The sequence below is a fragment of the Phaseolus vulgaris genome, chromosome 3, assembly GCF_000499845.2.
Source record: "Phaseolus vulgaris cultivar G19833 chromosome 3, P. vulgaris v2.0, whole genome shotgun sequence".
NCBI lineage: Eukaryota > Viridiplantae > Streptophyta > Magnoliopsida > Fabales > Fabaceae > Phaseolus > Phaseolus vulgaris.
Window position 1 is genome coordinate 46,000,950 of NC_023757.2, and position 72,089 is coordinate 46,073,038.

Below are 72,089 nucleotides of genomic sequence, written 5' to 3' on the forward strand. Positions count from 1 at the left end.
TACTTTGAAGTAAGATCACATTTTTTCTTTCTCATGATTCAATTGTTATAATTGTGGTACCAGTGTATTAAACTTGGTGGTCGATGTTTAAGGTCCTTTTAATTTATTGTGTCAGGTTTCCTTCAACGTCACTCATGGAACAAGTTTTAATAATGAAGACGCATAGTATTATGATTGCTTTCAATTATTTTGTCTTCCAGTACTTTAGGTCTCATTTTACATTTTATTATTTTGAGAATAACTTGTTTACTCACATAAAAAAGAATTACAATGTTTATTATTTTAATTATAACTAGTTGATAATTAAAGGAACATTTAGATAGGGGAAAACTTTTGCAATAAAGTCAAAGTCAAAGTCCATATTTAAAAAAAAAAAAAATTCAACATCATTTTTAAATTATTATTTGTATCTATTTAATTGGTCTTAAAATATTTCCATTTAAAAGTTTAATTACTTCATGATTAATCATTTTTCCATTTAAATTTATACTTCATCTTCTTAAAATACAAGTAGGGACACTTTGGTAATGGAAAATATAACCCAAATAGTTTTAATATATTTTTTCATATCAATCAAATTTATCACAATTTTTTCACTTATTTTCATAAATTTTCTTATTCCAGAAAACTTCATTTTTCACTCACTTTATCCTATTTTATTTCTCTTTCTATCTCAACCTCAGTCCAAACCAAATCTTTTCTTGTCATTAAATTTTGAACATATATAGTGGGTTTTAGGAGTTATGAAATAAAATTTTAAATGCTTTTAAAAAAATTGAAACGTTTCTCATGGCCTCTATTTTTTAAAATTTTGAATTTTCTTAAATCTATTCATAAAATTAAGTCAATTTAACTATTTGTGAATTCTAAAACTTTTCATATTTGTTAAGTTGACATTGATCAAAATAACGGGTAATTAAAATTAAAATTCACAATAAAATAATGTTTTAAATAAGTAAATTATAATTAAAAAAATTAAAAAAATTAAAAAATATATACTTAATATTTTTAATATAAATTTATTTCAAAATTAAAATAAAAAACAATAACAAAAATCAAGCATGGAAGTAAATATAAAAAGATGGTAGTTTAAGAAGATTTTTAGAAAGATTAAACATATTTTGAGCTCTTTCCTCTAATACGAAAAATTGATTTTTTTGTCTTTAGTTTAAATTTTAAAATACATGAATAATTAATTATAAGAAAATTATTAAAATAAATCATTGTTAATCAACAACGTTAACTTTTTTATGTGACAAATAGACTTTTAATTTGTATTATATTATAATATTGTACTATATTATAATATTAATATTCATGATTTATGTCACCATATTGAAATCAATTTTTAAATATTTTAATTTTTTTATATATAAAATAATTATTTGATATAAATTAAAATTATATTTATAGATTGCTCTTTCAATCACAAAATTCTGTCTAAAATCTCATTTTAGATTTTAGTGAAGCATGACAACGGCAGCAATGGTGGATTGAGTAGGACTTAGTTTTTAACTTTTCTTCAAGACTATTCTAGTCATTCCACACACCTTTCACACTGCATGTGGAAAACATGGGCTCGGGAAGAAAGAGCACAAATTGCTAACAATATTGTTCGAACACCTAATTAAACAAGAAACACGAGAGAAAGAGAGTAGGGGTGAAAAAAGAACAATAACGGTGGGAATAGTAGGGACCAAAAGGTGTTGTCATATGATATCGTAAAGAGGACCCGTGGCCCAATATTTTGGGTTTAATTCTATCAAAGTGTTTTTGAAGTGTAACAAAAATTAAAATTTCTTCACTCACTCAGAGATTGATCACTAGAAAATGATAAATAAAATAACGTAAGGTGGTTGGTTGGTTGAGATGAAAGCCTCCATGCAAATGCCTTTTAATAAGTATTAAGATGACGTCACGGGTTATATTAAAAACTCTAAGAAGGCTCTGGAACGTTATTAGAATTATTGTAAAGCTGTGCAGAATTTAGAACATAGTTGGAAGTGCTCTTTAATTTTAGCATCAAATTTCGTATACCACACATGCTAGTGGCTCAAATCTCACGTAATATATTATATTGATCTTGCAACCAATAAGGTATTGTAATCTCACGTCACATTTCCATAATAATATCTAATCCGAATAATTAAAAAAATGGGTAAAAAACAAATTAGAGACATTATGGATAATACCAACATTGGAGTGAAAGGTTGTGATAACTAGGACGGTTGTGGTCGTCAATATAAAATAACAACAATTTTGCATGGGAGTAAGTGGGATTAGTTTCAGTTAAGGTGTCTCTTTTAAGAACTATTAATTAATTATAATTTATTAGTGATGCTATTAACTAATCTAGCCAATGTAATGCGTTTGATGCTAATTAAGAAAGTTAAATAAATTACTGCCGCCAATGCTTCAAGAGAGAACGAAACCTGCCAATTATAACTCTTGGTATTTTTCGAAAGACTTTTATGTTTTGGTAATTAATGTTAACTATAAAGATATTTATTAAATAGTTAAAAAAAAAACATTGAGTAAAATATAATTTTGATATAAAACGTGTTTTTAAGTGTTAGAAAGTGCAGGCAGTTGTTGAGATTTATGTTATATTAATACATGTTGTGTTTGTTATAGGGTGAGGTGAATCTAAGTGATTGATTCGGCTTAGGTGGTCACTGTCGATACCCGTCAAAGAGTGAAGATTATTATTCTGTACGTGTGGGTTGCAAGCATCCAAAAAAAATGTTAGTGCATCAAACAATTTTGAAGAAAAACACAGAGGAAGATAAACCAAGTTGAATTAATGATGTCCCACCTTTTTCATCCGTACAATATATTAAATATCTGATATTAGTGGTGATGATTAAGTGGCCTGAGTGTACGCGCACAAGGGAAGGTGCCTTTCACCTCCATCTACTGTTATTGGTATTTGGTGTGAGGAAATTAAAGAAGCCTTTTGTGGTCCATGTATATCAATTAGCCTCTCTTTGGTTTAGTTGGAGAATATCACAACTATTTTTGCTTCCTTCTTTCTCAAACCTACACTTCTGGCTCCTACATTTTGATTCTCGAAAACTTTCTCATAAAGCTGTTGTGCTGTTTTCGTGATAAGGATGCCATCACAAACCTTCGTCAAAACACCTTTCCAGAAGTTAGATAGATATATGGTTCATGTCCACCACATCATAAAGAAAACATCTAACTTCATGGGTGCTATTAATTTCTTACTTTTGAATTTAGTACGGGTGTCCTATTAATTAGAGATAATGATATTTTATATTGTATAAATAGATGTAAATTTTATTTTATAATTTTATTTTATAAAATTAAATTAAATTTGAAATCTATTTTTTAATATAATAAAGAATCCTTTGAAATTTGTCTTAAGAATTTGTAAGTATTTTATTAATTATTATGTTAGAACTAGTTAGAGTAACACATTTTGCTTACCAGAGGATTATTTAGTACAGAAATCATTAAAGAAAAAAAAAGTCATAATCTATCATTACATATCCAAAAAGAAATGCATCTAAAAGCTGAAAGTCAATAAACTATTCCAAAATTCTCATGTGTCACATTCACGGTTTCTTTAAACGATGGATCAATTCCTTTGAAACTTTCGGTTTCTGACATAATGAACAAGAAAAAATAAATTCAAACTAAACTTGTTCATTGCAAGCAAAGAATTTAACTTGTAGATGGATAATGTAAGTTTTTTTTTCTTTTACTATTTTCAATTACAAATTGATTTGTCTTATAATATATAGTTTTATTAAAAGTTATAATAATAGTTGTTTATTATTATAATGCATCTGTAAGATAAGGTGTCATATTGGTTTTGATTCCCTTCTTCGGATGGGTATGGGTGTCTGAGAAAATATGTTCTAGTTTATAGGTTTGTATAAGGTCAAATTGTTGAGTTGAGAAAATGTTTAGTAAGTGGACTTAATCATTGTATCTTTTTATAATCTATCTTTATTTAAAGAGATCATTGTATTTGTAATTAGCGTGCAACAGGATAGAATAAAAATCTAATAGTTGTCGGTGTAGATGTAGGTTGTAATTAGCTACCGAACCACGTTAAATCTTGTGTCGTTATTTTTTTACAGTTGATTCGTGATTGTGTGTTGCTTTCGCGTGCATTTTTTTCCATCATGAACCACCCTGAAGTGGTTATATTTATTAATTTTTTATTATTGATAAAAAAAAATATTTATTAATTGATCATGTAATAAGAACTTATATTAACCATATATCATATTAAAATCTTAATTTATATGTATTGTTAGTGTAAACTATTTTCACCAAGACGGTATGTAAATTAAATTCTACCAAATAATTCACTTATAATTCAAGAACTTTTATAAGAAAATGTACTCGAATATTACGAAGAAATTCATTTTGTTACCTAAATTTGACTTTTCTATGCTAAGTCTGCTTAAGATTCCCCCTACGGACAATTGTGATCATACGAAAATTTCCAATTATATAAACAAAATTCTAATGCTTTTTAGGTTATAATTTTCATTATTTTCAATACTTTTATTCTATCAACTAATTAAAAATTATGCTAGACATAAATTTAAGTAATTAATGTAAAAATTAACAAATTTTAAATTTTAAGTCTAACTCATATTATAAAATCAACTTATATAATGAGATTTTCACCTATTTATTTATTATTAAATGTCATAGTCTTTAATCGATGTGAGATTTCTAACACCCTTTTCATGTCGATATTACTAATTTGTGTGTGAAACTATATATTTATGGATGTTTAACGATTTAATAGCATATAACACGATATGTCCAATAAACTTTCATTAGAATAGGTTTGAAATGACTCTGATATCATATTAATTTTGTATATTTCATTTTAAAAAAATTATTATTAATCAAATAATTGTTACATACTTACTTATTTACATCTTTACTCTATTTACATGACATAATAAAATAAATGAAAATAACAAATATTAATGAAACAGTTATAACGATCTCATTTTATAAAATCGATTCGAGAGATTTACACATTTATCTATTATAAAATGTTTAATTTATGATAGAATGTTTAATGAAACTGAATTTTATTTTTATTTCTCCATCACATCACAACTAATTATTCTTGTGTGAATATAATTTTATTTCTTTTCTTATATGTACGAGGATATAATTTCTTGGTCGAATTCTTTGAAGACGAAACTTTAACCAAAAGTTGAATCTTAGAAACTATAAATACTAATAATTTGATTTTGAAGAAGCATAGGTTTTAGATTAGTAAAGTAACCCTCTATTCGATGAATGAAAGCCATTGCAGGAAGTCAACAACTTTCACTTTCAACAGAGTGTAATAAGGTATTTTGGTGCGCGTCACTGCAGTGGAATTCTGATATTAAATTGATAAAATAATTACTAATTAACAGTTGAAATATGAATAGATATTTTCATTAATAATTTATTTACAAATATCTCTGTAGACAGTGGAGGGCAGCGATAGAAGAGCTTGAAAGAAGCCAAAAATAGGAGAAAACGTAAAAAGATAAGTACGCCATTGAATGATGGATACAGACAGCAGAAGCCAACAAGTTATGATTACTAAAATTAATGGCATCACAAATCACAACATCCAAATCTCACTCTTTGTGTCAATCATATTTTAAATGCCAACAACTACTTCTTTGATTGATTGATATTTGTTTATTTCATAGTGCAAAGTTTTTGAAGTTATAATCAACAAAATTCGTATTTTGGTGCATAAAGTTTATGATAGGTTAAGATTAATGATATTTTCACAATTATACACTATATTATAATTTATTATAATTTATAAGATTTGCACACTTCTCTTAAATTACATAATATATTTGTGTTGAATAAATGTATCAGTGTCGATATTCGTAAGATATTTATCAGTAAAGTGTTTAATTTAAAAAATATTTGTGAGATTTTTAACAATTCTAACATAGTTGTAACACAATTTTAAAAAAAAAATACAATAATTTTTTAAAAACTCAAATTTATTATATAAATTTTTATTATGATTATAAAAGTAAGGAACAAATTCTTTTAAATCATTCATGAAAAACATTTTTCTGCTTCCAAAAGATTTGAAACATACTTGCTCACATAAATATTTATTATCAATTTACATAATTCATAATTATATAATATATAGATCTGTGTCTTTCTATCCAAAATTTTGAGAAATTATACATATTTTCGTGTCTATATCCATATCGTGTTAGTATCTATATGTCTAAAACTATCTATCAGTGCTACATAAATTACAATTAAAAATATAAGTGATATTTTATAAAGTAATTTTAAAATAATTACATCATAATTGAGTTGTCAAATAACATTTTTCAACTTAAATGCAACTCCTAACTCTACCTCTTCTTATTGGCTCTCACGTCCTCTCTTACCAACGTTTTGCTGTAGTTTTCAAACTTTATGACTCATCCTGTAATTATTTGAAGCATAGATATTTATTTGAGGATTTTTATTTCTATATTATGACACTTTATATTTTTTAAGTTTAATTATTCATTTCGTATTTACAAATATCATTTATATTGCTTATTGTTGACAGTTATATATTGTAAAAAAATAGGTTCTACATATTAATGTTTTAAAACTAGGTTGGTCTCTGATCTTAAAAACCATCTATCTTATACAAATTGTTCTACATATGTGTGTTATTTTATGTTCTTAAAAATCAATAAAATAAGAGATAATTGACTTTAATAGTTCGTAATATTTTGAAAATTTATATGTAGACATCTTAAATCTCATCTAAATTTAGAAAAATATAAATGAGAAAGAAACGATCAATGTAATAGAGGACTGTAAGAATCTAAGGCATCACTTACATTTTTAGAAAACATTGAAATAAAAAAACACTGAAATTAATATTTCATTAAAATTAAAAAATTAAATATTTTCCCTTCGTTTTAATGAAAAAAAAAATCTCAAATGACTATTATTTGGGAACTGATAGAGTAGTTAACACATCAACTAATTATCAATAAAATCAATTATATGTTCCTAATTATGCATAAAGTAAAATTTTTACATCAATTATAATTACAATTAATATAGAACATGGAGTTATTATATCGACTATATAATTATAACACGTATAGAAAGTCCATTTAAAAAGTAGATTTATTTTGTTTAAAACAAAAAATAATAATTAGAAACTAATCTCTCTCTCTCTCTATATATATATATATGTGTGTGAATATCAATATATGCATATAAAAAATATCAATACTAGTTAAGTATAATGTCTCTTTTATATTTATCTAATCATAATATAATTGTATAACTTCATTGTATTAATTTTTCAACAACTTAAAATGGTAAAATTGTCATGAAGGTTCGGAAAAAACAAGTAAAATGTGAGAGGCAATAATGACGTTTTTTAAAGCATGTGAGAGGAAGATGAAATAAATTTTAATACAATTAAAAGAACATGAAAGTAACAACAACGATGAAGTCAGTTTGAGAATGAAGGAAAACAGATGAAGTAGCTAATGTTCAACACAAGAGAAGAGAAAGATAAATCACACCATAGTAGTTTAGGGTCATAGGGACAAGAGAGAGTAACATAAATACTAAGGGTTGATTTTTAGGTTATAGCAAAATTATGAAAACAGATGAGATACAATGCTGAATTTAAGCAATATACAACGTCCATTACTTTTGTAACTTTCCAAGACTTTTAGATTTTGCCATCAAATCTATTTTGAAACATTCATTTTTCAACAATCAATACTTAACAATAAAATTATTAGATAATAATTAATTTTATATAAATCGACAAACCCTAAATCACTACCTTAATAGTGATTGAACGAAGCATAATAGTGAGTGTGTTATGAATAGCAAACAAGGACCACCTATGATCACAATGGACACAAAGAGTCTAAGATGAACCTTATCACAGTGCTAACAAAGACAAATTTTGAAGAGCAAAAATGGTGGTGGCTCTAGTTCTTTTCCCATGATGGTGCAGATGCAGGAAATAGAGGAATTGTGGGAAAAAGTATATGAATACGAAAGACAAATTTAAAATGGGATGAATCACGAAGGAAAGGATTGCGGGGAAGGGAAGGGAAGGGAAGGGAAGACAGTGTCATGTTTCCATCACAAACACTCAATAATGTATAGGAAAGCAACAAGCACATATGCAACATCCAACGTTATATGTCATTACGCATATGTCTTTATTCTTTCCTATATAATTCCAATGCTTCAATAAATCAAATCATAACTCTCCAACAACTATACCTACCAGAATATCATATACAAACTAAAACACCTTATACCTTCTAAATCTCTATGAAATTTTCTTAATATAAATCTCACGTGTGTTACCAACTATGTACACTCCATGAACTCGATAACAGTTACAAATTAGTTTCACCAATTATTTTGATGCTCACTTTTGAAACATTTTGAAGTTCAGGATATCTTCATTAATTTTCAAGATTATCGAGTTTTTTTTAACAAATTAAAACTCCTTTGAATAACAAAGTTTTGCTTGTGAGCTACAGTCCAAGACTCTCTACAAAAGATCTGTTGTTTGTATGTATATATTGAGCTGTGAGAGTATGCCATGTGTTACTTGATGTACAAGTATGTTTGGATAGTTTATATAAAGATTTTTTTTAAATTAAAAATGAGGGAAAAAAAACATTTTAGTAACTTTTTTTCAACTTCTTTACCAACTCAATCTTTTTTGTAAAACATAGTCATATATAGACCCCTATATATCCTACAGAGAAATAGAAAATTCCCTTAGTGATTGGATTGAATCAAATTACATAATTAAGTAATCATTACTTGATTAATATATCATAAATCCTCTTCTTAGCTTCCTATTGATGTCCACTGCATATAGTTGTTTCATATCTTCACATGCCATAGTAATAAAATTGCTTTTTTTTCATGCTCAACAAAACTCTTTACCAAAACTTTATCTTAAGATTATTTTAGCTTATCAGTTAATATTGAAAGTTGTAACTAACCTGGAAGTGAGTGACGGATGAACGTTCCCGTGAATCTGTTATTCCCCACCAACTTGCTCACCAAATTGACATATAATATGATTATAAATGCATGCTTTCACAGTTCAAAACTCAACTGTTACCTTCTTCACATATAGTGCGCTGGCCCTACATCATCCATGCTCTCATCACTCCCTCACATTCTTCTTTCACTTTTGTGAGTCAAATTTATTTTTTTGTTTTTTATGCTAAGGTTGTCAATTTCCCAACCTGTTTTTGCATGGAAGAGAAAATGATGATGATAATGATAATAATAATTATAATAGCAGATTAGTAGTAGTGAAAATGAAAGAGAAACAATAGGGGCGACTATGGCTTACCAATGAGTCTACAGCTGTTGCTGATACAATGAATCCTAATCAGTTTACACTGTGGTTATTAGTTGCTTAATTGTGCTAAGCATCAATTTAATAAAATAAGTCTCTCTCAAGTCACAAATCTGGTTTCGTTTATTAGATCCTTCCTTGTTTTAAAAGAACCTTCCCCTTCTGTGGGGTCATTAGCAGATCTTGGCTGTGATTGTACCCTTGATTTGTATGTATCCTTGCTTTTTGGTTCCCTGTCGTCATCAGTTTTGGTATTTGCTGATGTATTCACTTCTACATTTGTGGCACTGGTAAATCTGCATGTTTAGTAGCAGTGGTAGTAACAGATATAGGTATGCGCATTATTGTTCTAATAACAATAAAGAAGTAACCATTTGGAATTTTCAATAATTGGGCTAGATTTTGCTCTTAGCTACTTGCTTAATGGAACATGAACCATGATATAAAAATACACACATCTTTGCTCAGATATTTTTTTATGAATACTATTGGCCCAGAAGTTGTATTTGTTTACTCATTTGATTGTTTGTATAATAAAGAAAAATAGAAAGAGAAAAGCGCGTTTGACAAGTGATAATTGACGGAAAATAGTGTTACAGAGAAGTGTTACACCAAGAGTATAGTTGTTATGGACGTATCTCCTATTAAATGTGAGATTTGGTGTTATTTTGATTTTCTTTTAGGTATCTCCTGAAATTTCAATTAGTAAGTGTTTACCTTTCAGGACTTTCTTTTCCTGTGTTTTATTATCAGACAAATAAGAAGTGCTGTTAGGACCAGTATTATTATTCTTTGTTTTCTTTTCTCCTTCTGCAAGTTGTGGTTGTGGATATCTAGCTATAATGCTATATGGTCACGCATTTTCTGTCTTTTTCTTTTTGTCTCTACAGGGAACTCCCTTCTATTGTGCACTCAAAAAACTCCAACTTTGTTTTCTTAATTCTTACAATCTCAGAAGACCTCTTATTTAAATGTTGGCTGCAAAATAGTACCCAAAGCATGTCAATGAGTGCTTCCATATTTAAGAGCTAGAGCTCGGAAAATCTTGCACACTGCACAAAACAGGTGCTTGTTGGTTCAGTTATAGTATTTTGACCTGAGGCGATGAAAACAAGGAGAGGAAGACGCTCAGAGGTAAGCTTTAACAGGGCTCTCACTGCTGTTTAAGGATAAATATGTTTCTTAGAAGCTCCTAAAATTTGTCTCATTGTAGCAGGCCTTTTGGCCCTCCCTTGTGATGAAGAAATGGTTAAACATAAAGCCAAAGGTGTATGATTTTAGTGAGGATGAAGTGGACACTGAAACTGAGAGTGAAGATGATGGTATGCTTTAGACTATACTATATTCCTTTTTGCTGTTTAGCTTGATCTTTTTCTCTTTTCATTTTTTTTCCTTCTTTGTTCTTTCAATTTCATTCAGTTTGCTCTCTTAAAGACTCAAGAATGGGTGTGCGTGAAGATAATCCACTTAGAACATCATCCATATTCCCAAGTCAAACATCAGGCAATACTTTATTCCTTTACATTGCTATGGTTCTTTAAAGGAGAATATGTGCTCTTTGCTTTAATACACCTTTTGTCATTGCTTGCTCTGGTTACAAAATCAGTTATTGGAGCGGCTTGTTATGAATTCTAGAATCTAAACACAGTATTTTGCATAGCTTTGTTCTCTCCTTTTGGAAGGAGGACACGGAAAACATTTGTTCTCAACTGATGTTAAATTGCATATAGATCTTTTATGGTGAAAGCATGCATCTGAAAAAACAAAGGAAATCTGAACCAAATTCCAAATGTGTTACTACCAAAAAATATATGAAATTATTTTTTTAAACTTCAAATGATTGACTGTTTTCTCTGATTGAGTTTCAAAGTGTTAAAAGCACCATCATGCGTGATTTGATTTTGTAATTCAGATGCATCTTGTAAGGGCTATAAGGTCAGGCATAGAAGAGGGAAATCAGAAACTCTGCGTGTTCAATACATAAATACAAAGGAAGTGAGGTCTGGTGGTAATCAAGTTATGTATAATTAATTTAATGATATTGATGAAAGGAATCATAAATCGGTTATTTTGCAGGGTAACAATTGGCACCTGGAATGTTGCTGGAAGAATTCCATGTAAGGATCTTGAAATTGAGGACTGGCTTTGCACCGATGAGCCAGCAGATATTTACATTATTGGGTAAGTAGTTTCTGTTGTTGCCTAATGCTTTAATATTTCTCCCGCGTTGTTCATGGTGCACCGTGTCCTATGTTTTCTTCTTCAACATATTGACAAATATTTGGATCATTCACCAGACTTTAGGTAAAACTTAACCTGATATGCTGTACAGATTTTTTTTCTTGCATATCTTACAAATGATAAGTATCATGGAGTTTCTCTTTTGTTAAATACGTTAAACATGATTGTATTTTCCCCTATTTATGTGTTTTTGTCTGTTTGATTTATAAATAGAGCGTGATCTGCTAAGTTTTTTTATTGACAAGACCATAAAAAAGATTTAGTGATGCAATATGAGACTCATTGCAATACCTTCCTTTCCTACACAAATAGGTAAGTGATCTGATTGACCAAAAGTTCAATGTTTTTAAGATGGAAACGCCAGTTTATCTCCAAAAACAATGACTGCTTTTGGCTAAATTTAAGTTCATTCCAAGACCCTAAAACATTCGCCTAGGATTTTATTTACATCAGGTTTAAGTGAGATTCCAATATGGAAAGGGATGCTGAATTTTCTTTCTTATGGTTCATGAGAATGGATCCAGTGTTTTAAAGTCATGAAAATCTTCTTTTTCATGTCATTCTTTATGAAAGGTTTGTCAGATGTCCAGTCCATGTTTGGAATCCAACGATGAGTTTAATTCATGTAAAACATAAATATTCTTATGTTAATAGCTGAGATGAACTTCATTCATAATTACGAACTTCCTTCATAATTTTGTAGTTTTGAATAAATTCTAATAAAAAAAGTTTATATTAAGAAGTATCTTAGTAGTGCTTTTGGGCAGAAATTCGTGTGACCTTGTAACATTCAAATTCAACATGCATGAGAGGTCCATTTTTGCTTCTTTAGGGTGTTTGTAAAAATGGTCTTCTGATAGCTTCTGTGATTAACCTCAACACTAACGCATGGCTTTTAACAGTTTCCAAGAGGTAGTCCCCTTGAATGCTGGAAATGTTCTTGGGGCAGAGGATAATACACCCATCCGAAATTGGGAAGCAATCATTAGAAGAACTCTAAACAAATCTTCTGAACCTGAAAGCAAGCCGAAAAGCTACAGTGCCCCTTCTTCTCCTGTCCTGAGAGCTTCTGCAAATGTTCTAGCAGACAGTATAGATGTTAATCCACTAGACACAATGAATGAGGAGTACTTGGGAAGTTTTAACAATGTTGAGCTAGAACAAGAGGAAGTCAAAAGCTTAATTGGTAGAGGAAGGACTTTGCAGTTGAGGAATATAAATGACATTGATCCTCAGACCATACTTGATTGGCCTGAACGTCCTTTAGATGCAATCCCACATACTGATTCCAGTTCAAAATTGCGCAGAGTATTTAGCTCAGACAGAATTGGCTTTAACCTAACAGACAACAAGGGTTCAAAATATGGGAGTGTAATGAAACGGACACACCATAGTTCGGGAAATTTGGGCTTGTTATGGAAAGAACAGCAAGTGATGCCTGAGGAAGTAATTGATACCCTTGATGAGTTATCTGGCATGTTATCTGATGAGGAAGATGATGATTTTCTTGAATTGCCAAATGACAACGATGATGATGGAATAGGGGCCGTGAAATCACATCGTAAGTATGTCCGGATCGTCAGCAAGCAGATGGTAGGAATATACGTGTCTATTTGGGTGCAAAGGAGGTTGAGAAGGCACATTAACAACTTGAAAGTTTCTCCAGTTGGAGTTGGTCTCATGGGCTACATGGGAAACAAGGTAAGGGAGAATGAATGTTTTAACACTGAATTTTACATCATTATATAGCATAGGTGTACATGTAATGGCAGTGTTAACAAGACTTGATAGGACTTTTAAGCTGCATGGTATACATTCCATGATAAAATCTCACTTATTTATGATAGAACTTTTCAACTTGACTCTTACCTTTATGAATGTGAGTGATAACAAACTATGTCTGATGCAGGGGTCTGTTTCAGTTAGTATGTCTCTCTTTCAGTCACGTTTGTGCTTTGTTTGTTCGCATTTGACTTCTGGTCAGAAGGATGGTGCAGAAATAAGACGAAACTCGGATGTTCATGAAATTCTTCGCCGCACTTGCTTCTCATCTGTCTTTGATACAGATCAGCCACAAACAATCCCATCTCACGAGTAAGTTTAACTTTACGTTGAAAATTGTACTTTACAAAGGACATAATAAAATTGTTGCTAGAAAGGTGTAAAACAATAAAAGCCAACGGTTTGTGTTGAAAAATTTAACAAACAATAAGGTGTGTTTAATTTTAAGCTGGAGATATATAAGGAATTCGACATCAACAAAATAAAATTATTGAATGGAAATAACCAACCACAGTGAACTTTAGAAACTAATGGCTGAAGAAGGTACATAATTAATTCATAGAAAAGGAGATAAATAGACTGAAATGGTTATATATATAGAATATGTTTAGCGATGATTCTACGAACATCATGGATTCATTAGTGGGTTGCTCAATGCCAACAGTCAAATTTTCTGGTTTGGGGATTTAAACTATCGTATCAATATGATGGATGAGGAGGTTCGAAAGCTGGTAGCTCTAAAGAAATGGAATGAACTAATGAATTACGATCAGGTGAGAATTGTGAAACAACTTTGCATCCTACAAAATCTACAACTAGAGATGCCAAAAGCATTTTCTTGGCACCAAACTTTATTCATTTGCTGATGTACGTGATACTTTATCAACGAGAGTTTCTAATTGCTTCAATTTGCAGTTAACTAATGAATTACGTAGTGGGCACGTGTTTGATGGATGGAAAGAGGGATTAATAAACTTCCCACCCACTTACAAGTATGAATTTAATTCTGACATATATATTGGTGAGAATCCAAAAGAAGGGGAAAAGAAGAGATCTCCAGCCTGGTAAGCGCAAACGTGTTAGTGTTATGTTAGTGCATGGATCATATGATTAATGTAAACGCAGTGTGACCCTTTGTACAATTATACAGGTGTGATCGTATATTGTGGTTTGGGAAAGGAATAAAACAACTTCAATACAACAGAGCAGAAAACAAGCTCTCAGATCATCGAGCAGTTAGCTCAATATTCTGCATTGATGTTGAAGTATTTGACAACCGCAAATTACAACGAGTCCTGAATTTTACAAAGGCGGCAGTACACCCAGAGGTTTTCCTTAGAGAAGATGGAGAGTGGTCATACTAGATACCAACCCAATATTGTAATTTACAAACTAACTGGTAAGTTTACATTTTCATTCCCTCTCTCTATCTCAAGAGATATATTATGAGATACATTCAGATAATAAAAAAAAAAACCTAAAAATTTATATAATCAAAGAAATGCACTAGCTCCCCCTAACCAAATTTACAAATTTGCAATTTACTTTAATGGCTCATTCTTTCTCATCGGCAGGGTGGAAGATATACAGGCTTACAAATCGAGCCGCTAAAGAAAAGCAAATGTACATAGGCATACTTTGGGATACAGTGCCACACTTTCTGTTTAATTATGGGTTGTATGAAAATAGTTTTTTATTCCTTTTCCTGTATAATTTTGATCTTCAAGTATCGACAACGGTTAGCACATACTACTGTATATAGGACCAGTTTTCTTCTTCAAATACCTTTCAGAGATTTCAAATCATCTACAAAATAAGTAAATTCATATCAAGAGACGTATTATTATTCAATATACATAAAAACATAATATTTAATCACATTAAAGGTTAAAAAATTGTGGGCATCAGTTCTCCAAGGTGATAGCATCAATTAAAATTCAGACGCAAATTACCCATTTGACGATAAGATTCATCATATGCCCATTCTCAATTTCAATTTCGAAAAACAAACAAATTTGGACACTCTTCATATAGCTTAATCAATAGACAACCCAGCAAAGAAAAAGTCCAAAAAAATATTTAGAATTTTGAAAGAGGGAATAAAGACAGCGATCAGAACCTGTCGGGATTCATATAAACATCACGCAGATATCAGCGGATTGACAGACGAATGAATTTCTATCGTCACTTCGCATTACTTTTTTCCCTCTAAACTAAACTCAAAAAACTAATCAGCTAATTCTCAACAGAATCGTATAACTCAGCTAATCAAAACTACATGAAATTTAAATAATATATTAGTGAAAAACAATTAAACAGTAACGATATCAGATTTAAAAGGTCAAATGTTGAGCTCAGAACTTCTTAGAGGTTAATTGCGCCATCATCGACGATCACAAAAAGTGACGCCTCCAGCACGGTTATATATTCATCACAGGCTCACCACTTTCCCAAATACATTACATATCAGCAAAAGAATTTTCCGGAGAGAAAAACATCGCAGGGAACGGGAACGGGATAAAGTAGAACAAACTATATCTAGAAGTAACAAACAAGAATAACAAAATAGCTAGAAAACACACAGGAAACGAGAACAGAAGCGAAAACTACAATTCGTCGCAGTAGAAAGATCTTCGATTAGAAGACTGGAATTGGCGATAATTTATAGATGCAATTTAGGGTTTTTATCATTTTAGGCAAGACTAGGGTTCCGCAGGGCAAGGTGACCCGGTTGGGTCGGGCAGTACATTTACCTGCGCATTTAGTAGGCCCAGTAAGTAGTGAATACTACAGGGCTTTTACTTCCCCCACCCAATCAATTCAAAAATACACTCCATAAATTTCTGAAATTTCAAAACTGTCCTTGTACATTCTAAAATTGTTAATCCAGAATTGAGAAATACATTCCGAAAAAGTGAACGGTGGAACCAAATACATTGTTAGTTTTGGATTGTATGGTGGTTCTTACAAAACTAATCATCACAAATACAAAATCAAATTTTAATTTTCTACTAAAGTAGCTTTAGTTGAAAATGATTCTGTGTCTTTTAAATCTTTTCATCATGTGTCTACTTATATTATAATTCTGCTTACTTGGTGGGTAAATATTTGATAATTAAGCACATTTCAAAGTCCCTTTCTAACTATTTACAAATTCATAAATGTCATGGAGGTTTTAACGGAAGTTGGAACAGATAGAGCTTGAAAAAAAAATGTGATTAAGACCAAGTTAAATATTATGCGTCTTTTAAGTTAATAACTAATTATTTATCTATTGAATTTACATTTATATCCTATTTTTAATATTTATTTAATTTTTTGTGTACTAAATGTAGGATAGAATGTATTTTTTAAGAAAATATGTTAATAAGATAAACTCATTTATTGTTTATGAAATAGTGCATGTGATTCTTCAGGAAAAATCCAAAGTTTCTTCGTTTAGTTTTGTAATCTTAATTTTTTTAATATTTCATGAGTATGATGTATATTATCCTACCCTATTATATTAAACATGGTAGATTAGCTCTACCTCTAGAATTGTGCTCGGTGTGTAGACTACTTTTCAAAACAAATTTGTCCAAAGGTCTTACAAAAATTACTTTATTTCTTCTAAATTGTATACAACAAAGTGTACTTTTTTTTATTTAAAAAATAACTTAAGATGTATGAGAACTTGGAATTTCCTTCATAAAAATTGAATAAAAAACTAGTATATCCTCTTGACAAAAAAAATTCATGAATCTATGATATGGATAAAGTTTTCTACCGTTGATACATATGGTACTTTAGACATTTTCATCATCTCTACTTCATTGTTAAGACTCATACTTGAGTATAACTTGTTAATAATAGTTGGGGTTGACATTTTCCTACAATTCTATATGTTGAAGTACTACAAGATTTACTAATTTTGTATGTTAACTGATCATGTTGTGTAAAAAATAGGAATGTATGTTATGATATTTCGGGTACTCATTTGTTGTTGTGGTTGGATGGTGATAAGAGATTACATAATGGAAGAGACACTACCATAATAATATTTGTTGAGCTACCTAATCCAAGTTTGTATCTAAAATTGGCTTACCGAGATTTCAATGTACAATTGTTTCTCTTTACTGACTTAAACATCAAAATGTACTCACAGGTACCCTATGTGATTGAAGACCGAATACTCAAGGCTGAAGATTGAAGACCAAGAAGACATAATAGTGGTAGAATTCAAATATCTATATTCGATCTTGTAAGAACATTGTGACACTCACTATGAGATCGAATAAAACCTTACAAAAAAGTCACATGGTAACCAAGCGCAACACTTTGTGCGCAAAGAATGCCCGATGAGGCAAAAGTTAGAGAATGGCATGACAACCACTATCTGAGTCGAACAAGAACATCGTGATCCTAATGGATCCAACTTGCACACAACACCAAACAAAATGAAATGTTCTTTTAAGGAATCATCAGTATCACTTGAGTATGGAGGCAAATGTACTACTCGATTTGTTGGTATTTCGATGTACGAACATGTCGACACATACTTCAAACATCGTCATCTCAACTCTCTAGGTTTGTGTGCAACTAATTAGTCAACACTAAGGATTATCACCTAAATATTTTGTTTAACGCTAATCAAATGTAAAACTATCACAAAGCCATATTAAGAATGTTTGGGCCTACATGGGCTTAGGTTACACCATTTGTGCAACTACCAACCCAATTTAGATAGTATAAAACATGAATGTCCTAAGGTAAAAGAGAATGACTCTTTGATAACTATATTATTATTATTTTTCTTTATCGACTTGAATGACAAAGAATAATTCCAGTACTCCTTTAAAAGTGAACACCGAAAATCAAAGAATGGAGATCAAATACCAAATGTCTAGAACTGAAAGTTGAAAACAGATCAAATATTAAAATTATAATGTTTATTCTACCGCGTAAAAACGTATGCACAGTTCATGTGAAATTAAAAACTTAAATAACGTTGTATAAAAGAAGGAAAATATTGAAAATAGTTTTAATGTTCAATTACCATAAATGAAAATGTTATCCTTATTTTCTTTTATTTTTTTTAATGTCACCCCAATATCACAACTCTTTTAATAAGATATCAAGCACATAAAAATATTGAATCATGCAAGAAAATCAACTTAATCAAATATTTGTTAAAATTTGTGAATAAAATTAGAATACAAATTAGGAACAGGTCAAATAGTTTAGCAAAATCAATAGATGTTGATGAAATTAATAAATATTATGAGTGTAGATATTTATCACCATTCGAATAGTGTAGAGATTTTTTTATTTTTTTTAATATTCATCATCTATGATGATCTTAAGTCAAAAAATTGACATTTCAAATTTTAAATGAGAAATTGTGTACCTTTTAAAGATGATGAAAATAGATTCTGTTGTGAATAACAATAAAGATGTAAAAACAATACTTGGTTTGAAGCTAATAAATGAATTGTTTTCTAACGTTATAAACACTAGTTTCTTCGAGACTTCAATACATAAATTACCTTTTATAACCACTCCAGTACAATACATAAGTTGGTGGCGTGTTGGTTAGAACCTACCAGCAGTAAATTGTTCACGTTCTTTTGTTTGTAACCTTGTCTAATTTTAATTACTTATTTACAAAATTTGAATTCAAATCTTAAAAATACAATTAGTTAGTTCCGTACGTATTACGAGTAAATAAACTTGTATTTATACATTTTCTATCTTTTGCGGATATATTAATGTTTTATTTGAACTAAGAAGTGTTAGATGCAATAATGTTTCGTATGAAGCAGTGAATTTGAAGTAAAAGTGTAGGAAAAGTTAATTTATTTGGATTAATATATATAGAGAGAGTGAATAGTCACTCTAAAATTTATGAAAAAGATTTTGGAAGTAATGAATGTGATTAAAATTGTAAATTTTTTAATTAATAAAAACCAATATTATAAAATTGTTTTTGTATTTAAAAATAATTAAAAAACAAATATAATTGATATATTTATGAGTTTTAATTGCTTATAATTGAAATATTATTTCTAATAATTATAAGAGTTGACTTTGAAAAAAATATAAATTATGAAAAATTGTAACATATAAAATTATCAGAAAATTAACTTGTTTTAATTAAAATACAATTTTAATTGCTTGGTTATTAAAGAAGTTTCCAAAAATTTGAAAATGCAGTAAACATTGTTTCCAGTATTATATAAGAACGGAATTTGAAAATAATATAAATTATGTAAAACTGTCATAACATGAAAATTGTTAAAAATAATTTAATGATATAATTAATTATTATAATATAATATTAATAATATAGGAAGGTTAAAAACATTGAAAAATAAATAAAGAGGCAAAATGAATTGTATTTATTTTAGAAGATCATAAAATATTTGTTAGGTAATCAAAGAATATTCTACATAACTTAAAAGAACAAGTTTCAATACCAAAGTAAAGGAAGAGAAATATAAAGTATATATAACTTGATCATATCACTTTTAAAGTCATGCTGATGCAATTTTAATTTGATTAGTATTGTTTCTTCAGGTTTAATTATCTGCAGGAGAAGGTGGAGCAGATTTGTGGTTTCAATGACTGAGGTTGAACATGGATGAAGGTGAAATGAAGTATGAAAAACATGTTTAGAAGATGTGAGACAAAATTCTAAGAAAATATTTACTAAAATACTCATAAAAGTGCTAACTAAGATGGAGTTAAGAGACAAATTGAGGTTGAATTTCTGAAACAATTTATTAGTCAATTAAAACTAATTTACAAAGAGGCTAACACCTGTATTTATAGTGTTACGGGAAAGTCAATGTGCAAACTTTAATCCTAAAAACTCTTCACTCATAAAAGAACAAGTGACTCTCTAATTAGAGCAAATCCTCTCAAATTAGAGGTTGACAAATGTTCTCCTCTAATTGAAGAGAATCATTTTCATTCCCATGAAGACAAATGACCTTTTGGCATTGGTGAGAATCCTCTCCATTGAAGGGATGACATGTTAACATTCATGTTTTCTTTGTCATTCCATAATTTCTATTTGCACTCTAGTAATTTATTTGTGCACCTTAGATGGTCTAGAGTTGTATTGGGTCCAAAAAAGCCCAATTGTAACTCTAGTTAGACTATTTTTTTTTATTTACACCCTACTTTAATTGGCACAATACAAGATCCATGAAAATTGGCCCAAAACATGGATCTCGAAAATGTCAAAATAAAGTATATATTACTCTATACAATGTTTATAAAACTAGAGAAAAATGAAAGAGTAAACAACAATTGATTCTCCTTAAGATGAGAGTCTACTAAATTTATTTTTGTGCTTTGAATCTTCTTAACCAAATGTTTTGAGGTTGGATGAATTTTCATCACATGTGCTTGCTGTAACTATTTGCACATGTCATTATATGGGAAAGTTGTAACTACTTCAAATATTTCTGCACCTTTGAAAGGATGTCCATGTGCACATGCCTCTTTACATTTCAAAGGACATTCATGTACTTAAACAATGATTAAGATAATAAATTACTGAGTGTAATTATTAACTTAGAGGCGATGATAAGTTAATATAAGATTTTTTTTTATTCACATTGCTTCAAACTTGTTTTCTAATCACCCTAATTTATTTACTTAAATTGAAATAAAATTAAGTTTAATTGAATATTAATTTGATAATAGAGATTTTTAATTCTTTAAAATAAATATTAACAAAATAAATTTTGAATTATATAAAAAAGCATAAAATTATGTTAAAAATTTAATTATTCTTTAAATCGTGTAATTTTTATAAAATGATACTAACAAAAAAATGTAAATACTATTTGTAATTTTATAAATTAATTATTTTATAATTACTTGTTTTCTATTTTTAATTCACACTTATTTTTATTAAAATTAAATTAAAAGTTATTTAATAATTTATTACAATATCGAATTTATTTATTTACTTTCACATCAATCAAACCCACAACAATTTTTTTTTTCCTCTTTACTTCTTATTCTCTTTTGCTCGTATAATGAGAATTTCACTTTTAAATCTATTTCTCTCCTTTTGCATTCCTACCCCCACTTTATTACAAGTATAAATTCTTAAACGAGTAACAGAATTTGCAGCGTGCATCACATGCAGAGACTTAATCAATGGAATGAGTTATAAGAGTATTATAAGTTATTTATCATTTATTATTTTTACTTTTATACAAATTTTCAAACATTAAACATATTAAAATTTATAAAATAAACAAATACTTTTTTATTCTTCTAAATTTATGTTTAGAATATATATTAATATTAATGTCAAAATGAATTGTAACAAACTAATAATAAAAACAACAACATCTCTTACCTTCAATATAAATAGTTAAGAATATTGCCGTTGCTTCTCTTAAGATGATACTAAATAACATTTCACATCATCTATAATTTTAAAATACATGTTACTTTCTTATATTTTTAATAGTTTTGTAAAAATAAACTCATCATTGATTCCATCAAAATACTAGTCAATTGTCAAACTATTAGATTATTGATTAACTAAAGATTTATATTAAAAAAATAAAAAAATATAATATATGTATAATATAATTTGACATATTTGATTCAAATTTAAAAATGTTATAATAATAAAATACCGATAGATGAGAAATAAAGTTCAAAGAATATTATTCCATAGTTTAAATGGAAAAAGGATCATTGTGATAAAACAAAATAATAATAACAATGCAACTCTATAAAAAATTTCAAAATGCAATCACATATACTTCTCAAAACACATGAGCTATTTATATATAGTTATGTTTATTCTTAAAATTTGAATAAATATTTTATAAAACACCTTTTGTCTCTATATTTCTCTTTGTGATTTTTTTTTTACGTCTTCTCTATCTCTTTTAATTAATGATTTTTACATATTCGCATCCATTAAGTCTGGGAACAAAACAAAACAAAAACATATAAACAAGCTTAAATTCATTTCCAAAATCATTGCAAATCTAAAACGTAAAAAAAAACATGGTTAAGTTTATAGTTGTAGTGTCTTACGAAAAAATAGAAAAAGGAAATGAGGATAAGAAATGAGAGAAGTAAAAAATTGAGAATGGAAACAAGAGAGAAAAGGATGTGAGAAAAGAGAGTGAAGTTTGAGAGACACTAATATTGTAATTGATAAATTTAAGGAACACAATTGAGGGAGAGAGAGCACAATTAAGAGAGAGAAGTGAGAAGTTTTTCATTGAGATTGAAGTTGTTGATAGAGAGGGAAGCTAAAAGTTGTTAAGGGATGTACATTTGGTTCTTAGATAGAATTATAAAAATAAAAGTAAATACCAAAAGAATGAAATGACAAAAATGTCAAAGATAACAATAAAATGACAAAAAATCTCTTATTATATATTTATAAAATAATAAAATAAAATATTAGTATAAGAATAAAATGAAAAAGTAGATGTGTAAAAAAAAAAAAAACAGTTACGAAAATAATTATCTTTATATATAGATATAAATATTAACCATTTTCCTATTGATCCCGATGACCTAAATTAAGTTGACCTTTAATCTACTCGTCCATTATTCGTTAGACCGACCAATTTGATTTGCTTTTATATTTATGGTTTTTATTAAAATAATCATCCTAAGTTTTTAAATAAACATTAACATTTTTTTATTTTCAATAAATAACATCCATCTTCCTAATGTTTTTTATGAAGTGATATCACTAAAAAAATTTATTAAATATAAATTAATTTTAAAAATAAAAATAACTAATTATTATATTAATTGAATTATATATTATTTTATATACTAAAAAACTTATTAATATCTAAAATAATTTATATTATTAATACATAGTTTATAAATTAGTAGTTAATTAATTATTAAGGTTTTAACTATAACTATAAAGATAAATATTTTGTTCCAATAAATTAATATTATAATTAATTTGTTGTACATAATTTAATTTGTTCAACATTATTTTTAAAATCTCAAATAAAAATTAAGAAGAAAAAAACAGTCCCGATATGAATAGAGGAAGAAAGTAAAGAATGCAGATAAAGAGACGCAAGAACGTCTTTGTTTTAAATAGTAATAATAATGACTATTATTATAAACTTATTAGTAATATTATTTATATTATTATTATTATGATAATAATAATAAATTTTATCTTAATTATAATAATAATAAATTATTAGTATATTTATTATCATAATAATTATTATTATGGTCACAATTTATCTTATTATTTTATTATGTTGGTTATTATTATTATATTAATTGTCATAATTAGTATTATTGTGAAAATAACAATTATATTTATTATTATATTAATTATAACATTAATTATTACAATTATTATCTTGTTATCATTGTTATTATTACTATTATATTTATTATTAGTATTGTTGTTATTATTACTATAATTATTATCATGATAATAATAATAACATTTATTATTATAATTATTTTTCATTATTATTATTATTATATTCATCTTATTATTATTGAATGATTTACCGACAAATTTACTGACACCTATAGATTTATCAATGAGTATGGATTTATCGAGGAATTTATCAATATATATGAATTTATCAACGAATACGAATTTACCAATAGAGATGCAATATCTTTAATTTTTTTGACAGATTTACCAACAAAATTACATTACATTTTTTGTAATTTAACGATATATCTAAAAAAATAATTTAAAAATTTACAATTGTTGCAATTTGTCGGCAAAATTCTTTGCTAAAAAAAAATTATCGATGAATTTGAATATGTCGATAATTATCTATTTTGTAAAATTATTTTTATGCATGTTTTTTTCAAACAATAATAACATGTCACAAATAAGTATAGAAATTATTTTTTAAAATTGAAATAAATTATAAAATCTTTTTGTGTCTTTTATATTAAAAAATAATTATAACTTTGTCAATAACACACTTTTGTGAATTTGGGAGTGCTGCTAAATATGATCTTTCTAATGTGAATTTTGCAAGAGTTTTCATAAGATATTCAATTCTTGTTAAATATTTATTACAATCCTCATAATTTTGAGTTCTTTATTGAAATTTTAGCTACAATTGCATTAGGACTTTTTATAAATTATGTTTATAACATCACTACCATTCTTCTCTTGCATTTGAGTTAATTTATTTGCAAATAATTTACTATTTCACTTGAGTCTATTGTTTGAACAAGAGAGTTTTTTCTTTTTCGTGTAATTCATTAAATGCATCAAGCAATTGCTTATCAATTTCAAAACTAAAATTACTCATACTACTATTACTTGATGATTTAACATTATCCATCAAACAAATATTGACTTTTTCTTACTTTAATTACTTAAAGAGTTGGAAGCATTGTCATCCCATGTAGTATACCTTATTTTCTTCTTATGATAATTCTGTACTTCCTTAATTCTCCTTAAACTTTTGTTTCATAGCTAACAAATGACAATCATGTTTAATGTGACTATGTGTACCACATTTAAAACACGTATAATTTGAATCTTGTTCTTGCTTCCTAAAACATTTTCTTGGCATGATTAAAAAAAAATATACTTTTTTGTTTCTTGCATTTCAATTTTTTTTAGAATTTCTTTAGTAGTAAATTCAAATATTTCACTGTCCAAACTATTCATCTTTTTCCATGCATATCTCAATTTTTCGACTATCAATTTCTTATTCTATCATTTTTTATCCTTTTCAATCTTCCAAGTTCTAACTTGTTCTCTAACTTATCAAATAAGGTGGTCATATTCATCATAGTATTGTCTTTTGATTTAGAGATAACAATAACCTTTGGTTGTCATGACCTGTTTAAGCTTTTCAAAGTTTTGATGTTGAGTTTTTCTCTATCAGAAGTCTTCCCATAAGCAAAAAGGTGATTTATTGTGTGGGTGAACCTATTTTGTACATCATAAATACTTTCCTCTTGCAATATTTTAAACATTTCACACTCTTGTATCATAGTATTTTCTTCTTACTTTTTTCACTTTTTTAGTGACTTCACGTGTAATCTCTAAAATAGCTCACATTTATTTAGTTGAAGAGCAGACCAATACTTTATAAAATTCATCAAGAGTGAAAGTAGATGATATCATACTCTTTGCTCTTACATCATAATGTGCTATTTTGTTTTCACCAAGAGTCCACAAAGAAAATTCTTTAGGAACAAAAATATCATCAACAACTCATCGTTCAAGAAATATTTTAAAAAAATATTGAAAACATACTCAAGAAATATTTTAATTCTCATTGTTCTAAAAGGATAATTTTCTTTGAAAAAAGATGAGATCTATTTATAGATTCACCGTATGCAAATGTTTATGAATGATCAACCACTTAGGATAACAAATTGAATAACTCTCAATTTTTGGCTCTAGATACCAATTGTAAAGAAAAGTATGGTTAAAAACACAACAGAAAAGGAGGTGTATTGATTGAAGAAAATTATTGTTTTAAAAAAATGAAGTTTTAATTAGTACAATATTTTAGGTATTTTTATTTAATTTTTGTATACACGTGATTGAGATGTCCTAGGCACCTTTGGGAACATCTTGAACATATAGGTTGAACAATTCGTCAACTACCATGTTCGAGACTATCTCAACAACTTAAAGCAAAAGTGACTTAAATACGAATTTTACAAAGAAATTGTACTTAATATCAAACTAATACAAAGATCAAGTGTGATATCCTATCTAATTTAGACCCACCAACACAAGAGCCCAACACATTTATGTAAAAAAGTTGATAAATGTTAAGTCAATGTATGTATTTTATTATCCTATATTGGATATTAACTTGAGCGTTAAATGATTTTTTTGCAGCCATACTCCGATCAAGGATCAAGAACCAAGATCTATCGAAAGTTGACATTGAGAAAATCTAAAAGTACAGGTATAGTGAAAATGAGACCTTCCTTACACATACAATAACAATAAGTACTATAAAAGAATTGTCTTAATTTTTTTTATCGTTATAATTTCTCTTAAATAATTTATGTGATTCATTATAAAAAATAAAATAAAAAATTAAAGATAGATCATAATAAAACTAAGTCGAATGTATCTATATAAAAAATGTTAAAATTCGAGGATAAAGTTGAGAAGATTCAGTATTCATTTTCTAAAATAAAAAATAAAATAAAACAAGCAAAGTTATGAAACAGGGATCACCATAAATAGATTTTCTCAATAATAACTTCACCGATGTTATACATTTAATAAATATGCATTATATTTAATTAATAGAATCAATATATTACACTTAACAAACATAGTACTAAATAATACTGTTTGTATTAATTATTTATTTCTTTGAACGAGAATAACATTTAATGTTATTTTATAGTAATTTAGTATAATCAGAGATACATTAATAGATAGAAATAAAATGAGAAAGAGCTGATATTAACCTTGATAAACGACACAAATATTTTAATTCCTTAAATTGTTAATGACTGTTAATTAAATTATTTTTTAATTAATATTCTCCCATCATACACGTTGTTTTGGACGAGGGTGGGAAATGAGAACAAAATTTCGCTATCGTCTCAAGAGTGGAACGATAATAACGATGTGTTTCAAACAATGAATGAAAAGTGTGAACAAATTATATATTTAAATTATGGGGTGTTATGAAGATCTGAAATTTTTAGTTTCTCAAAATTCTCATACTATATTTTTCATGTTTGATTTACTTATTTAAAGATACTAATTACTGTAAAAAAATATTTTCATAAACAAATTTTACATAAATTTTCATAAAAACATTCTTATAGAATTTAACTAATAAATATATAAATTTGTCTAAGAAAATGTACCATATTTTTTATTAAAAAATTTAAAGTGATAATAAATTATGTTTTGATTTCTAAAAACTCGTGTCAACATTCCTAAGAATACTTTTCATTAACTTAAAAATCATAATTTTGTAGGAATCATATTCTTGAAAATCATGATTTTGGGTATGATTTTTTCTTCTACGGCCCTTTAAGACAGAATAAAAGAAAAATGATTTTTTAAAATAAACTCATTTATTAGTATTTTTATTTTCTTTCTGATTAGATAAAGCAAAATAATATTCTTAAATTCTGTTCCGATTCATATAACACGCCATGAAAAAAAGAAAAAGAAAATAGGAGCATATTAAATAGGTGCAGGAAGGAGAGCATTTTGAAATTGATTTAGCACAAATATGGCATGAACCGATGCAAAAGCAACGGCGAATAAGGGCTCAATTAAGAACATAACATACACTTTTTAGCTTATCTTCAATCGCTATGATTTTGACTAACACAAACCTTCCTATGTCCTAATCCAAACATAACATCCTCCTTTGGCATTATACACACTCCACCAAACCATGCCTCCAAAAGACAAATTCTTCTTCATTTTCTTCTCATTTCTTTTTCTTCAATGGATATTTCCGAGTCAAGAATATTTTTTTTTAAAATTATTTTTTTTTATAGAAATGATATGATGTTATATTCTTAATTGTCACTACAACTATTGTTTTATCATCCAATTAAAAATATCTTTAAATTAGCATTAAAACACCTATCAATTTTAGTCATTTAAGAATTCATAAAATTTCATTCACTCCATCAAATGCGTTTCAACTTATTCATTTGAATTCTAATAATAAATGTAGAATTGCATTAAATGTAAAGAGAAAATCTTTTATGGCCTGTAATAATGAATTTAAAATGTTTCAGAAGGGTCAAAAGGCTAGTCATCATATTATTGAAATTCATTTAAATCATTTCTTTAAACTATTTTTTTTTTACCTGAACTTAATATGTGTTTGGATTAGGAGGGAGATATGTTGAGATTGGAGAGAGTGACGTATGAGGATGTGAGAGGAAAGTGTCAAAAAAATGATAATATTTGGATTGGAGTATGATAGAGTGATGTGCAAAGAAAAATGATAATGTTTGGATTGAAGTATGATAGAGTGATGTGCAAAGAAAATTTATGAGAGTTTGTGAATTATGTGATGATGGTGAGAGAATTTTATTTTTTTTAAAGGTGCAAAATTTTACTTTACAATTTGATCATTACCTATTAAAAAAATTTAATAATTAAATGAGTTTTCTTTAAACATATTCATAAATTTAAAAATTATAATTAAAATAAATAAATATATATTCAATGTAAATAGGTATAATTTAAGAATTATAATTAAAAACATATGTATTGAAAAAATTAAATAAAAATAGAAACTTCACCTAATTTGTTAAAATATTAAACATGTATTATAAAATTCAAAAATAAATCACATATTATATAAATAAATAAAAATATTATTTTTCAATATTAAAACCCCTGTAATAATGAAAAATAAAAAATATAATATAATTAACAATAATTTTTTTTATAAAAAAATATAATTAAATAAATTATAACTAAAAACATAATAATTTATAAAAAAAATATTAATATAAATACAACAACAAATTAAATACAACAGAAATTAAAGTAATTCTTTAAAATATTAAATATATATTATAAAATTAATAAATAAATCACATCTTATATAAATAAAAAAATATTATTTTTAAGTTTAAAAAACATATAATAAAAAAATATTATAACATTAGAATAAATGAAAATAAATTTAAAAATAATACATACTGATGTGACTTTTCCTCTACATCTATTCTTTTAAAAAAAAAAAATATTTACTTTCACAATAATATCTTCTCCTTCTCTTCTTCACACCACTCTAAATCTAAATAATTAATATATTCTCCTTCTTTTCCTCACACAACTCTAAATCTAAATAATTAATATCTTCTCATTTCTTTATAGTACGAATATTACGTCTACGTAAGCAAACGTTCCCCGAAATCCAAATTACATTCACAGGCTGAGTACAGTAGTATTTGAATTAAATTATTTCATTTTTAGTTGTATATATTTCCCTGATAGATTAATATTATTTTATTGTGGTAAAACGACGTCGCGCGGTGACCCTCAGCCGCGAACACATAAAAAGCCGAATCTCGTGGAAAATACGAAGACCCGCCACCACTGGTAACAGAGCTCGAAATTCGCTTCGCGCTGCTCCAACCAAACCCTCTCTTCTCTCTCTCTCTCTCTCTTGCAGAGAAGAAGACACTTTACAAACCCTAACCCGTTGGTTCCTCCGTTCATGGCAACCTCACTCCTTCAGCCTTCTTCTTCTTCTTCCGCCCTGGCCTTTTCGTCATCTTCATCTTCTCTCTTCACCGGCACTTCCCATGCTCCCACTCTTCGAACCTTAGGTTTCGTCGACAGTTCGCGCGTTCGAATCCTCGCTCCTTGCAGCGTGGTAATCACAGAATCATCCGCTTTATTTTCATTATATCATTTTAAAATTATTATTCGCTCACGATTATGCTATTTCTTCTTGTTTCAATGGCAGAAATGTGACATGTCGGATTCTTCGAATTTCCCTAACTGGAAACCGACCATTCCGGTTCTCAACGAGCGGACGCTGCCGAAATTCTTGGAATCTGCGAGGGCAGAGAAAACGGTCAGCAGAAACAGTAACCGGTTGAAATTGTTCTCTGGCACCGCCAATCCTGTGCTCTCTCAGGTTATTTTCTATTTCTTTATCATTGAGTGAACGGTCTTAGTCGTTCTGGAAGATATTTCAATTTCTGAATGAAAATTAACGTGTATTCGTTGAACAATCAGGTACTTTAGGACGAATTTGATTTGACCGATGCATGCACGTTTAAGGACCTTTTCATCATTCAACGACTGTTGACTGACGCAATAGCTTTTAATAGACTTTTCTGACAATATTTGGTTTTTCGATTGAGTTTATTGAATTCTGCTAGTGGATTGGATTGAATAAACATTCAGTTTTATTTCTGATTCAAAGGATCAATAATATTGAAAAATTGATACCAGATTTTATCATGGTGTCATCTAGCGCCTTTGTATGCGTCAGTTTGTGGTTACAAACATGATGGACAATGAAAAAGCTTATTTGTTGAATTCAGAGTCTAGTATCTATCTGTTGTATTTGTTGCTTGTGAGAAAATATAGTTGGCGTGAATAGTCTTTCTACTGATTTGGTTTTTGTTGAGTTTTGTTGTTCTCTAAACGTGTTTGTATGATTAGGAAATCGCCCGTTACATGGGTCTGGAACTTGGAAAGATTTCCATCAAGCGTTTTGCTGATGGGGAAATCTATGTCCAGTTACAAGAGAGTGTGAGAGGTTGCAATGTATACCTTATACAGCCAACCTGCCCTCCAGCAAATGAGAATCTCATGGAGCTTAAAATAATGATTGATGCTTGTCGGAGAGCGTCGGCCAAGAATATCACTGCTGTGATTCCATACTTTGGATATGCAAGAGCTGATAGAAAGGCAAGTTTTTTTTGCACGTAGCTAATTTTATTTTACAACCAGTATTTTTAATTTATACAAAGGGTCTACATATGAGATTCAGTGTGGCAGACAAGATTATCCGACTCATTGGTTTATTATATTGGTGTACTTTTGTTATCTTTCTGGAAATTTTGCGATTGTTTTGATGTTTCTGGTTGATTTCTCCATTCTCTTTTATACTACACCTTGAACCTTCCAAGAAACCTCCCTGGGTTCCCTTAACCCTTCAACCTTGAGCTAACCAAACCATTAGCTATCCAAAGACAACCCAGAAATCAACCAAGACTCACCTTCTTGGAAGCTTTGCATCTTGTTTGTTGTTTGAGGCTTGGATTGGACTTTCCATGGTACCTTTGGGAGCCTAATTTGGTTTTCAGCACTATTAAATGGGGAATTAATTTGTTGATGTCTTTGTTTTTTTTTTTCAAAAGTTATACTTTTGGTTCCCTGTTTATGCTCAATCTTATACTCAAAGCTAAGATTTTTTATTTATTTTTCTTTTACAGACTCAAGGGCGTGAATCAATTGCAGCTAAACTTGTTGCAAACCTTATTACCAAAGCTGGGGCAGACCGGGTTCTTGCTTGTGACCTTCATTCAGGGCAGTCCATGGGTTACTTTGATATTCCTGTTGATCACGTTCATTGTCAAGTAAGTAAAGCTTTGAATGGTTGTAGTTTCATTCTGGGCTACATGTTTTCTAATACTATTGTTTATGATGTCCACTAGCCTGTGATTCTTGATTATCTTGCCAGCAAGACAATAAGTTCAAGTGACTTGGTGGTTGTTTCTCCTGATGTTGGTGGTGTTGCAAGAGCACGTGCTTTTGCAAAGAAATTATCTGATGCCCCTTTAGCTATTGTAGACAAAAGGCGCCATGGGCACAATGTTGCTGAGGTAATTACTGTGACAAAATATGTGCATTATCCTTGACATTCTGCATTTTTTTAAATTTCCATATATGTAAGGAAGTATACTCCTTAAACAAACATTATTGGGTTTCTTTGGTATTTTGTTATCAATAATTACTTTCTTTCCAGAAATGAATTTGTCCTGTACATCACTTTGGTTAATCAACACATGTGGCCATTGATAATGCCTATTTGATGTGTAGTAAGTTAAATGGTTACTTTCACATTATCATATTTTGATTTAAATTTCATCTGATACTGTACCTGGAAGTGTCTATCTTCTGTGGTTGGTTGCAATGTTGGATATTTGGGTGACATGTTACTCTGCAACGGTAGCCTATCTTATTGGTGTTTTCCAGAACTATTGTTTTTTATTGTTAGTTTTGGATGTGCCCATAGTTTAACTATTTTTATGGTATACTAATTATCCTCAGGGCTAAATTAAAGTTAATAACACGGATCTCCGAAGGTATATTTATCTGTGTTATGTTTGCCCTGAAGGTGATGAATCTGATTGGTGATGTTAAAGGAAAGGTTGCAGTAATGGTGGATGATATGATCGACACTGCTGGTATGTCAATTTCCCTGCCGTATTTTGAAATTTGCAAAGAAATGTTGTTTTCTTCTGTGCTTCTTTATTGCATACGTGGTTACTTTCTGGTTTAAAAAATTCATCTAAACAAAATTTAGCTAGATTTTTTAATTAAAATTTTAGACATATTTAAGTACTAGATCTTTTATGAATATATACATTCTCTGTAATATTATTTTATGGCTCTGGCATCCTGCTTTTCTATTTTGCCTAGTGTGTTTTCCTGGACTGGCTATATTCTAAGATTGAATTCATATTATCTATCTTAGTGAACATTTTATGAACAGATTCCAAATGTTCTTTAGCGTATTTTGGTGTTCATAAATATTTTCATTAGCTTATGTTGTTTTGAGGAACTGCTGAATCTAGTTATGGAGACAAGAAATTGATTAAATAATAACTTAATTGATGGGGGAAAATTCAGTCATATTTTAATCCATCCATTTGCCTGGGAAGATGGCTGATTGCTGTTTAAAAAAGTTTCAGCTTGCATTTCCTTCAGAAGCATTTTTGGTTTTTCTTCCTTGTTGAGTAGGCAAGAATGATGGTTGCATTAGTTTCATTTTGCTATTTTCATCATTGATATCTGTTGGTATGTATCTGATTCTAATTGTTTTGGACTGAAGGTACCATTGCTAAGGGTGCGGCACTGTTACATGAAGAGGGAGCTAGGGAAGTGTATGCGTGCTGTACTCATGCTGTTTTCAGGTATTGCCTTCGGTTTGCCCTACATTTTTATTCTTTGCTTCGTCCTTTTGTCTCCCTAGTTAATAATTGAATCTATGAAGTCTAGTCTCGAGTCCACTGCCAAATAAACTTCTTCCGTTCTTTATTGTAGTGATCTCTAGTTGCTAATTATTCAGTAATTAAAGATTGCTAATCAGCTTATTGGTCGTCGTTTACCTCTCTTTACTTTAATAAGCTTATGGATACATCTGTATGCATGTTTTACTGTATCTTCATCATTATATATGTTGCTTATGGTATTCATGTTCAGTATTGTATATAAACTAGTATTCATATAATGGTGGTTTTGTTTTATTTGGATGATCGCAGCCCTCCAGCAATTGAGAGGTTGTCCGGTGGCCTATTTCAAGAGGTGATTATTACGAACACCATTCCCGTTACAGAGAAGAACTATTTCCCGCAGTTAACTATCCTTACTGTAGCAAACCTGTTGGGTGAAACTATTTGGCGTATTCATGATGACAGTTCTGTTAGTAGTATTTTTCAGTAAACAGTCGTAATTACCTTCTGCAGTTAATTTAATCAATAAATAAATGCTGTTTATTTTGTACCCTTTGATCTTTTTTTCTATTTCGTCTAATTTTATTTTTAGTTGTCACCCCTTATTTTCTATATTTGACTAATATTTTGGCGGGTTGTCTATGCATATTTTGGATTATCAACACAAGTTAGCTCATGAATATTGTCCTTTTTCATGAAAAAACATGAGAAATTTTAACCAATAACTTTTCTAATTTGACCATGAAACAGGTAAATTTTATTAACAGGTGAAAAACTTTTAATTTATCCTTCATGAGAAATGTGACTTTTGTAGAATCATACAAAAATGACATGATTTAGCAACGGATATGAGTAAAGGAAAGTTCCTAGAACGAATAAGCAGAAGGCTCAACTTTTATTATGCACAAGGAAGATTGCTCTATGGTGTTTTGATGATTTGCAAATTTCTAAACTTGGTAATGAAAGGATTTAGTTGAATAGCGGATGCATATTCGAGATACTGTACACTAGCAAAAGCTTTATTTTATCATAATGAAGTTTAGTACATATTTTTTTCATTTACATTTTACTTTGTTTGATTGAGTCTATGTATTGTTCACGTGATTGAGATTAATTGCTTGAAAAGAAAGGAGGTGCTTGATAGGTATGATTTGAAGTGAATTGATTGGAAAGAAAGGAGAGGGGAGGAAAGAGTGTCCCCCTAAAATGAGAAAAAGAGAGTGGGAAGTTTCATTTGGGGGTATATTTTTGTTTTTCTCCCTGCATGGTATCGTCTATGTGCATGGATAAATTTTTTAAAAAGTTGACGAGTGTGAAAACTACAATGGTGTTTGAATGCATTTATGTCTTTATAACAGATTATCGAAACATGCATGATCGGTTAGAAGTAGTGTAATGACCAATTATGCTCTAGAGTGTGTGTGAATGGTTAACATTACTCCACCATTCACTTTATTACTTCACCAGTATAACATTACACTTTCCAGCATTAAGAAAATGCTGGTGACGTACTAATATTTAGTGATGAGTGGTAGGTAGTTTGAACAGTCTAAAATCACCTTTTCCTCTTTTCTGTTTCTTCATTGCCAACATCCCATTTGCCAATCGTTCCATCCATTCCTTCTTCATATATGTTATTCATTAACTTTTTAACATCTCGGAAGATTTTTTTTTTCTTTGGGTTGAGTTTGATATTAAGAAGATATATGTGAGTCGATTTCAGATCGTCAAAATAAAGTTAATTTTTAGTTGTATTGACTTACGCATGAGGTTACGGGGCATGTCATGAGTTGAGTCTGACATTGTGTATGAACATACTCATATTTAAAGACATTCATGTCGTATCAGAATAAATTACAGAATTTTGGATAATCAACCTTAAATAGGAGGTAACAGTTTATTATTGAATTAAAACAATAACAAAACCAGATAAAAAGGAAACACACTAGTGATAAAAAGGAAACACAATAGTTAAGAGTTGATATTCTTTGCTATTGGATTTTGGATGCACTTAGAAATGTTTTTACAGGTGACCAGATAAAAAGGAAACACACTTGCTAAGAGTTCATATTCTTTACTATTGAATTTTGGATGCACGTAGAAATGTTTTTACGGGTGTATTAGTGTAGGTACCTGAAAATTGAAACATTGAGGTTTGCAGATATAAGACCTTTTAAAAATGTACATGTCCAGTCAATATCACTATTAATGTTTTTTTAGGATTATAATCACATGACTACATAATCGGGACATAATTGATTATATAATAACATAACAAGGTTACTTGATATAATTCATGATATTTTATTTTTCTGTTACTAATAACAACAGTAACCTTACAATATCATTTTTGATCTTTTAATGTTATTTTTGTATTAAAAATTAAAATAATGTGACGATATTTGCGTAATATTAATTACTCAAAATTTATAATTTAAATAATTTGTGTAGTTTCTAAAAGGTTTTTAATTTAATTATTATAATAATTAATTATTTTTAATTTTTAAAATTGGATTCTATTGAATCCATTGCAATATTTTGTGAATTGAATTAGATAGATTTTGAGATATTAACTAAATTAGTTTTTTCTTTTGAGTAACATATTTCCACTCTTGATAACATTATCGTTGTTTAAAAAATATTACAAAATAAGAAACCAAATCTTAAAAAAATATTAAAATACAAAAGAAAAATGGGTACTCTAACTTAAAATGCAGAGGAAAGGAATTGATTTTCATAAGAACTGATGATTCATCATGATTTATACTTGGATTTAGTTCACAATGAAACAGTTAAAAAATAGTCCAGTACCCATGATTTTTGAGTAAATGCTTAAAGACAACAAAGTATAACTTCATTTGTAAAACGATACTTATTTTAAAAAATAAAAAATCTTAAAGATAGGAAATGACATACAATATAAAGATTAAATTAAAATTATAGTATATAATAAAGTGTGTGTGTGTGTTTTGCACTAGATAAGAAAGTGCTTAATAAACCATTTCAATGAAACGAATTTTTTTTTATAAATTTAATTTCTAAACATTGTACCCCAAGAAAAGTTAATATTGCATACGTTTTTATCCTAAGCCAAAAAATACACATATAGCTTTACTAAGAAAATATTATTTACAATATATTGCAAAATAATTAACAATAACTTACGTAACTCTTTGGTTCATACAAGTGGGTACCATACTAAAATGCAACTTACTCAAATATTATTATTTATCATATGCAAGTGGGTAATTGACACCTAAATTCTTATAGATATCTACAAGACATTTTGAACTTAATATGATTTTATAATGTAATAGTTGTTATGGCCCAATAAGATACTCAAGCACGACAATTTTTTAACAATAACATATTTGTCGTCGTGTGACTTTAAATATGTTTTTTTTTTCATATAATTATTACTTTTAATTATAGAATATGACATATAGAGTATATGATATTCAATGAAATGTCTTTATAAGTATCCAAGAAAAATAAAAATAAAATAAAAAATGGCTTTTGAAATTTTCTAAGTAATATTATCACTATCATATGCGTGCGTGTGATGTGATATTAGCGAGATCAATCGCATAATGTGGTTTCACTCACAAACAAAATAGCTTTATAATTAAAATTCTCTCCCTATAATAACCACATCATATATTTTTCTCTAACTTTTTAAAAGGTTTTCATTTATATATTTATGGACAATAATAAATTTTTAACCCTTTTAAAACAATTTGATGTATTTGATAATATATTTTTTCTATTTATGACACATAATAAAATATTTAACTTTTTTTAAAATTATTATATTTTACAGTATGTTTATTATTTGAGTCATAAAAAAAATACTTTTTAAATGTTTTAGTATCTTTTGATTTCATTTTATAACTTACTATAAATTATATTTTAAATTTATAATGGACAATTTAAACTGTGATGTAAATTTGTTTTAACTATTAGACAATTTATTTTTGAATATATAGTTTGTGTACTAATAATATAAAATATTCTTTTACACTTTTCATAACCACAAACTCATTTTTTTTTGGTTTTATGTTAATTATTATAATATTTATACCAATAATAAATTCTAATTTAGTACCCATATAAATTCTTTAAATTGACAATGCATAGAAATAATATATTTTTTTAAAATTTTAAGGTAGAAATATATTAAAGAGTAAAACGTCTCTGTTGATTTATACTTTTATATGATATTGTTAATTTTTATTTGCGGTGTAATAGTATGATATGCACAAGTTACTTAATTAAATTAATTAATATAAACAATAAAAAAACAAGTATTTTTTTAAAAAATTGGGATACAACGACAATTCTAAATATAATTTTAGTCGTTTGTGGACCTACAACAACACTTTTTATTAACAACTATATTTGTATGTGGTTAATACGATGACTCAATTAATGTTAAAATATGCAAGAATGTGTCGTTAAATTTTTTTTTATAGTAGATTTTTTTATTTATTTTGATTTTTATAATTAATTTTTACTAACTTTTCAGTTTAACTATTGATATTGACCACATAGTCTTAAGTTGATTTCCCCCCTAATCAACAATGAAAAAAAAAATCTTAGCTAACTTTGGATAAAAAAGTGTTGGTAATGTGTTAAAAAGTCTCTACAAACATTGAAAAATATTAAATGCCAATTAAAATATTCTAGACAATGTTAGCTAAATACTACATACTACTGAAAATCAATTAATAAACATCACTAATTATATAATTGAGAAAAGAATGTTGATGATGTTAAAAAATAAATAGCTACATCCTCACTAAGCTAAATTGAGGAATCTTAGTTAGTGTTGAGTCAATGAAGGGAAGTTAAGTAATTTATAGTCAAGTCAACGATTTTCCGCTTGAGTTCAAGATGAAAAAAAAAAAAAGTATGAAGAGAAAAAACCTGATTATAGAGAAAACATATTATCAAAATTTTCAAATTCTAATATTTTAGGTGAAAAAAATTGTTTGTAATATAATTTTTTCTTTTAAATTTATAGAATTTCATATTTTAATTTTATTTCCTCAATAAAATAATCATTTTAAGAAATTTCGTTCATTCAAACACACTATTTATGGAAAAGCACTGCAAACAACATTTTCAAAATTATCGAAAAATGTTAATTTAGTTTAAATAAAAATAAAATTGATCCAATTTTGAGAAAAATATATTGAACCTAAATAATAATTTTAATAATAAGAATAATATTCTTTATAATCTGGGACTGGAGTGATAGCTGGATTCTTCCTGGGGATAGCTGTTTTCTCTGTTCCCAAACCCTTCTCTGTTTTCACTCTTTGCTTCTAATCTGCCTTCGTTGAATTGGAGGTAAGTTCCAATTACCTTTTTATTTCGCTTCCAGAGACTTCCATTTTCTCTCTCTTACACCTTTTGTTCACATAAACATTGTTGAAACCTTCACTCATGAATTTATCATGCATTTCCAAAATTAACAATCTTCTCCTTTGGAACAGGGTCTTTGTATGGGATAGGATCTTGGTTATAAAAAGATCATTTCTGAGAGCGGCTTTATGGAAATGATTAATGCTTTTTATAACTAGAATATTGGTGATGTGCAGGTACATGCCAACATGGCCTTAAATTTGGAGACAAAGGAGTTGTTGAGGTTGCCGTTGGCAAATATTGCTGGAATTTATCCTAGAGAAGCAAATGTAGCTACTGATTTACTGGCAAAAAGGGCATACCGTTTTGGCTTAGATTCTGTCAGTTGTCTTTTTACTTCCTTGTGTACCAAAAAAATGTGTGTCTCCTTATTCCATTTCTACTTGGGGGTATCATGGCTTCCTTAAGTGCATTTTTTTTTAAGTTGCTGTTTGTGTTTTTTTGTGTTAGTAAGTGTTTTTGGGGCTGGGTTCATGGCTATGTTAACTGTATTTTCACAATTTTTTAAGATGCTGGTTATGTTTGTTTTTGTTTGTGAAGATTGGTTCATTGAAATCATGACAGGTTCCTAGACTGTCTAATTGCATCAGACTGTCCAGTAGAAGATGTGGATCTTCTAGTATTAGTTGATAGTTTTAGTAGAATGTCTAGTCTCTTGGTGTCTATTGAGATTAGTATTGTATGGATAAGTCGTCTAAGTGTTTCCAACTCAGTAGGAGGATGCATGGTTCATGTGTCTTCTTTAATTAGTTTAGACGCGTTTCACGATAGTTAGTTATGGTTGTTATGTTGTATATGTAGGAATTTGTATCATCAACTACTATTAATTGAGATTTTTTGAGTGAAAGTTCATTGAGAGAGAAACTTCGATTGTAATCTTTGTTCATAATGGATTCTGTAGTGGGTGTAGAAGCAAGTTCGTTAACACTTCAATTGGACCACGTTATTTGTGTGTGATTCTTTCTTGTTCTTCCTTGTTTATCTTGTACCTATTTCGTTTGTGGATTCTCTATTATCGAATTGTCGTTTTTCTGGTAGATGCTTCTGCAATGAATTTGATTTGAGCTATTCCACAACAAATTGGTGCAGTGAACGTGGATTATAGGTTGGTAGGTTGTAAATGGATTTTCAAACGTAAAGATGGTAATTCAGGAACTAATGAACGAAAATTCAAGGCGAGACTGAGAGTGGTGGCTAGAGGTTTTACTTAGAGAGAAAGAGTTTGTTATTGTGATGTTTTCTCTCTTATAGTAAAGCATAGATCCATACGGATGTTGTTAGACATGGTTGTTGAGCTTAACCTTGAGTTGAAATAGATGAACATTAAGACTGCATGTCTATATGGAGACTTGAAAGAGACCATCTCCATGAAGCAACTAAAAGGATTTGAGGTAGGAGACAAGAAGGATTATGTTTGTAAACTAAAGAGATCCTTGTATGGTTTAAAACAATTCTCGAGATAATGGAAGAAGTGGTTTGACAACTTCATTGCAAGTATTGGCTTTGAATGGTGCAAGTATGGTACATGTGTCTACTTTAAGTTTCTAGCAGAAGATCACTTCATAGTATTGTTGTTGTATGTTGATTACATACTGATAACAAGCATTAGTAAGCCTATGATTGAGAAAAATTAAGGCTGAGCTGAATACTGAATTTACTCTGAAGGATCTTGGAGTTGCTACGAAGATTTTGGGGATTGAGATCATTAGACAATGTGATTTGAAGCATACCTCAGAAAAATGCTTGACAAGTTTGGGATGACAAACTTAAAACCTGTTTCCACACCTCTTGTTTCTCACTATAAGTTGAGTGATGAACAGTCTCCTAAGACAATGGAGGAAGAGTTATATGCATGATATTTTGTATGCAAACATCGTTGGTTTTATGATGTGTGGTGGTTTGTACTTGCCCCTATATAGTGAGTGTTGTTAGCAAGTTCATGTCAAATCCTAGACAAGCTCCTTGGCAAGCTCTTAAGTGGTTTCTTCATTATCTGAAGGGATCGCTTGTAAGAGTTTTAGTTTATGTTGGAGTTCGGTGGTATGCCAAAGATGCTCCCATAGAAGGTTATGTTGACTCGAACTATGTTGGGTGCTTGAACACCAAAACATCTCTCACAGGTCATCTTCTTACCTATAAAGGACTTAGTGGCAAGTAGTGATTATTGCTTAGAAGATTTGTGTTGAACCAAAGTGGAGACTTGTGAAGATTGATTTAGTAAAATCTCAACAAGGTTCTTAGACAGTCTAACTGTCTAGTAGAAGATATGTATCTTCTAGTATTAGTGTGGATAGTCTCAGTAAAAGGTCTATTTCCTTAGTGTGTACTAAGATTAGTTTGGAAAAGTCGCCTAAGCGATATTCCAGCTCAGTAGGAAGATGCACTATTCACGTGTCTTCTCCATTAGTTTAGACGTGTTTGACAGTAGTTTGTTATGGTTGTTATGTTGTGTATATAAGAACTTCAACTATTGTTAATCGAGAGTCGTTGTTCACTAAGAAAAACTCAGTTTTAATCTCTGTTCATAGTGGATTCTATCGTAGAAGTAGATTGAAGTTTGTTAACATTTCAATTAAACCATGTTATTTCTTCTTGTGATTTTTTTTCTTGTTCTTCTCTGTTTATCTTCTGTCTGTTTTATTTGCAGATTCTTTGTTATAGAATTGTCATTTGTGTGGTAGACACTTTTAAAGTGAATTTGATTTAAGTTATTCCACAATACTGTTTGTAAGTTGCCGGTTGGTTCAGATATATTGAAGTAGTCATGCACAAGACTCTTGTTTGAGAGTAAGTCGTGAGACAATGGTAAAGTTGTGTCTTCATGACCAGTTGGTTATGCGTTTGAATCTAGAAACAACATCTTTACATGTTAAAGTGAAAGATGATATCAATTACTCTCTCCTATAACTTTGAAAAGCAGGGAGCCCCTTGAAAGTTAGTTTTACACCAAACTCTTGTTTTTTTTTGTATATGAATGTTTATTTGTAAGTTATTCTGTCTATGCAGCCACTCATCTAAATTAGAATGCATAAGAAGCCCCTTAGTTTTTTAGTTAATGGATTGCTCATGATTGCAATGTTTGTCCTGTTCCACTTCCAAGCATCAATGACAAAAACATGTGTTATCACTGGGAGGAGAGACATATAGTACGTAGGATTGGTAATAAGAGAATAATACTTCACACCCGGAAATTAAAATAACATATTCAGTGTTAACAATGGAGCTTACAAAGACTAAAAGAAAGGACACTTGAAGTGGCCCCGAAACTGTCATTGTCTCTTCAAAACTCTAGTTTTACACAACCTAGATACAAAAACAGAAACTGAAAATATAGGGCTTTGTTTGGTTTCTTGAAAACATTATTGTTTTTATGTTCAGTTTCATAAATAATTACAAAAATGCTACCTTTTTTCCTCTTTATTTAGATTTCAAAATTTTGTACAAGAACTGGTTATAAACAACATTATGTTGCTTTTACCATTTGCTATACAAAATTTTGAAAGCAAGGATACTAATTGGAGAGAAGGTAGCATCTTAGTAATTGTTTGCATAAACAAAAGTGAAAACAAAAAGGTTTTCTCAAACCAAACAAACCGTTAGCAGAAACAAAAACAATGACTAAAGTTACAAGAGACTCGGGTAAAAGGGCTTCTCTAACCGAAACCAGCCACCTTTTCTTCCGATAGCAACTACAGCTCAAGTTAATTTGACTAGTTGTTGATCCCTTCTTTCTATTATTTATATATGCTGTTATCGTAGCCTTTGTTGGTTGTTCATCGCAAATTATACTTTATAGCTACCAGGCATATCATTATCTTCGTATTTTCCTTCCAGCTGTATACTCTTGAACCACTTTGCACATAGAATATAAACGATCAAGTCTATTGATGTCAAGGCTGCTAAGAGGAAGTAAAACCTATCTAGGTGACCTCTGTTTAAGTTTCCAGGGATCCATCCTGGCATCTGATCCTCGGTGGAGATCTTCATAACAATACTTACAAGTAAGCTACTTACATAGTTCCCAAGAGAGATGGACGTCATGCAAAGGGCACTTCCAAAGCTTTTTAAGCCATCTGGTGTTTGAGCATTGAAGAACTCCAACTGGCCTACATACATAAAAACTTCAGAAGCTCCAATAAGTGCATACTGAGGAATTTGCCAAAAGATGCTTAGAGAGCTTGTGCCACTGCAATGGGGGCATCCTACTTTTGCATATTTAAGCCTGTAACATTCAACTATTCCTGCTGAAACCATTGCCATTACAGCTATAACAAGCCCAATTCCCATTCTCTGAAGCTCAGTAAGACCCTTTGAACTTGTCTTTTTAAGTCGTCCTACAAGTGGATCAATCACTCGACGGTAGAAGAAAATGAAGACAGCTACACTAAGGATGTCAAAGCTAGACATGCTTGCAGGTGGTATTCTGAAATGGGATATTGTAGTTTTCATGGCAGCCCCTTGCTCTACAAAAAGAGAAGCCATTTGTGTGAAAACCACCGAGTATATTATGGTGCAGAGCCAAATTGGAAGAAGTCTTAGTATACACTTCACTTCTTCAACTTGAGTTATAGGGCAGAGACGCCAGGGATTATGAAGGCCTCTTTTTTGGTCTTCTAGATCTCTGGTAGATATAAAAGCTGCTCTGTCCAGAAACCTGCAAAGCAGATGATAAATGTCAAATTAATCAATTTGTTATAGCTTGGCAGAATGAAAAATGACCAATTATTCAGAAAGTGTTTGGTGTTTAATTTTAAGTTGTGCCATGGTCTTAGCAAAATGATTAACTGATGACATCAATGCAGTAAAAGCATTCCATGCAACCTCTGATCTATAACTACAAGGTATTAACATGGATTATATTCAGAAGTATTTAACTATGTGGTTTCATATGGAAATAGCTTCTAATACTTACTTGAATCCGTCGGTGTGAAGAATCTTTCTGTTGCCATTAGTGGGAGATTCATTTTCATCCTTGACATATAGGTCCTCTTCATTTGATGTCACATGAGCTCCCCATTTCCTTAATGCAGCAACAAGGACTTGGCCGAACCTTGAAAGAGGATTGCCACTGGGTTTGAAGTGTCTATATCTTGGGGTCCCAAGAAGAAATAAAACAAGGGCGGCAAAAGCAGAACCTGCAGACACCCAGAACCCCAGTGTCCACAATCCTTCATCTTCAAAATAGCCTAGAATTGTGTTTGAGAAGAGTGAACCAAGGTTTAAAGCCAGATAGAAGTAGCTAAAGAAGGCAACCTTTGAGTAACCCTCCTTTGAGTGCTCCTCGTCAAACTGGTCAGCTCCAAACGTGGCAATATTTGGCTGATACCCTCCATTTCCCAAAGCAATGAGATAGATTGAGAGGTAGAACATCCCCATCTCCAAGCTTGAATTTTTCCCACATGAAATAGTTCCATTTCCACAACCTTTTGGCCTAATCAAGCTGAGGTATGATGAAAGGGACAAGGACACTAGGCCCTGAACCATAATATTAGTTAATAACCGGAGGAATGCATTAGCTTGAAACTAAAGAGGGAGAATAAGGAAGTGAAATGAAATCAATAGGATAGTACTTACTATTACAAAAATGACCTGAAAGATGGCACAAGTTTTGTATCTTCCCCAGTAAGAATCACTTAGGAAAGCACCCACAAGAGAGAAGATGTATACTGTGCCAGTCCACTTGCTCACATTGTTTGCAGCATCAGCATTGTTCTGCCCCATCACTCTTGTCAGGAATAACACTAGGTTCACTCCTACACCAAAGAATGCTAAGGTTGCCAGACCTTGGTTCACTGATTTGATACAATTAAGAAAAGAAACAGTGTCAACATAGTTTTATTATTATTGTAGATAGTGTTGTTTAATACACTCACATGCATCCTTGTGTAAGTGGACTAAAGCTGTAACTTGTTTGTGTTATCCCATTAGTTCTATTAGTGTTTAATTACGTATTTTCCTGAGAGACTTTCAAACTGTTGCAAATTCAGCTAAGAAACATGCAAATTTTATTCTCAGTTAATTATTTAATACGTATCTAAGGTGTTATAAAGGTATGTGCAGAGGGGGTAAATATAGATGTGCTAATATGCATGGCTAAATCAATCAGGGTTACTACAACTAGCAAAGGGTAGCATATATCGAAGACCGGTTATAATAATAATGACAAGTCCCCAGAATTTTCACCGTGAATGGTGCATTACCACTAACAAGCTTTATGAACCACCACAATAAATATGCACACATGATACTTAATAATATCATTTTAGGTATTACAGGTTTTGCTTTTGTAAAGCACACACTTATAGGTCATGTATTGATAATGGTTTCAGACACGAAATAACACTTTCGAATTTTCTGCTCTAAGTAAATCTTTTTAGCTACTCCTGTTAATAATATTCACAATCCGACGTTAATTCAGTAATGAGAGAAGTGTTGTGGGTAGAAGAAGGGATTCTCTTTAGGTGTAAAAAAGGCTTTATATCAAGTGTTTGGTTTTGAGATTTTACCATTTGTTTTCTAAAGGAGAATATATTATAGTGATAACATTTATTGAAGAGTTATAGTGGATCTTATTTGTAAAAATATATTTCTGATTGTGACTCATATTTCAGTAGTAGCAGGATGGTGATTTCTATTTTTTCCTTTCCACACAAACAATAATATTCATAAAAGGGTATATTCTGTATAATTTAAAATTGAAATTATTTATTTATTATGAATTATCTTTTATATTTCTCAACTAAACTATTTATAAATTAATAAAAAATCGTTTTTGTGAGATTCCTTGCTATGTCATCCCTATAAAAACAAAAACAAAAAAGTAAAAGATATATTATCTCAGCATGTGTGTACTTTTGCATCTAAAAAGCAATCACATAATTCCATATATGTACATGCACTCACGTTACTCATTTCCTCACTTCTCTGCACCAAAAAGTTTCAGAACTTACTTAACAATTCCAATCATACTTGGCTGATTCTGACCTACCAATCTCCCTTCACCTTTAATGCTGTGTTTATGTTATATTTGAAACAAACTTCTGACTAAGTCAGTAGGCATTTATCAATTATTCCTTGCCTTTACTATTATACTATCAATCATTCCAAAAACAGTTGCTAAAAAAATCAATAAATGAAGTATTTTTCTCATAAAATATTTATATTGATAATATTAAATATTGTACTTCCTAGTTGCTGTACTAATAATTATCATTCAAAACGAAAATATCAAAATTAATTCAAATATTTGAAGTAATATTAATTAAAATATAATAAAAAAATGAATTAAAAATAGAAAAATACCAACTAATTTAACTAGCTGCAAGTACTCTTATAAGAAGTAATGTTAAACAAATTTAGTAAATAATACAAAAAATACATTAAAAAGTATGATGTTAATATATTTGTTACTGGTATAAATGTTATAGCTTACCAAATGTGTAATTAACATTGCTTTCACACATTGGTTGGTTCATGGTCACACATCCATTGCTAAGGACACGTGGCAATGACTCACGTCATGCAAGATCCTAGCAGTGGCTACGTGTCAGGGACGTATTCCCTTAAAATGCATGCTAATTTCTTCACTCTCCCTCTCCCTTTTCAATTATTGTGTTCTTTTATCAGGATTCAGAATCTCTCTCACTCACAGCTGGATCAAGAAAGAGTACATCACTGATCCAATATGATATATAAAACCTCTGATTTTTGTAAATTTGATGGAGCATGATGTGTCCTTTTCCACTGACTGAAACTGATAAGATGACCAAGAACCCTTGTTTGTTTCTGAACCATCCTAAAGGCAAAGTTATAGACTTCTTTCACTGATAAGCTATCTAAAATACACACATTTTTCATCAAATTTTGTGCTAGCTGGACAAGGTTCTTCAAACTTCTACGGCTCCAACTGCTGCCACGAGTCACCCCTATCATCAGCTACCATACTTCACGTATCTATCATCATCTACTTCACTTCACGTATCTTTTCTCTCTCTCTCACACACACACACACAATTGATGATGTTGTAATAAGCTCAAATCATAACAAATTTAATTCACTCATAAGATTTAGATTATCTAAAGCATTACAGTACCATGTCTGTAACAGAAAACAAACAACAATAAAACATGATGTTATATTTGGAACTTACATAGTACAATGGTTCCAGCAACCCATCTCCCAGATTTGGCTCTGATTGCAGGGCGACCATGCCAATCAACACTTCCGTCAAGAGTTACCTCTTCTGTGTCATCTTTGAACTTTACCTGCAGATTGATTTCAACATTTGAAAGAAATGACACCGGTTTTAGTACTTATTCTTGTAACACATTCATAGTTTAATTCCATAGATATGTTTACAAAATCTTGAAGCGCATGCTAGAGAATGCATGCATGCAACTAGAGATGAAAGGAGTATAAAAAGTGAAAAAAGGGTAAGGTGAGAAGGAAGGATTTGAAGGCTATGATACCTCTTTGGAGAGCTCTAAGCAGGCCATTGGTGATGTGAAAGTGATGAAAGTTAAAGAGAAAGATAAAGAGAAAGTTGTATTAAGTTCTCAACCTGCTATGGAATGCAGGTGAGAGAGGTGAAGCAGAGGAAGGTGTTGCTGTTGTGCAGTGAAGGCTGAATAGAAGAAGAATGAAATTTACACATGAAGCAGAGAGGTTGGGTGTATCCAATAAATAGGGGAAGCAAAGGTGCCTTCAACGGTCCAGATTTCAGAGTACAGAAGTGGGGACATCCCACGTGTCATCGTCCAAAACTTTATAAAAAAATATACAAAATACACTCAGTTTATTTGATAAATTATATCAATACTTTTTGTACAATAATTGTCAATTAATATATATCTCAATAACCAACGAGAACAAAAAAAAATAAAAAAATTATTAAAATAATTTAGGTGAAGTGATCAGTTTTAAGATTTCATTGAGATAATTACTACATGACTCAAAGAATGCTGATAAATATATAAATATACTTACAAATTATTCATCATCAATGTATAAATGAAACTGAGGTTCTTGTTTGATATGCACCTGTTTCTTCATCTGAATTTGTTGGTTATAACTTTATAATAGTTTTTTTTTTTTCATTTCCCAAGTTGTTTCTTAGACTAAAGTTGTTTGATGTAATACTACATGCACTGCAGACATCCACATGTTATTTTCTTTTTAATATTTTACAATAAAATTACCAAGAATAAATAATCAACAAACTAATTACACACTTTCATTAAATTTTTAAGAAAAAAAGCTTATTTATTCTCAGTGATGTAAAAAGTATAAATTAATTTGTTATAATATTACAAAACTAAATCTTATGACATAACTATCAAAATTCTTATATATTTAAAATTAAATCAACATTTTTTATTTAAAAAAAAAACTAAATTTGGTATTTCTCTTATACTTAGATACTTATAATTGACCTTTCAACCAATTGTTAATAAATAGTATAATTATTTAGCTTTATTAGAACATTTGAAAAATGAATATATATTCTAATATAAGGTGGTTATTTTATTATATGTAATGATAACTAAAATTAAAATAATTACACTTATACCAAATCAAAATACAATACATATGGAATGGCAGCTATCAATAAATGCAAAAGAATTTCTTTTGGACTGAAATATACGGCAAGTCCATGTCATATTTAGCACCCACAAAAATTCTTTTTTAATTTTCTTTAATTTTTGTTATATGTTCATTTTATTTTTTTATCTTCAAATTTAGATATATTTTAATTAATTTATTAGAAGATTGGTATTTTTATTGCTGTTAAAGTATTTATTAATAGTTAGTTTTTTACTAAAATATTTCAGTCTCTAAACTGTTATTAAATGAAAACTTCCGAATATTGAGTAATATATTAATAATTTTTTTTAAAAGGATAAATTACTCAATTGTTTTCATACTTTCAATTTTATAGTTCAAAATTCGTTTTGAATTTTTGTTGTTGTACTTTTTAAGTAAAATAAATCTTCATTAATTGTGTTTGTTTTCTATTATGAGAAAAGCTATAAGAACATATATAAAAAGGAATTGGCACCTTTACTTTGTTTAAAAATATAGATATTATATATATATATATATATCCATTTCTAAAAATCAAATATAGAATATTATCCAGAACAAGATTATAAAAACTCAACTATTAATAACGTCTAACCTAATGAAAATAAACGCCGAATTTAAATAATTAATGAAAGTTGTGACCAAGCATTATGCCCTCGTGTGGTCAATTATTAGTAGTTATTGTTTGACGTTTAAGATTCATAATTGGTCCTGTTTATTTTAAGGTTAGACATAATTTATTATTTTTTAATAAAATTGATATTGAATATTAGGATAAGTTTTGAGACTACTTTCAACCATATGTTTATATTAGAATACACATTTTTATTAAAAGAATATAATAATTAATTTTCTAGTAGTGAAATTAGATATGATAAAGTGGAACATCACTTTTCAATCAATTTGTTTTATTTTTAATCCAAATTTAATTGGACTAAAATAATTATAAATTTGGGTAAAGTTTGAAATCAAATACAGACGAATAAGAACTTGACTTCCTCAAATTAAACATGTGATTAGTCAGGTTGTTCATCAATATCAATATGTGATAAAAAAATTAAAATAAATTTCTATCACAATCCACAACCCAACAATTAAAAAAAAGAGGTGAGGGGGAATATATACTGTCTACAAGTTTTCATTCTCATTTCTAACTTTTCTTTTTTTAATTCTTTCTTTAATAACAAAATATGTCAATTCACTTATTCTTTTTTTAGTTTGTTGGAGATCACACATCAACTAGAGATAAGAACACTTATATTCAGGTTTATAAGGTTGAATTAGAATTTCACTCCTCAATATTGTATTATAGTCTATCATAGCGAGAGTTTGTTAGAGTTATTATGTCGCTACCAGAACACTCATAAATATATAGTCTCATGCATGAGTTGACATGTCTCAGTGTGAGGGAGTGTGTTAAAGATCCCTCATTGGCTAGAGAATAAAGATATATCATATAAGTCGATTTTATAAGGTTGAATTAAGTTTAAAGTTCATTTCTTAATATGATATTAGAGTATATCCTAGCGAAAGTTTGCAAGTTTATCAGGCCACTATCAAACCATCCATAAATATATAGTCTCATGCACGAGTTGACAGTCTCGACGTGAGAAGTGTGTGTTGGAGATCCTACATCGACTAGAGATAAGAACATTTCATAGTATATAAGTTGGTGCACACCTCACCTTATAAGTCAATTTTGTAAGGTTGAGTTAGACTTAAAATTCATTTCTTAATACTAATATATATGAGGCTTTAGATCTTATTTAATTGTTCTTTAAAATTACCAAGTAGTGTTTATATTTGGTATGCATATTAATATAATATTTAGAATGATAATCTATCTATAGATATAAACACATGTAATGATTATTATATACATATTACTATGATAATTTTTTTTTGTCAGTTTTTCTATTAATTTAAAATTTGGTTCCAATTATAAAGAAAAAAAATATCAACTAAAAAACTACATATTTTGTAAATTAAGTGAATTGACCTTATCAATTTACTAACTCGTGATAAGTTCAAACTCATTTTTAAAGTTCACTTATAAGTGATACGAGTTAAATTGACTCACCAACCAATTTATGATGAGTTAGGTCAAATAACTTTTTTTTGACAACTCTAACTAAAATAAACATGATTTCAATAATTTCTCAACCAATAGAGATATATTTTTTTCAATTAATCCTCTTCAAATTAGTACAAAATTTCTAAAGTTCTTCACATCTTGCATCCAAAGAGGTTCCATATTAATAAATTTTAAAAGTTCTTCTAATTTTTTTTTAATCAACAATAAAAAGTTCTTCTAATCTTGTATTCAAAATTTCTATGAAATTTTTATTCCAATATGATTTGAAAATGAATTAGACAGATTTAGTTTTGTATAAATTATTTTTATTTAAATCATATCTTGAATAGGCATTATCATAAATTTTTAATAATTTACATAAATTAGCTATATAAATAGATAGTTAGTTTAAATATATAGATAAATGGATAGGTAGATAGTTTTTTTTTTCCATATATTATAAATAAAACTTTTTGTATATAAATGTAAATAGTGAAGCTTTATGTAATTATGTTAGTTATTTGGGGTGTTAGTATACAATAATACCACGAATTACAAAATCACATGATCTAATAATCTTATGGAGGAGTATTTAGTTAATAAAATACCATAAATATCGTTTCATCCATGGACTTTTATGGTTAGTTTTAAGGAAAAAAAGAATAATAACGTAGTAGACAAATACAGGGGAAGCTTACACAGAGAAAAATATCCATTCACATGGGATTTATTTTGCACATGTTTGGTGGCAGCAGTGTCTTAAATTAATAATATAAACATTATGCATGCATATTCACCCAATTAATTGTTGTCTTAATAATTTTATATAAACACCAGCTTTTTGCACACAATCTCTAAAGAAAAAAAAACGTAAAGTTAATATACTTTTGTCATTTTTCAAATTTTAATATATATATTGAAATAGTTATCGTACTATACAACTTCTATAATATAATGAATTATCAGTAAAAAAAAAGATTCTCAACGAAAGTTTATGAATTTTAAAATATTTGTTATAAAAATTAACAGCTTTATGATGCATGAAAAAATAATATTGTGAAAACACACTACACTCTTAATATATTTAATTTAATTAAACTTGTAGTGCTTTAAAACAAAGCAAAATAGGATACGTAGAGTAGGAATTTATAATATTTTATTAAGAGGCTCTATTTAAAAAAGCGTAAATCATATTAGATTACAATTTCTTATTTTATGTGCATAACAACATTAATAAAATTTAAAAATTCAACAATATCACCTTAACATTCAAAATATAAAGAATTTAAAGAGATCCTTATATAAGATAAGAAACATATTACATGATTTTAATAACTTGTTCAACAAATTTCCTTATTATTTAAATAGTTACATATTCCTAATTTCTTTCTCAAAGTTTTAAATCTAACTTTTAAAATAACTTTTGCTAAAAATTTTGCACTTTGATTTTTATTGTACAATAAATTAGTTTGTCTTTTATTTTATCGCACATTTCTTTAAGAAAAACAATTTAATATGATAATATTTAATTTAACTATAAAAAATAGATAGTTTCAAATATAATTTTCCTCTTTCACAATTTCTTTGAATTATCCGGGTTTTAGGACAATAATATTGCACCAATGAATCTCAGATAAAGATTATGTTATTATATATGAAATGTGAATTATAAGAAAATTACTAAATAAAAACTAAATTTAAAAATAAAAAATAATTAATCTGACTAAATTAAATATTATTTCATAACCTACAAAATTATTGGTATTTAAAATGATTTTTATTATTAATAAAAAATTATAAAATATTTTTTAAATTGATATCTAAATTAGCTATCAAGGTTTAAGCTACTAATATTTTAGATTATAAATTAGACTCTAAAAGACTAATTTAGAGTATAAAGTAGTTAGTAACTAAAACTTTTATAACAAATGATTAAATACCAATTTATAAATTTTTATTAATAATAAAAACTATTTTAGATACCAATAATTTTTTTAGTTTATAACATGATTTTTAATTTAGTCAATATAATAACTAATTATTTTAGTATCTAAAATTAATTTAAATTTAATGATTTTTCTGTAGTAGTCATTTATATAATCATTAAGGAAGTGTGAAATTTTGGACAAAATGCTTCCTTTTTAGTTCTTCGAAATTCTAGATCTTCCATAAATTTAACATCTTTATATTCACAATATTTTTTTCATTTTGTTTTGTGGTTGTAAACTTTGTAAGCTTTGAAAGTGTTGCTATATTCAATGAAAACTTCGGGTTCAACTTATTGTAAAGTTTATTACTTTTAATCTATGAAATATATGAAAAACAAACACAATCAAAGATTATCAAATTTTGTAAAAATTTAGTTTATGCTAAAGCTAACTTTCAAATGAAGTTTTTTTAATTCAAAATCTTGATTGATCATATTCAGCAAAAAATACAACTGTGTTTACCACAACTTTTTTGACAAACCTTTTCTTGTGTAGCATACACATTGTCATCTTCATGATGTTTTTTTTCTCTCTCTCAATAACAACATTTTGTTGTGGTGTAAGATATATTGAATTGATGTTTAATGTGAACTTCTTTACAAAATTTTCCAAATGTGTCATTTACATATTCTTTCACATTATTTAATGTGTCATTTACATATTATTTCGTATTATTTATTGCTTGTTGGAGCCTTTTGATTGTATGTTCTTCTATTTGTTATTTTTTTTCTTTAAAACCTCTTGAATTTTATGCTTTTAAGTGAAAAACACTTTGTATTATCTCTTTCTATCTCATCATCATTCTTCTTTGATCATGTAAAGTAATTGGTGAAAAATATTTGTCACTTATTTAAAATTGATATTTTCGGTTCATATTTTTTCGAAAAAATGACAATTTTTTTTTGTATAATTCTTTCATATGAAAAGTTCTTACAAAGAAATCACACTTTGTTCAATATACTTAAGAGTCAGACAACATAACCTCTGATGGTTTATGTCTCTTTCATATTCTGCATCACGTATTCTCTGATTAAGTTGAAAGCTTGTTTGTCTCTGGTTCTTTCACAACCATGATATTTTGATTTAAGATACTCCAACATGACTTTCAGAGACTTCAAATTCACAATTCTTGTAAATATTATTTTTGACACAAAAAATAATCTTTAGATTCAATTTTTCTTATCTTTATATCTTTGGGAGTCTTTATCTAAGTTGGGGTAAGATTTTCGAAAACCTTAAAATCGTCTTCCACTGTCGGTCAAAATACTGCTTCAAGATGAGTGGTCATCCTTATAGTCCACGATTTGTACTATTTATTATCAAAAGTTGATAAATTGTTTGGGTGTGATGTATCTCCTAATCTCGATACCAATTTGTAGTGTTTTGTTTATAAAACATAGACAAAAAAAATGAGAAACCTAAATTGAAACATTTATAAATTTTACTAAAAAGACTAACATAAATCATATCAAATTACAATCTCTTATTTTATGGGCACGACAACATTAATTGAAATAAAAAAAAATAGAACCATACAAAATTAATATTCAAAATGCAAACAATTTAAAGAAATCCTTATAAAGTAGAAAACTAACCAAACTCTTATATGAATTTGAGTATATTAGTCGACAATATATATTTCAATTAACAGAGGTTAAAGTGTAACACAAGAAAAGTGTCATGTGCATTTTTATGCTTTAAGTGGAAAAAAGGTTCATAAGTTCACCTCACGTAAATGATTTTACATTAAACTCGATTTTGATAAAAGTGGCAAAGAATCAGAATTTATGCTCCCTTGTTCTCAAACAAAAACAAAAAAATATCTAATCAGCTATTTGAATGAGATTATGATATTCCTAAACTCATATAACCAGCTGGCATAAAAAAAATGATAGGCAATTGTCATATATTTTAGGTATATGCAATTGTTTATAAACATTTAGTCTTTTGCTTTTTGCTTGTTTTCCATCTATAAAACTGACTAATCCCTGCATCTTATATAATTATCCTACTATTTCAGATAATCACGTTTCGTTTTGCGATTTGCTTGTTATAGATTTAGTGTTCAATTATTATATGCGATGCGATTCCATTAATATATTGCTTATTATTATTCCTCGACAAAAAGCAAGCTTTACAAATGGTAACATTCCAAGTTTTTTGTTTCCCTAGCCAATGGGAAACTGCATATGCCTAATTGAATATAAATTCTGATTCATCATCATCATTATTACTATTATTATTATTGTTATTATATAAATATATGAGACATTCTCTACGAGCTTCTGAATGCAGTAAGAGTGTGATAGGGTCACATATTCTGAAACAGCAATGCAACTTGTGAATTACGTGCTTAATTTTATCAGTTAAAGATATCATATTATAACTATCGTAAAAGTTTAACTATAGATAGGAAAAGTATAATGAATAAAACTCCTATTGCAATAATTGCTTTGCTTTAAAAACCAGGTTTCCCAGCCAATATGACCCAAACAACAAGAGTTTGAAAAGTTATGTGTACCAAACGAAGAGTTTCAAAAGCAAATAATTTCTCCAATTAATGCCAATGTGCATTTAAACAACCCTTGAGTAGTATCATTATGAGCCCAAATTGGCTGCTATTGCCAAACTAAAGCTCAAAATATTCATTGTAGTATTCATTTCATATTCTATATTCTGTGAGTGAGATATAAGTATATATATATAAGCTATATCTGCAACGGAATTTTTAATCAGTGTGCCAATTTTTGTATCCAATAACAATAACTGATAACTGCACAACTAACTGTCCAATAGCTACTCTAACCTAATCACAAAAACATTCAAAAATAATTATGAAATATAAGATATTACAGTAATGTGTTCCACTTTGAGTCCTAGTAATTTTGTGTGCATGTGTTATAAGCATAGGTTTATTAAGAAAATAAATTATTTCTAAACTTAGTTATGGTATGAGAGTTTAAAAATTTTATGTCAAAAATTTATTAGAAGGTATGAACTAATTAAGAAGTGGACAAAGTAATAGAAAATAATAGAGAATATCCAGGGACATGAATGGGGGTAGGCAGCTCTGGTACTTTGATTAATAATTATTTTTTATATATACAAAGGAAAAAACATTTAATTTACTCATTGTACACGTGACTCCACCTCACAAACTTACATCAGTTTATAATTATCAAGTGTGATTTAAAAATAATCTAAACAAATAGTTTTGATTACTTCTGATATTGGTTGATAAAAAACATTTATCAAATAAGTAGATACATCAAGAAAAAACAATACTAAGTTGTTTAATTTGATTAATAATCACACACACAAAAACACATGGCATTTTACCTACAGGTAAATTATGTTTTACATTATTAATGAATCAAGTAAAGACATAAACTTACTAACCTAGTTGAATAAAAAAAGTAGTGATAAATTAATTAATGGCTCTTTTCCTAATTTAAGCTAGGTTCCATGTACTTTAACCTTCATCCATCCCTAGGTTTGATTTGAGCATACAAACTAATACTTTATTTTTTTTTCAGTGTCCAGACAGGAAGTACATTGATGAAGAGAAAGGTCGCAAATGTCCAAAAAGAAAAAAAGTATTAGTTTTCTGAGTAAATAAAAATATGAAGCATGTTACAGCTAGCATATTAGGTCAATATGCAGTATGTATCAGCATCATGTACAACAGTGATGATATAATCAACTTGAGATATTGCTCCTCTTATGATCAATCTCCCCTATCCCAAAAACAAATGGAGAACAAAAGTGCTTGTCTTATTTGCCAACTTGCTCTTTCTAATAATCTAATCAGCTCACTAATTCAATTCTAGCATAATTTTTGTTCAGACAGACACTGCATTAATGCAATACCCAACCTACTCACTAAGCTAAGAACACACAAGGCCTTTAATGTTGATCGTGTTACATAAATGAATATTTTCTAGCTACTGCGTGCTAGACATGTTAGATTCATTTCTTTCCATGGAACTCTCTTCCCACGTCTCATTCAAAGACCATTTGTGCACAAGATGTCAAGTCTCTACAAAGTAATAAAGAAGCTTGTAACAGGATTACAACTGTGACGCACGCGACCAAACAATACAACAATCTCACCCTTTTGTCACAGGTGGAAAATGATATAGAAAGAAAGGGCTGTGATAAAGCACGATGACCATTCATTTATATCACATTTTTGTGTGTGGTGCAATCCAAAAAGAACAAAGAATAAACCTAATGCAAGAGTAACAAGTCAATTTTGTGTTAAAGACTCTTTAGTTGAATTCACTCTAGCCACCTAGCCTGTTCATTATTTATTTTTTTCAACATCTGCTTTTAAAAGACGATGCCAAAATGAAAGGTGAAGATTTTTGAAGTAAGAACACGTTACAGGATTTGAAATAAAGAATTATCCCATTATGATAAATATGCCAGTGACATTATTTCACTCAATTTGAGTGTGAAATGGAATTGCTCGTATTGTGTGTATATGCAACTGACTTATCAACAGCAACTCCATAAAGCAGCAGATTGTGGATTTTCTCACGCAATGTAGCACTATAGATGATAGATCATCCACAGCCCTGCAATAAAATCTGTGTCTTATCACTTGTTTCCATATGATTTTTTCCACATAATTTTATTCTATAAAGTCTAGAACAACACTTGATGCCATGTAGTTTTTCTACATAAATTTATTCAAAAGTCTATTTCAATAGTCAGATCCCACCATTGCATTCATGAACATCAACATCGTGACCAAAGTTTTTATGATTTGGTGGAACAATCTCGAATGTATCATGAGGATTGGATAGGTGAGGAGACAGTGACCTGTTTTTAGTCCATGTTGACAGCCACACTTGTACACATTCATTGGTTGCCCTTGTGTGGGTTCTTCTGTTTGGCATTTATCTGAATTTCGACCTTAACAGGACAAGTCAAATGTTCTACTGTTGGTGTTTCAATCTTTGGATTCACTTATCACTCTTCTCGATATGCTATGTTGCTCATATTTGAAATACCATTAGTACAGTGCTATAGTCTCTCTGCTCAATATATATAGAGTAATATACCAAATTCACTGTTTTCTTTCATAAACAAACTATGGTGCATCTTATGGCATGAATTAACCTGCAACACGTGTTTATAATGATTGATTTGGATGTTTTCTTTCATAATGATGGATACTTAGGTTTCCAGAACCATACACCTTCCTCTATTTGGCCACTGGGAATAAATCGTGCTTTATTACTTCAATACTTTAAAAATGGTAAACATCCATGACTCTTAATTGTCCTTTAATTTTCTGAAACGTCATTTGATTTTTTAAGCATAAAATTAATGACAGAAATCCAATACAAAAGTTAAAGATTAAAAAAGTACAAACTTTATAAAGTTACATTCTAGAGTAGCTAATGCTATAATTATCATTGGTGCCTTTGATATAAACCGAGAACATCTTATGGTATCTGTCAATTTGGACCATATATTACGGGTTCGTAGATTTTTTAGTAAAGTTAGGTTAGATTAGTTTAAAGGTGGATTGAAATTTTGCTCGTTTTGGTCGACCACGAGCTAAATTCATACACTATATATTTAGCTTCAAAATATAAACAAATTAAAAATACTTAACAAAAAAAATTAGAAGTTAAGAAAACACTTTTTAATCACTGTGAACTAAGACAAACATAATTATCATTTTGTACTATAAGATAACAAAATTTACTCCACAATAATGAAAATAAAATATATTATTGCATTTGATTACGAGGATAAGCCAAAAATATAAAACAAAAATCAATTATACACTATCTAGAAAGGCAAGGGATGATGGTTTTGTGTTGTCTGTATGGGAAGGAGGAAGAGTCTCATCGCCATTTGTTCTTCGATTGTAGTTTTGCTTGGCGTGTTTGTGCTTTAAGTGGCTTGGAGTGTCGTTTGTATTTCACATTGATCCCAAGTCCAACTTTGCTCAGTTCAGGATGAGTCAAGCTTCTGATTCGGTTAACATTGTGTGAAGTACAATTTGGGCAGGGGTTGTGAGTGAAATCTGGAACCACAGGAATTTTATCATTTTCAAAAGGGGTGTGGCTGATGTGTTAGAAGTGTTTGCGTTGGTGCAAGTAAAGGTTTGGTCTTGATTTTCTGCAAAATCTCGTTATGCTTCGTTTTCCTATTCTAATTGGTGTTTGGAACCTTTGACGTGGATGAGGATGGTCTCTTGATGTTTTTAGGATTGTGTTATTAGGTAATACTTTTGTTGGTTAGTAGTTCTCATTTATTTATTGTTTATTGTTGATAAAAAAATTATAAACAACACACATAATCTTAGAATTAACACATAAATTATTTTTATCGATTACAAAAAATTAAATTGAACCAACATATTTTTTTGTAATATTTTCTTAACTCAATCCTTACACTACGTTAATTAATCAGACCTACTTTTGTATCACACCCATTTTGACGGTGACCACAATATTGTGTTTGTAAAAATGTTGAAACATGGAAATTTACTAAATTTTCTTTCACATTTTGTTCAAATTAATATTCTAAACTTTCTTATACTGCTTTCACGTTATTTTTTTTTTATTCTGGTAAAATATTAAATGTATTTAATATTTTTTACAATAATTTGTATTTAATATTTAGAAATATTTATAACCATGCTTATAGAAATATATAGCAACACTCGTGGTTACTTAAACGAGTAAACATGTTATGACATTAATACAATGTGTTGTTTCATAGAAAGTTGGCCAGCAGCGTTGGTCTAAACCTCAAACCTTTTCACAGTAAGATTCTAACCAATTTTGCACGAAAGGATATTCAGACCCCCTCTTCGGTGGAGTTGAGGTCAGAGAATATTAGTCATTCCCTTTTTAAAGTGCTATTAGAAATTGTAATAGGTTGTTTTGGATGAAAAATGATGTGGATGAAGCTCAGAAAATTTGGAATTGTGGAAAGGAGATGGGCTTTTCGGTTAATGGTGAGGAGGATGTAGTCCTATGTTCTTTACAAGCCTTGGAAGCCTGAGATTCTATCAGAAGGAAGGAAGACAACCTTTCTGATGATGAAAATAATTAGTCTGAATATTAGGAGGCTAGAAGGAAGCATTAAAAGAAGATATCTAAGAGAGTTAATAAGCTTGGAACAAGTAGGTATGGTCTGTCTGTTGAACAAGGTGTTTGATGTCTCCAAATTCATGAGGAAAACTTGAAGACCTTGTTGTTGGTTGTGTGTGTTGTCTAATAGTCTTTGAATTGTTAATTCACTCCTTAAGATGATCCAAGTTCATTTGAATCTTAATCTTTTTTTAAAAGATGGGTTTTCTAAAAGGGTATCCTATTTCAACATGTTGAAATGTCGATTCAACCTGTTGTTTGACACTTAGTGGTTTTAAAATGGCTTGGAAAAACTTAGCTTTGTTTTGGCTTTGCCGTCAAACAGATTCAACCGGTTGTTTTGAGAAATCAACTGTTTTTTTTTAAACCTTAACAAAATTCTATTAAGTGGTTTTAATATGTTTTAAATGATTCCAACAACTTTTGGTTTTTGATTTAACTGACCACTTGATTGGAGCATAAAAAAGTTGTTTTACGCTCCTATACATTAACTAAGAAAGAGAGATTAATAAAAATAGTTTTCAAGATTTCAAAAGTTTTGGATCATTTCATGTGTGGAATAGGATTGAGTTTTGTACTTCTGAACTTTAAGTTTTGATTTACCCATGTGTATTTTGTTCCTCTCCTTTTTTTGACATTGTATTTCTGTGTGTTCTTGGTGCAGTTTCAAAAGGTGTTTTTGAAAACTATGTGGTTTGTCATATGTCTTCTTGAAGGGTTCAAGATCATCACTTTTGGTGTGTGTTTTGTAATCTAGGTTTGATTACATAGTGAATTCTCAGTAGTTAGTTGTGGATTAGATGTAACTCTTGGTTAAGAGTGAACTAATATAAACATCTTGTGTGAATTTCTCTTTCCCTATACTCATTGATTTTCTGGAATCAAACTTAAAAACAGTTTCCTTTTGGTTGAACAAATTTTCCAATTGATTGATTCTTCATAACTTTTCACTCTACCTTCAATCTTTGCAAAAGTCTTTCATAAACAACACCTCTCTTGTTTAAGGCCTCTAATTTTAACATTGTATGGTAGCAATTATTTAGATTCTAAATTTAGTAGCAAAAACCTTGGTTGCTAATTAGATATCAATTTAGAAACCATTTACAATAATAGAAACTAATTTAGAAACCATTTTTTTTTAGTTTCTAAAATGGTCTCTAATTTAGTCACTATAACAACTAATTATTTTTTGTCTCTAAAATTAATTAGTTTCTATTTCATGATTTTTTTGTAGTGTCAATTAAGGTCAGAGTATTATTAGCTCAACAAATATAAAAACTTTTGTATGTTAAACTTGATATTTTTGAATTATCGGATATTTTATTTTATGTTAGTTGAGATTTTTTTTAATCAACAACGATCTAAGTTATTTTTTTTTATCAATGTATGAATGAAAGTTAATTCTGAAAAGATATTTAATGATTTTTTTTCTCCTAATGTTAGTAAATATTTTTTTTTTATGTTAGTGAAATTATTAATTTTTTTTATGTAAATTATAAATTTTCAATCCGACATTGATAAGAATTAGTTTTTAAGTTGACATTGATAAAATTAATTTTTTACATATATAGAGTAGGCTTATTTATTGATCAATATTAATAAACATCTTCTTAATTAATGTTGGCAGTGCTATTTTAAGATGGATGCCAACCTTATGTTTTTGGTTTCTTATTTCATGGTTGTATTTGTGTAAATGTTATGTTTGTAGGAATTATTTTCGATCAACATCATTAGTGTTATTTTTTTTGTTTAAAATTGATAAAGATGTTTGTTTAATATCATCAATGTCAACAAAATTGTTATGAGCTCGGCATTGGTTGAAAATAATTTTAACATATTTTAATCAAGAAAACTTCTCGATATCGATTTAAAAAGTCTTACTAAACTTTGATTGAAAAATAATCTTGATCATCAATTCTTTTTTCTGATAAAAAAATCAATGATTACAAGCATTTTCAACTGATATTTTAAATTATTAAATATTATTTGATATTAAAATATATTTTATATTTGATGATAGTTAAAATATTCTATTAAAAAAATTAAAAATTAGATTACCTTAAACAAACCAAAAAAATGAAATAAAAAATAAATAAATTTCATATATTTAGAATATTCTAAAAATTATGAAATTTTCTCTGTATACGTCCTTTATATTTTAAAATACCATTTTTAGTAATAAAAATTGTATAATTAATTATGTATATTTATAAGAATGTTGATAATTTTTATTCAATAAATAAAAATATTTAAAAAATAGTGAGATCAGCTCGCACTACATTCTTACAAATGGGAAGATGAAAAATATATCTTTCCTAATTGCCAAATTGTTTTATATTATTTTTTAATATTAAATAAAAGTGAATATTTTACATTTTCTGTATTTTTCTTTTGATAAAAATATCGAAATAGTATATCAGTATTTTTTTGGTAAGTACATACATATATATGAAATCAATATTGTTACATAAAATAACAAAAACACTTTTTTTTTTCTCACAAAACATAAATCACATAGAAGTTTAATAGTGAATAGTAAAGTGAATAGTAAACATTAGACCTCTTGGTATAGTGTTGGGTAAAGTATTACATTGTATAAACAGAAAGGACAAAAAATTTGATGGTTTCCGAAGTATTTTTGGTAATAATATTTACATGAATTATCAAAATAAAATTTCGATTTTAAGTTAAAACAGTATTAAAATATGCAAGTAATTATATTTAATTTCCTCTATTAGAAAATTAATTACGGAGGACTAACTAAGTTCAAATTAAAAACAATAATTATATCTATGTTTTCTTTATTTGAAAATGAATTGAGACGAGAAACTTGTTTATATAAATAAACTCTGTGTGTGATCGATTTATTTTGAATTACAACATCACAGAAACAAATGTTTGTGATCTGTAGAGTGAGTGTTCTGAGTTTTATATTTTGTGGTAGGAAGTGTAAGACCTGTCTCTTCTTATCTTTAAAGCATACCCCAAGACCCAATTATTGCTCAAAGAAAACTTCAAAACTGATAATACAATTCAATACAATCCAATCCATGAAGCCCTACCCAGTTGGCTTCAATTATGGCAAATGACACTGAAAATTGAAAGCAGAAACTCAACAGTTACACTAACCTATTGAGTTGTGTAGATGTAACAGTGTGGCATATATATCTGATTTTTGCACTTTGTAGATAAAGCCTTCAACGATTTGTCTTTCATGGGTCTAACAATGAGACGTAATGCTTAATATGAGCCATGAAGGAAACATTGAACGAATTTTGAAAATGAAGTTAGCTCTTAGTGGAGGACACAAATGTAGCCACAAGAATGGATGTGGTAGTGCCCACCAACTATCTTTTCAGTTAGGTCATTTGGATACTTATCACACTTTTTTCACTTTTTTTTATTATGTCATGCATCAAAACCGTCATATTCATGCTTTTAGGCATGGAATACAATTATAATCTAAGCTGAATCAATAAACAATTTTAAACATTTCGAGGTATTAATCTGCATTGCAGCTAGAGATAGCTAGCTAGGAAAAGCTGCTGAATACACGCTAGGTGAGAATCTTCATCAAAATTAGTCAACGCGATGTTATGGTAACAGTTTTTAATCGTGAAACTTGTCAGGTTTTGAGAGGATTTTTAACACAGATAACTAGTTCTTTTGATTCCAAGAAATTACCATTCATTATTTAATCATATTTCATTGACTGCTGCAAGTCATTTTTTGTATCATAGCAGAGAATAGTATATGCGTGTGTGGTCCTAAATGCACAAGATTTGGTGTACATTTTGGAAATGAAGAGGAAATCTGCTTTTGGATTAAATTTAGATTGGGAAGGCAAGTGGGTAGGTGATATGGAAGGTCAACTATGCACACAAATGATCCTAATTAACCCTTGCCATTCACGATGATGTGCCAAGGTAGCACTTATTAATTAGTATGAGAAATATTGGAAAAAGCTGTGACTGTGTTTTGTCTGTATACAATATTCTAGCTGAGGGAGCATGGAAGAAGGTATTAATGACTTGGGGGACTTTGATTCGTTGTGCTTTTATTTACATCAAATTTCTGCCAAAAGAAGAGGGATGTGGGGGCAAATAAGAGTGCCTGAAACGCTTCAAACTCTACTCTCTTTAATTCCTTCAAGGCTACAAAAGCTTCTAAATGAGGGAAAGAACAGTTTTTATCACTGCATTATTTCAGATGTAACACTTTGTGGTCCTGCTGTTGCATCATTCTCCAACCATTTGTAATTACTAAAATAGACAACTGTTGCATAAGCAATCAAGTGTGGATCAAGGGGAAGTGCCATAATGGGATTGAGATGCAGAAACAACTAATAATATTAATAAAAAAAAATTTAAAGTGTCATTTTGTTATATACTTCCTTCACATTCTTTGCTTTTTATTCCATATCATTCCAGCTTTTTCCATTATATATGGTACCTAACTCTTGGAGTGATTGCTTTAATTTGAACATATATTAAAAATAAAAAAGGACACAAAATTACAGTTGGAAAAAAACATGAGTCCATTTTTAATGTTATGTTGTGGATGATTAAGAAAAGCACAATGTGGGTGGGGTGTGTGTGTCTATGTTTGGGGTTTTCTCTTCACTGATCATCCCAAGAAAATAGAAACTACCTGACTTGTCTCTGGACAAAACTTATGAATAAGCAAACCACTACTTGCTTTCTAACATTATACTATTCATACCCTTTATTTGGATCTTCCACTTTAGGCTGCATAATCATTCTCAGATACGTTTAAAACAAACTACTCAAAACTTTTCTTTTCTTTTTTCTTTTAATTATCTTCACATTCAAATACATGTGCATACAATTTCCCTCTCGGATCAGAAATTGCAAACAAATAAATAAATGAAAACTTTTTAAACCTAAAAGAACATCCTCATTGCTCAGAATTGCATTTCAAAAAATAAAAATTAACACTTAATTTTTCGTATACTCCCGAGGCATAACAATAATAATATTAGGGGTAAAGAAATCTATAACTGAGAAACAAAATTAATATAATATCAGCATGTGTATGGATGGATGCGATTCTGGTGAAGCTGTTATTCATGGATAGATATTAATTGGGATTATAACCAATGAGATAAAAATAATTCATTTTTATATGTTAACAAATATTTTAAAAATTTAATCCATTATGTTAAAAGCCATCAAATTCATTCATTAATTAATATATTTTTAAAAACATATATTCAATTTATCCGTGGAAATTAATATACCGTCTCATGTTTTATTTATAGAAACAAATATTTAGTTTAATTAAAAAGAATAATAAAAGCAGTGTTCATTTAGTTGTTTTAATTAATAATGCTATAAATTTAAATTTTATTTCAAAGATACTCATAAAGTCAATTAGTTTAAGTTGTAGATATATTTAATGACATTAACCATATATAATTTAGTATATTATTTTTCAACTAATAGAAATTAATTATATTATTACTGATCCAATCATTTTTTCCCTAACAAATTATTTTGACTATTGTAAACTCAACGAGGTTTTGTATATATCCGAGAATCAATACAATTATATATATATATATATATATATATATATATATATTTTTTTTCTTACAAAATGTTAACATAAAATATCTAAATCACTACGCCAACTCTTCTATGTTTCCTGCAGTTAGGACAAAAAATCTATTTATTTTTTATATAAATTTGCATTATAAGAAAATCAGTAACTAATTATTTGATCTCTAAAATTAGTTTCTATGTAATGATTTTCTGGCAGTATATTTTGAAGGTTTTTTTATTTTCTAAAATAATTAAATTTTAATTTTTTTTGAGTTTTTCTAAAAAAATTAAGAAATATTTAGTTGTGAAAAATGTTTAAATTAATTTTTATGTTTATTTGGAGAATTTATTGAATTTTAAAAATAATGGACGAATACACATGAGTACAGTTTGATACTTGACATATCATAGAGATGATCTTAACTTCAACTTCTAGTCAGGAGATACCGATTCACCCAAAAAAGATATAAGATAATGAAGAACTTGTATTTTATTTCCGAAGGTAATATATTCGTCCATAAAAATGGTAATTGAATGTTTATAAACAAATTTAATGTATATTAAAAGCAAAATATAAATAGTTTATTAATCCCTAAAATTTAGGATAAATATAGTTTTGATCTTTAAAATTAAAAAAAAAATACTTTAGTTTCTAAACACTTAATGAATATTCATAATTAATAAATCAATGGGATGGCTAATAATAAATATGAATAGACACAATTTATTCACTTCTAATATAGGATAAAATCTAGTGCTTGAAGTTTTATTTATTTATTTTTCTTAAAAGTAGAGGTTGGACCAAACACTCTTAGATAAAAGTTCTTAAAAAGTTAAATATTAGAAAAACTAATAAAAGTAAAGAACTTTTAGAAAAGCTAGTAGATAAACTTTTGAAAAACTTATGTGAATATTTTTAAGTTGGATCTCTCTTTCATTCTTCATATTTTATATTTTTGGGGGAGATTTTTATCACATAGTTTTCTATATTCTCATCAAATGGTATTAAAAATACTTGAATTGTTATTTTACTAGTTTTCTTAATGATTATTATAATAAAAATTCTTATTTTTAAACAACAATATACAATACGTTATATATTTGATTTTAATAGTTAGGTTACTCAAGGATCAAATTCAACACAATTAAATCCAATTAGATTGAGTTGAATTTCATTTATAATTGAGTTAAATATAATTCAATCCAAACTAACTAACCCTTATACGAGTTAGGTCTTGCTGTTATAAAAAAATTGTGTTATGTTTAATTTTCATATCTTAAATTAGGGCAAATTCTTTCTCTACTTCCATATTAAATTAGTTTTAACCATTTTAAATAATCTAAATGAAACATTACATCACATTTTTAAATAACATCAGTTGTACCCACTCCTTCATACCTCCCTTCCATAAAGAGAATTCTTTTTAAGTTTTGCACTCCCTTTTTACGCCTTGCTATTTTTATTTGGTTTTGTGACTTCCGAATAGTACAATAAACAAACGAAAACACCACCACCATTAGTAAAAACACTACAAAACTTACATCAACCACCAACGTTTACTACAACCACCACAAGCTAAAGAAGACACCACACTCTTCACCATTCTCGAAAATAATATTGTTGGAATTAAAAAAAAAATATGGAATTGAAAAAGAAGGTGTTGGAGATCCCACATCGACTAGAGATTAGAGCCTTTCATTGTATATAAGTGGGTGCAAACCTCAACACTATGAGCTGGTTTTATGGGATTGAGTTAGGCTTAAAGTCCACTCTTTCGTAACAGAAGGTATGGAGGTAAAAAAAATGTATGAAGGTGCAGGACAATTTTTCCTACATTAATTTAAATAATTTTTTTATGAATTGACATACTGTATTACTTGAACTCTTAATTAATTTTGTAAAAGTTGTGCTTTTTCAATTAGATTGATATTTAAAAATTACAAATTTTAATAAAAAAAATGAAATGTTTTTCAAAATCTTGATTAACTCAATCTAACTCACCCTAAGAGGTGGGTAGTTTGGATTGAATTTAGTTTAACATAAAAAAATAAAAAATAAACTTGAGTCAATCAAACTCGATATTCTTTTTAATGATTAAATAATGAGTTTGAAATCATACTCAATCCAATTCACAAACAGTCTTATGTTTTGTGATATGTAATTATTATGTAGTTTCTTTTAGTAATATTATATATAATTTACAAATAATTTATCATTAAAATAGTTTTTATACTTCTAAAAATAAAAAGTTTTAAAGTATATTTTATTATTTTCCATTATCAATATTTTTTTAAAATTAAATTAATTTTACTAATTTTTTACCAATACTTATAACCAACTAAATGTAACGAAAAAATTAGTCTTAGAATATAAATGGTACAATTAAAATGACACCTAAATATTTTATTATTATTAAAGTGAAGAGGCTATATTATTATTCAGATTTCATTTTAAAAGAACCATCATCCCTCTAAAAAACTCATTTTTCTTTCCTCAACCTTCTCTCTAAGATTCTGACTTCCTCACTTATCAGTTTGACGATCGGAGTGTCTCATTGGATTCCTTACAGTGAACTCTATAAGATTGCCTGATCAAAATCTCAGATAGAGTAATAATTTTATTCTTGGCTCCTTTTCCTTTGATTTAGTTTTGATCTGGTTAGGTTTGTCTTTAGTATAAGCCATGTGATGCTTTTATCTTCAAAAGTAGTCTCTGTTAGTTCAAGGTCCTACTGGTATAGTTAGATTTTTTATCAGGAGTTTGTGGTGCAGGTTAGACTACCCTTGAGCTTTTGGTAGGGAGCATATACTCAAGTTTAGGTAAGTGGAGCTAGTTTTATATTTTCAATAGAACCTTATGCTAGAAGATCTGAATGTGAAGGTGATATGGTCACCAATCTAAAATTTTCTTGCAGGTTTGTTTCTTTTAAAAGTAAAGTAATATATTGAATGAAATGGTTAATTTTGAATATTATATAGTGATTTTTAAGGTGAATAAGTTGATGACAGTGTTGTGATTGAGAATTGAAAGTGGTTGAATGATCATATAAATGAGTTGAATTGTATTTGTATAGTTTGTTGAATTACTTAAAATGTGATGTTTGATGAGAATTGGTTGTTTGACTTTAGATGATGTTTGTTTTAGAAAACATATATGAGTAAGAATTATCATTTTTAATATGTAGATTATTAAAATTATGAGTTGAATGATAATTGATTCAGGAATATAATAGGATTATGCATATTTCTTTGCATATCTCGCTCAGGCGAGGTAATTCTCGCTCAAGTGATAATAGAATGGAAAGATGGGTGCTCTCAGGTCTATTCTTGCTCAAGCGAGAAGGAATCTCGCTCAGGCGAGGCATAAGATGAAATTCTGGGTGCTATCAAATTGCATCTCGCTCAAGCAGGGAATTTTCACCTAGGCGAGACTCATTCTCGCTCAAACGAGCAAATTCTCGATCAAGCTTGACTCTCTGTAAAAAAAACACTTAAAATTTTTATTTTTTCTTTTGAAAGCCTAGTTTATTATTGCTTATTGTTTTTAAGTGAAAATTATACATTTTATTTAAAAGTATGATTAAAGGAACTAAGTTATATGTTAAGTGAATTTTGAGATATGTTTGGATTGTTTAGAAAGTTTAAAATATGTTGTGATTGAATGATGTATTGATGTGTTAAATGAAGTGTGCAATGATGTGAAAGTGTGATCAAAACATAGTATTTTCAAGAAAGGAAATATCGTGTTGAGATTGTTGTTAGGGTGTATTGATAATGAGACGATTCAGACTCTACTGATATAATGAAATCACATAGATGAAGTTATTCAGTTGGTGAGAGTCAAAGGAGGTTCATTTGGCTGATTTTGAGGTTTAAAAAAACTGATCAGAGCAAATAAAATAGATTTACCCTGTCATATGAGATGATGAGATATTGAGATGATTATGCACATGACTGTGTGGTTTCACAACGAGTAGTATGACAGGTGCAGGTCTCTAGATACTAATTTCAAGACACGAGTCTTCAGGAAGTAGAGTCAAGTGTCTATGTGTTGTGAGTCAGTAGAAGTCTGACATGAGAAAGATGAATTGTGAAATTTTGATAGACACTTGATGGTTATGTGGAAATGCATGAGAATTGATGGTTTTATGTGAATATTTAAAATTATATTTATATTAAAAGTTTTTAAAAATAGCTAGCCTACCATTTGCTTTATTTTGTGGTTGTTCTCTTTAATCTATGATGATCATGTATTTACACAAGAGTCGATGATGTTACAAGTGATAGAACTCCCAGTAAGAAGTTGGAGGATGGAAATATTTATTTTATTTTGAATATTTTATTTTAAATCTTTGTGTATATATTTAAAATCCTTATGAAGAAAAATATATTTTTAAAACATTATAGGAAAGAGTTGTAAATATATTACAGATTTTAGTATTAGATGTGAGAAAATATAGAAATATTAAACTAAAGTTAAAACAAAAATAAACAAAAAAAAGTTAACAAATATCTACTTATTTTAACTTTGACATGAAAAGTAACTTTTATGCAGGATAAAAGTTTGGGTCCCTAGCTTTGTTTAATTACTTAATATAAATTAATATCAATCACTAAATTGGCTATAAGAAAGTGTTGCATACATTAATATTCAATTGTTTATAACAAAGATTTTAAGGAGATAGAATAGAGTATGAGAATTTTTTTCCTGTAAGAATATTGGACTGTTTAACAACATATCACCTCAAGAGTAATGTTTAACAACATATCATGTCAAGAGTAAGTAAGGGTTTTAGATGTTTTTAATAATTAATTTGAATTATATTTAGTTTTTCTTTATGAAAATTCTTAAAAAATTATACTATATATATAATCAAACACTGATACAAGTCAAGTATATATACAACATATCATTCTTTATAGACAGATAGAAGTGTACAAGTGACTTTAACCATCTTTTTAATCTTTTCATGAAACTAAAATTTCAAATATTCTTTGTTATCATTTCTGACCATAAAAAAAATACACAATAAATTAAATTAAAGATTAACTCCTATAAAGAGGATATAATAAATTTTCTTTTCAAAGGGATGTTACTTAAGAAAGTGAAGGATATGGAAGTGTTTTACTCTCTCATTAATAAAATGCTAAAACACAAAATATATTATTTTAAATGAAACCAATATAATCAATGATTTTCATGTTTAATTAGGAAATATGAGGAGGAACAACTAAACTTGAACACTTTTGGTTTTTGTCTTACCAGAATACACTCTTTTTTTTAATGTGATGGAAAGAAATTTCAGCTTCCGCAAATTTAATGAGAAATTTATACTGACTTTTTGTGTCTTTTTAAATGATATTAGCATTCTTTCAAATTTTAAATAGATAATATATTAACATATTATATAATAATGACTCATTGATTGTATCCATATATTGGGTATTGATTCATATCCTAGTAGAGTGTGTGTGTAGAATACTTTCAAATTTTAAATTAGCTAACAACCCAAGTAAATTTTGGTCCTCCAAATCAAAATGAACACCTATGAAAATGAGTAAAATTCTTCCTGTACCTTCATATTTTCTTCCTGCACTCCCTACTTTTGAATATACCAAAATTATTTTCATATTTTATTTATATTTTTTAACTTGAATGTACAATATGAAAACTTTTTAAATTACAAAATTCAAAAATTATTATTTATAATTTTTTTATATTTAAGATTGTATGACCTGAAATGTAAATTTTATATTTTAAATTGTACCCAAAATATAAATTTTCAGAAATGAATTGTATCGAAAATATATTTTTTTCAAAACTAATCACTAAAGATAATTTTTGTATTTTTCAAAATATGTCATGAAAAAAATACAGAGGAGGTGTAGGAATAATTTGCCTGAAAATAAACTTTCTGAGCCCAAGAGCGGGGTAGTTAAAAAGCCCACGAGAAGATACATATGGTTCAAGGCATTGCAATCTTCCCTATAAATATTTAACGGTATAATTTATTTTCGTGTCCTTTTTTTATCACAATTAGAAACAGGGTACTATAACATTATTACAAAAAAATTATAAAAATATATAGTCTTAAATCATTTTTATAAATTAAAACTTCTTATCTTTTAATTGTCCTAAATATATTTTAAGTATTGGTGAATTTTATTTCTTTCAGTTCTAATTCCTCTAAAAATTTTATTTTTTTAATTTTTATTAATATTTTAACTTTCTTTTTTTAACCATTTTAACGTTAGAAGTAAAAATATAGTACTTTATGTTGTATAATTCATTTAAGTAATATATTTATTGTTTTTTTAAATATAAAATAATTACATATAAAATTTTAAATTTAGTATGAATAGCAATTTTCAAATTATCGGATTAACTAATTTTTTTATAGAATACTATTTATAAAATATAAATGCATATGTTTTTATTTTATATAACTTAACAAATCATATATATTAAACACATTAGAAAAGAGAGTGGATAAATTAAAATATAATTTGTTGTTGAGAGAATGTAATATTAACCATTATATTAAAATTTATGTCTGGTTTAAAAATCTCATATTATATATATATATATATATTATATATATATATATATTATATATATATATATATTATATATATATATATATTATTTTATATACCTTAATAGATTATAAAAGTTTGTCATTAGATTAAATTAAATATATTTAATATATAGAGTGAGAAACGAGTTTATTATAAGAGGAAAGAGAACACAATATTATTTATTATATTAAAATCTACTATGTTGATTAAAAAATATAATAAAAAACTAACCATCTATGACTAATATTATCATTTATGAAATAATAGATGATTAACCTGCCATTTTTCTTTTAATATTATAGCAATTAATAATTACATGAAGATCGAGTTGAAAGAGACTAAGAAATAAATATATATATATATATATAATATTATTTTTATTAGAAATAAGAAATAAAGATACTTCAACCAAATGATAGAGATGTAAATAGTTTTAATTAAGTTTTTAATTTAGATCCAACATTAGTACATTATTTTATCTTATGTAAGAAACACTAGTCATCTTTCATAATAAACCGTTTTCTAAAGTCATCCATTCTGAAAAAATACTACATTTTTTATTAATTTTGAATCAGATAAGCTTAGAAGAATAAAATACTAAAAATTATTATTTTTATATTTTAAATATAGAAAAAATAAATTTTACTATATAATATTGACTAAATGTTACCTTT

The 72,089-nt window shown here is 28.4% G+C and overlaps 3 protein-coding genes, 2 long non-coding RNA genes and 3 other non-coding genes across 12 annotated transcripts; 3 read left to right on the forward strand and 5 right to left on the reverse strand.

Moving 5' to 3' along the window:
• Positions 1–9,730: 9,730 nt before the first annotated feature.
• Positions 9,731–15,205, forward strand: LOC137808161 (type I inositol polyphosphate 5-phosphatase 2-like). Of its 5 annotated transcripts, none has more exons than XM_068609138.1 (12): positions 9,731–10,050; positions 10,291–10,534; positions 10,617–10,722; positions 10,820–10,903; positions 11,313–11,400; positions 11,477–11,581; positions 12,544–13,342; positions 13,551–13,735; positions 14,088–14,196; positions 14,339–14,487; positions 14,574–14,822; positions 14,998–15,205. In XM_068609138.1, exons 2-11 carry the CDS (start codon positions 10,505–10,507, stop codon positions 14,785–14,787), a joined length of 1,869 nt encoding a protein of 622 aa, XP_068465239.1. In that variant the 5' UTR covers positions 9,731–10,050; positions 10,291–10,504; the 3' UTR covers positions 14,788–14,822; positions 14,998–15,205. The 5 variants fall into 5 exon arrangements, with proteins under 5 accessions (XP_068465239.1, XP_068465237.1, XP_068465238.1 ...); XM_068609136.1 differs by having other exon boundaries at positions 9,872–10,050; positions 10,614–10,722; XM_068609137.1 differs by lacking the exon at positions 9,731–10,050 and adding an exon at positions 10,058–10,105.
• On the reverse strand, positions 14,782–16,082 carry LOC137808163 (uncharacterized). Its single transcript, XR_011080674.1, has 2 exons — positions 16,006–16,082; positions 14,782–15,229 (listed from the first exon to the last, which is right to left on the reverse strand). It is a non-coding gene; the product is annotated as an uncharacterized lncRNA (long non-coding RNA).
• On the reverse strand, positions 15,320–15,408 carry LOC137808899 (small nucleolar RNA Z101). The gene has a single exon (XR_011080772.1). It is a non-coding gene; the product is annotated as a small nucleolar RNA Z101 (small nucleolar RNA).
• Positions 15,532–15,616, reverse strand: LOC137808842 (small nucleolar RNA snoR14). The gene has a single exon (XR_011080741.1). It is a non-coding gene; the product is annotated as a small nucleolar RNA snoR14 (small nucleolar RNA).
• Positions 15,774–15,864, reverse strand: LOC137808901 (small nucleolar RNA U61). The gene has a single exon (XR_011080773.1). It is a non-coding gene; the product is annotated as a small nucleolar RNA U61 (small nucleolar RNA).
• Positions 16,083–29,392: 13,310 nt separating the features above from the next.
• Positions 29,393–33,629, forward strand: LOC137808160 (ribose-phosphate pyrophosphokinase 1). Its single transcript, XM_068609133.1, has 8 exons — positions 29,393–29,760; positions 29,854–30,027; positions 30,561–30,809; positions 31,337–31,480; positions 31,559–31,726; positions 32,242–32,311; positions 32,959–33,040; positions 33,389–33,629. The coding sequence occupies exons 1-8, from the start codon at positions 29,602–29,604 to the stop codon at positions 33,567–33,569; spliced, it is 1,227 nt and encodes a 408-aa protein (XP_068465234.1). The 5' UTR covers positions 29,393–29,601; the 3' UTR covers positions 33,570–33,629.
• A 4,686-nt stretch (positions 33,630–38,315) lies between these two features.
• LOC137808165 (uncharacterized) lies at positions 38,316–39,095 on the forward strand. Its single transcript, XR_011080675.1, has 2 exons — positions 38,316–38,431; positions 38,683–39,095. It is a non-coding gene; the product is annotated as an uncharacterized lncRNA (long non-coding RNA).
• A 2,602-nt stretch (positions 39,096–41,697) lies between these two features.
• LOC137808164 (protein NRT1/ PTR FAMILY 7.3-like) lies at positions 41,698–47,161 on the reverse strand. Its single transcript, XM_068609139.1, has 5 exons — positions 46,976–47,161; positions 46,657–46,771; positions 44,081–44,298; positions 43,419–43,981; positions 41,698–43,160 (listed from the first exon to the last, which is right to left on the reverse strand). The coding sequence occupies exons 1-5, from the start codon at positions 47,000–47,002 to the stop codon at positions 42,290–42,292; spliced, it is 1,794 nt and encodes a 597-aa protein (XP_068465240.1). The 5' UTR covers positions 47,003–47,161; the 3' UTR covers positions 41,698–42,289.
• Between the last annotated feature and the right edge of the window lie 24,928 nt (positions 47,162–72,089).

Bases quoted from the DNA above. Each gene is read 5' to 3' on its own strand.
- LOC137808161 (XM_068609136.1), top strand. From the start codon at position 10,505: ATGAAAACAAGGAGAGGAAGACGCTCAGAG. The intron at 11,401-11,476 runs GTCTGGTGGTAA...GTTATTTTGCAG, and splicing joins ATAAATACAAAGGAAGTGAG to GGTAACAATTGGCACCTGGA. The intron at 13,343-13,550 runs GTAAGGGAGAAT...TGTCTGATGCAG, and splicing joins TGGGCTACATGGGAAACAAG to GGGTCTGTTTCAGTTAGTAT.
- LOC137808160 (XM_068609133.1), top strand. From the start codon at position 29,602: ATGGCAACCTCACTCCTTCAGCCTTCTTCTTCTTCTTCCGCCCTGGCC. The intron at 29,761-29,853 runs GTAATCACAGAA...TTTCAATGGCAG, and splicing joins TCCTCGCTCCTTGCAGCGTG to AAATGTGACATGTCGGATTC. The intron at 30,028-30,560 runs GTTATTTTCTAT...TTGTATGATTAG, and splicing joins CCAATCCTGTGCTCTCTCAG to GAAATCGCCCGTTACATGGG.
- LOC137808164 (XM_068609139.1), bottom strand. From the start codon at position 47,002: ATGGCCTGCTTAGAGCTCTCCAAAGAG. The intron at 44,299-46,656 runs GTAAGTTCCAAA...GTATCAAATCAG, and splicing joins TGCTGGAACCATTGTACTAT to TGAACCAAGGTCTGGCAACC. The intron at 43,982-44,080 runs GTAAGTACTATC...ATTATGGTTCAG, and splicing joins TTCAGGTCATTTTTGTAATA to GGCCTAGTGTCCTTGTCCCT.